The sequence below is a fragment of the Cryptomeria japonica genome, chromosome 4 (genome assembly GCF_030272615.1).
Source record: "Cryptomeria japonica chromosome 4, Sugi_1.0, whole genome shotgun sequence".
Lineage (NCBI taxonomy): Eukaryota > Viridiplantae > Streptophyta > Pinopsida > Cupressales > Cupressaceae > Cryptomeria > Cryptomeria japonica.
In genome coordinates this window covers 239096843-239168931 of record NC_081408.1, presented here as the reverse complement: position 1 = coordinate 239168931, position 72089 = coordinate 239096843, and the positions used below count along the sequence as shown (strand labels likewise).

The 72089-nt window shown below is 35.3% G+C and overlaps 1 protein-coding gene across 1 annotated transcript; it reads left to right on the top strand.

Moving 5' to 3' along the window:
• The first annotated feature begins 51073 nt into the window (after positions 1-51073).
• Positions 51074-52990, top strand: LOC131065501 (cytochrome P450 716B1). The gene is made up of 3 exons (XM_058000000.2): positions 51074-52176; positions 52289-52476; positions 52563-52990. The coding sequence occupies exons 1-3, from the start codon at positions 51162-51164 to the stop codon at positions 52854-52856; spliced, it is 1497 nt and encodes a 498-aa protein (XP_057855983.2). The 5' UTR covers positions 51074-51161; the 3' UTR covers positions 52857-52990.
• The last annotated feature ends 19099 nt before the right edge of the window (positions 52991-72089 follow it).

Here is a 72089-nt window from a genome sequence, read left to right as displayed (position 1 = left end):
TTTGAAGCGATGAAACTGATTAACGTTAAGAGATTAATTCAGACGATTGAGAGATATCAACTTTACTTGAAGCGATGAAACTGATATGCCCCTAGCGATTGATTCGATTCAGATGATCAAGAGATCTCAACTCGATGTGAAGCGATGAAGCTAAGACGCCCCTTAACAATAAGGATTGATTTTCTTTAATTGAAAAGATTTTTCTTGACTTTTGATGAAGATTTGAAAAATTTTCTCGACTTGTGAGATGTGAAGACATAAGGTCATGAGTATGCCCCCTTGGGAGCACAATCGAAAGATAGCAAGGGATTGATTATAGGCAATTGTGTGGCGAGAATAAGTTATTTGAGCACAAATTGATTCTGAGGATTTTAAAATTTTTTTGGCGATGATTGATGATAAATTGAGCGTATAGTTGATTGTAATGTTGATGTGTAGAATGAAATTGAATTAAGATTCATCGTTGAAATTTGAGCACAATTTGAAGAAAGAATGAGCATTTGATGAAAAAAAAAAGCGCTAAGTGGTTGAAATTATGAAATTGGCTAGGAAAATGATCTCAAATTTCGATTTTGATCCTGAAAATGGAATCAGAGCAGACAAATTAGCTAAGGGTACAATTTTCATGACCAACGGAGCAAGTTGAAAAATTAGGTTTTAGGCTATATATGGGATGAAAGTGTCATTTTCAAATCATTTTAACCCTCCAAGTTTGAAAATTCAAAAAGCCTTTTGTGAAGAAAATGGTGGTCCCTACTCGTCAGCATCGATTTGAGCGCCAGAGAAGACATAATCAACCCCGAAACTATGAGCCAACGGTAAGTGATCGATCTTAAGCCTCTTTATGTTTCCAATTTTGAAATTTTTTTAATGCTTTTTTGAAGTTTTTCACGGGTTTTGGGTCGGGTGTCTCAGTTTATCGTGCGAGACAAGATCATCGTGCGAGACAGGATCCTGTCTCATATGAGAAACTGGTAAAAAATATTTTTTCGTTTGAGCCTACTAGTTTTGTTGTACAGGGTCCACCCTCGTGTCGTACGACAGGTCTGTTAAAAGACCATTTTGTCGTGCAATGTGTAAAAGTTTATCGTTCGAGGCTGTTTTCTCATATGAAAGCCATTCCTGACTCGTATGAGATGCTGCTTGACTATGTTTTGTCGTTCGAAAAGAAGTGATCATTTTTGAAAGGGTAAACATGAAATTTTGGTTTTGCATTTGACTTAATTGGATTTGCGTGTTGTTTAACTTCTCTTGTAGGCTCATTTGGAATGTTTTCTGATGCTCATTGTTGGTTTTTTAATTTTTTTGTAGGTTTGATTACCTCCTGTGCTATTTAGATGTGTTTATCCTCCCACGATGGCATTAGTGCGTGATTTATCTGAGGTTGGATCATGTTGATTTGTGTGGCTTGACTCATTTATTGCGATGGGGGTGGAGATGGGGGGCCTGCGAGAGAGCAGGGGACAGATACTAGACGGTTGATGAGGGCACGTCTTGCAGAGCTACAGTCACAGTTGACAGTGGCGCAGACTCAGCTGGTGGAGTGAGACCGACAGTTGGCCGAGGTGAAGGCCGAGCGTGATCACCAGATCACAGCATTGAGAGCAGAGTCGAGAGAAGAGATAGAGTCTCTACGACAGGAGGTCCTTCTCCAGAGCAGTAGGGCAGCATATTATGTGGTGGCATATAGTGTCGCAGTTCCTGTTGCATAGCAGGTGCAACCCTATTTGCAGTATATGGCACAATCGGAGGGAGCTCGGGCACCGCGCCAAGATCTCGGACATCAGGCTCCTCCTCCTCCACTAGGCGATGAGGGAGAGGGTGCTAGCTATATTTTTCATTTGTAGCTCGAATATTGTTTTGTAGACACACCCATTTTTTTGTAGCCTATACGATTCTTGCTCCGATGGGATTTTGTATATGTCATTAGACATCATTTTGTACTCTTATACTTGACATTATATATATACATGAGATCCAATTTGACTTCATCATACTTGTGTTGATTTGTTTATGAGATGTCTCTTATATGCTTTATTCTATATGTATGCATTTCTTTTCCATATGAATGTAAGTAATGCAAAAGATTATGAATGTATATTTTTGTTTCTTTTATATGCAAATAAATGATAATGCAAATGAGTAACAATAAAATGTATGAATCTATATGAAATGTTATGTATGCAGCTAAAACATCTCAAGACACAAGTACTCAATCAAAGAAATGATGATAAAAATACCACTTAGCGTAAGTAATGATGATGCTTTCAGCTCTCCTTCAGAAGATAAATGGATTATTACCATACCAAAATCACTCTAGATTCACAAAAATGCAAAATGATATGCAAAATGATGTGCAAAATGCAACCTAAACCTAGTCACTGGATTTAAAATACTTAAGATTCATCATTGAGCATAACAAACACAACAGACAGGTTAGAGTTCTTTTCTTTTTCAATGTGCAATATTAATTATCTTGTCCGCAATGACCCTTTTTTTCGTTCATATCCTTGGACAGATTTCACAGGGACTCGAATTGTATCATAAAGAAATTCCCTCAAAATGAACAAAGAAATGATATGGACCTCCCTGTAGCATACAAATAAGTGGAGTTGAGGTATGTGAGGCAATTTCACCTTGATGTGAAGGCTCTTATCACAGACACTAGCTAATTTATATGTTTCCAGATCACCGAGATCAATCCTACAAGCAGAAAACAAAGAAAATGTGATGCCCCCCAATCCTTGCTCCTCTTAGTCACAATAGACTTCCTCGAGTTACTCAGAGGGACAATAATCGAAAATCAATATGAAAGACAACATACAAAGAAAATTTTCATTCATAGGTCAAACTGTTTAGTGATTGTTTTCCGTTATGTTGTTTTGCTTGTGAACTCAGTGATAAACTCTTTGGTAGTTAGGAGACAGGTGATTGACTCGGAGTGGATGACCAGGTTTCACTGACAAAAAAATGACTTGGTTGACACTGCTTAGGATATGTAATATGCTCTGTCGAGTAACCTAAGACTAGGATGTTGATCAATTTCTAGTCATGAGGGTTCCAACGAACTAGGATGTCACGAAAGTGACTGAAAATATGTACAAGCGAAAGAAAACGATGCATGAAAGCGGGAAATGCCAATGTTGCGTTGATTTTATTTTATTTTTTGTTTTCTTTTTTTGTTCTTTTTGATTTTTTTTTGATTTTTTTGATTTTTTTAAAGACCTTTTCCAACTATACAAGTTTGCTGGAGCAAAGAATGCTAAGCGAAGAATTTATTCAAGTGGATGGTGTTAATCGGTTCACAGAGCTGTTCTCCTTCTGAGTTTGAGAGTTGATAGGCACCAGAGCCATATGCTGCAGTAACAATGTAGGGACCCAGCTAGTTGGGTTCAAATTTCCCTTCATTGTCGCGAAACTATTGATTTTTTGGATTTTATCTCAGAACTAGGTCACCAACTTGAAATTCTCTTTGTCAAACTTTCTTGTTATATCCTCTAGACATTCTCTTCTGATACACTCTAAGATGATCAAACGCCACTTGCCGATGCTCATCCAGCAATTCGAGTTCTTGCAATCTAGATATTCTATGATTTTCATTAGTAACAAGACCTTGCAACGAAACCCTTAGAGATGGTATTTCTACTTCAATAGGTAATACTGCTTTGGACCCATACACTAAAGAGAAAGGTGTAGCCCCAGGAGGTGTTCTGATACTGGTTCTGTAAGCCCATAGTGTAGGATTGAGCTGCAGATGCCAATCCTTCCCGGATTTGTTCACTGTTCTGTGCAAGATAGTCAGTAGGTTTTTGTTTGATGCCTCAGCTTGTCCATTACCTTGAGGGTAATATACTGATGACCAGTGTTGCTTTATTTTGAATTTCTCACAAAGCTCATCCAGATCTTTATTCTTAAACTGTCCTCCATTATTAGTCACGATGGATGAAGGTATCCCATACCTGCAAATTATATAGTTTAGGATGAATAAGGCGACTTGTTTACCTGTTGCTTTGATAAGCGGAACTGCCTCTACCCACTTGGTGAAATACTCAGTGGCAATTATGATGAATTTATGTGCATTGGATGAAGCCAGATATATCTGACCAATGAGATCAAAGGTGCATTGCTAAAAAGGCTAGTGTGTAATGAATGGTATGAGATCCCTTGCTGGGGCATGTATGAGATTTCCATGAAGCTGACGTTTCTCACAAGTCTTAGCAAATTTTATGGTGTCTTTTTCCATATTTGGCCAGTAGTAGCCAGCCCGTAATACTTTCCAAGCTAAAGTAAAACCATTCAAATGAGATCCACAGATACCTTCATGGACTTCCGATAATGCACGTTTAGATTCTTCAGTTTCTAGACATCTAAGTAATGTACCATCCAAACCTCATCTAAATAAATCGTTAGCTATGATAACATACCACGAAGCATTTCGAGTTAGGTTTATTTTCTCATTACGAGTAAGGTTTTCAGGGATAATTTGATTGCATATATAGGAATAGATGTGGCTGTATCGGGATGAGTCATGTCCAATAATAGAACAGACTATTTGGGTCTTAGGAGAATCATAAGCAAGGTAATATAACTCTTCCACTAGGAAATCAAAGCGAAAATTAGACTCTTGTAACTCAGGTATAGATGCCAAGGTGGCCATAGCATTTGCTGCTCTATTCATTGATCTAGGAATCTGTTGGAATGATACAAAAGTAAAGTACTTCTTGAGACCGTCCACCATCCTTTTGTAAGTCACCAATTTCTCATCTCGAGTCTGATATGTATCGTTGATCTGATTGATAATCAGCTGAGAATCTCCATAGATATGTAATTCAACAACCTTCCATTCAATGGCTAGTTTTATCCCATTCACCAAAGCTTCATATTCTGCAATGTTGTTTGTGCAAGGGAATAGAATCTTATAAGACTTTGGGATTGAATACTTCTAAGGAGTAATGAATAATATGCCAACACCTGAACCATTTTGAGTAAAGGAACCATCGAAGAACATCTTCCAGGGTTGTTGAGTAAGATGCATTATTGATTCATCTGGGAACTCGATGTGTAGTGGTTGAGTATCCTCAAGTGGAGTTTCAACAAGTTGATCAGCAATGACCTGTCCTTTTATGGCTTTGCATTCCATATATTCAATGTCAAACTCTGTAAGGATCATAACCCATTTCGTCAATCTTCTGGTGAGTGTTGCTTTATTAAGAAGATACTTGAGTGGATCGATTTTGGCCACCAACTTGACTGAATGTGCTAGCATATAGTGCCTTAGTTTCTGTGATGCAAAGACTAATGCCAAGCATGATTTTTCTATTATATTGTAGCTCATTTCATAAGACACCAATGTCTTGCTGATGTAATAAATAGCTATTTCCTTTTTGTTGTCATCTTGTTGCGGTAGAAGTGCCCCCTGTGATGAATCAGTTGCTGATATATATAATATTAGTGGCTTACCCTGAATAGGTGGCATCAATATCGGTGGATTAGATAGGTACTCTTTTATCTGCTGAAGATGTTGTTCACACTACTAATCCCAGTTGTATATTATTCCTTTTCTCAATACTTTTGTAAAAGGTTGAGCCTTGTCTGCTAGCTGAGAAATGAATCTTCTAATGGATTGGAGACGTCCATGTAGACTTCTCATTTGACTGATGTTCTTTGGAGGCGGCATTTCCATTATAGCTTGGACCTTCTTAGGATCAACCTCAATTCCCTTGTTTGAAATAATGTAGCCAAGTAGTTTACCAGATGTCACACCAAATGCACACTTCTTTGGATTTAATTGGAGCTTGAATTTTTCCATTCTGTCAAGTATAGGACCTAACTTTTGAATATGCGTTGATCTTTTCATAGTCTTCACTAAGGTATCATCAACATAATCTTCCATATTCTTATGCATCATGTCATGAAAGATAGTTGCAACTGCTCTTTGATAGGTCACCCCTGCGTTCTTTAACCCAAATGGCATGACATTCCAGCAAAAGGTTCCCCATGCATAGGTGAAAGCTATCTTTTCTTGATCTCTAGGAGCGATTTTAATATGATTGTAGTCAAAAAATCCGTCCATTAATGAGTACATCTCATACCTAGCTGTCATGTCGACTATCATATCAATATTTGGCAATGGAAAGTTGTCTTTTGGACATGCTTTGTTGAGATCTCTAAAATTTGTACAAACTCTGATAGATTTATCTACCTTCGACATAGGCACTATGTTGGAAATCCATTCAGCACAATCTATTGCTTTGATAAACCTAGCTTTGAGCAGTTTCTCTAGTTCAGCTTTGACCAATAATGCTACATGCGAGTGCATTTTACAGAGTTTTTGCATAATTGTTTTACTCTTGGTGTGATTGAGAGATGGTGCATAATGAGATCAGGATCCAAGCCTGGCATATCATAGTACATCCATGCAAAGTTTATTTTATTTTCTAAGAATAGTTGAGTGAACTCCTTCAATTCTTTTTCTAATAGTGATTGAGCTATGTGAATGATTTGTGGTGTCTCTTGATTCCCAATATTCACTGGCTAAGTTGGCTCGATCAATATGGAAGACCGCTCCCAAAAATGATTGGGCAGTATACCAAGTATCTCACCTTCAGGCGCCTCAAAGAGGTTTTCACCTTTAGGTACATCCTTTATTTTCTCTTTTTTAGATTCTGACACCGCCACAATATGGTTTTCGCCATCAAATCTTTTATTTTTATTTTTCTTGTTTTTGCGACTACGATACTTGATGTCTGCCTCAGTCATATTTTCACTCTGTTCATTGGTGGAAGAGTTTATAGGTTTGACTGCATTGAGATAATAGGATAATGTATAGTCATTGGCAAAAGTAGGTATATCCATGGGTTGATTTTGTAAAGTACAGTCAATCAATTCGGGATGTACTAAGGACAAATTTTGGATAGGTTTAAGAGCGTTCATGGTATTGTTATCACAGCTCTGGATCGAAAAGTTGAGTTCTAGAATGATACCTTGCGTAAGTGTCTTGAGAACAGGAAGAGTCAGATTGTGATTATTAAAGTTCACGTTAATATTTAATCAATCTAATCCAATAGACATACTTGTAACATCGTTTACTATGCCAGACTGGATGTCATATCGTGGTTTAACAACAATAAAACTAGTAGGCAACTTTTCATTGTTTGTATCAGATGATTTAGAATTTGAGGCTGAGTGGATATCAGCATGAATAGGACTGTCATCAGAGTCATCAGATGAAGTTTCCAAGCCTCTTTCAGGTGATTTAGTAAGCATATGTATGGTATCAATACCAACATCTTTAATGCTACAAGTTCCTTCATGTTGTGGTTCATTTGTCATTTGTATATGACACACCTGTTGACACGATCTCATTGTTTCTATGATTTGTTGTCGTCTACTCCATTCAGCTTCTTCTAGACTGATGAGTGGTTCTTGTTCTGTAGCTTCCAACTCTTCCTGTGTAGTGCTATAACTGATTTGATCTATTTTAGGATAAGGGCACATAGATGAGAAGCTTTCTGGTATTCTTCCTTCTTTCAATCCTTGTTCATAATTTGCTTGCCTCTTTTGTCTAATTTCTTGTATTTCCTTCTCTAGTTTTATGTGCATCAGCTCTTGAGTATCATCTATGACACCACTAGATTCTTCTAGAGTTTTTGTAGTGGATGTGTCGTAAAGATAGTCAGGACCCCATTCATACTCGTTTGAATTAGTCTCTAAATCATCTACTTGTTGCCTGCCAGTATATGTGATTGGAACTTTTAATGGTGCAAACAATTCTCTGATTCTTATGACTTCATCTCTTATATCCTTAGGAACCTCAACTTCTTGTATTATTGTAGCTGATACCATCAAAGCCTAGGCACTAACTATTTCTTCTTTCTTGACTGTTGATTCCTCTTTCTCTTTTCTACACTCTACTTTTGTTTGTTTAGTGTCTGCTTCATGTAATATTAAAGGCGATATCTTTTTCGAGCACTTAGACTTAGAAACATGTTTTTGGTCTGATGTCTTTTTCGGATTGTATCCCAGTCCAACCTTATCATTTGTGGATTTGGTTTGTAGCTGAATTGGTTCAGTAATAGCTTCCTTTTGTTTGCCTAGAGGCCAAGTACCTGAGTATCCCATACATTGAATTATTTTATAGCCAGGACCATATTGGTTTGAGAAAATTTCACAGTGTCGTACCTCCTCATTTTGACTATCTTCCTTAAAGAGCCAGTTAAGCACAACATCCTCTTCTATTTCATCTGCCAAGGAGGTAGAAGACTATACAAAGAGACCATCATATATGGTATTTGGAGCCAAATTTTGTGTTCTCATAGCCTCTGGTGGCTTGCACAACTATTTTGGCAATGGAGGGAGAGAAACTAATGATAGTACCGGTTCTATCTTGTAGCCATCCATGCCGGTATCTGTAATCTTCAATCTCTTTTCTAAGTCTTTCATCAATGTTTCTGGATCTTCATTTGGAGAGGCTTCCCTATTATGTGGCACAAAAGTATCTGCACCTTTTGTCAATGCATTATAGATGACATTTGTATCAATAGGAATATTGACTTCAGCTTTGTTATAGGGAAATTTTAAGCATTGGTGATACATTGACGGTACTGCCTTCATTTCATGAATCCACGATCTGCCCAGTAAAATATTGTATGACAATGGAATATCAAGAACCTGGAAAAGGACTTCTCTCTCTACCGGTCTCACTCTGATTGGTAATGATACCAGACCTTTGGAGGTCCTCTCTTCCTCATCATAGGCTTTAATTGTTATTTTCTTGCCTGGATCAATGACATTTTCAGAGAATCCTAGTTGTGTAATCAGATGATAAGTACAAATATTCAACCCTGCACCTCCATCCATCAAAACATGTTTGATTCTGTGTTTGTGGATCATGGCTTCAATATGCAATGGCTGGTTATGTGGATGATTTAATGAATTGTCATCTTCTTCAGAGAAGGTCAAATAGTGAGGTGAAGTCAGATGACCCACCATAGACTGAAACTGATTAGTGTCTAAATCTTTTGGAACATTGGTAGTGAGAAATGCTTTGTCTAGGATTTTCTTATGAGCAGATGAGAGTTGTAGCAATTCAAAAATTAAAATTTGAGCATTTGTCCTTTTTAACTGTTCAACTATGCTGTATCTAGAGGATGATGATGAAGTTAACCTTTTAAATTTGTCCAAGGTTGATTCCTTTTGTTTGTTTGGCAAGGATATTGGGTTTGATGTTTCTTGAGCCGGAGTGGAAGAACTAGCTCCTTGGAGAGTGACTTTCTAATCGGATCAGGTAAGATCTCTTGCATATCGTGATTCATTTGGTTTATCTTGAACTATAATCACATTGCAATATTCCGAGTGTGAAGGCTCAATCATGTTGATAATGTTGTCCTAGCTGGCATAAGTATAATTTATCTTAGCACCTCCTTTGGTATTTGAGGAATCACCTTGTTCATAAACAGGCAAAGGGTCCTTAAATGCTTTATGATCAGAATTGGTTGGATGATTCCCAACAACAACTTTACCAGTGTCTATGAGATCTTGAATCTCATGTTTTAACTTCATGCAATTGTTTATGTTATGACCCTTATTCCGATGGAAGTCACATTATTCATTTTCTCTCCACCATCTTGGTTTGACATCTGGATCATATGGTCTGGAGTTATCTAGTAGTGTTATCAAGTTGTTTTCCAATAGAGTTTTGAAAGAGGATTCATATGATTCTTCAAGAGGAGTAAAATCACGCTTAGGTTTGGAAAGCCAAGGCTTTTCTTTGAACCATTCCTTTGTTTTCTTTGGTGGATTCTCTACTGCAATCTCAGCAGCTTTAAGTGCTTGTGTACCACTAGCCAAGTTGAATATTGTGGATTTTGAGTTGGTTTTGACAGTGTCTACTACTCCATCATTAGCAACATTCTTATTGTTGTCTTTGGCAAATTTCCAATACTTGTTCTTCTCTTTAGAGCTAGATCCTGTTTGTGTTTCTTTCCAAGGCGTGATATCTCCTTTCTTTATGAGTACATCTTCCATTCAAATGGCATTATCTACCATTTTGTTAAATGATGGGTGTACTTGCATTTGTATACTATATTTCAGTTCAGGGACCAAGTTATTGACAAATATATCCATTTTCTCAGAGTCTGGGATAGGTCGTGGATACCTAGATAACATCTTTCTCCAGCGTTGGAGAAAAGTAAGAAGAGGTTTCCCTATTTTCTATTGAGTATTACAAAGATCGATCATAGTCACAAGATGTCAAATGTTGTATGAGTATTGTTGTAAAAATAGTTGGATTAGTTCTTCAAATGTTTTTATTCCTTTGGGTAGACTTGAGAACCATTCAATTGCTTGACCCCCTAAACTCCTTGGCAAGAGACGCATGAGGTACATTTGATCATGCATGAACTCCATACAAGCAACACTAAATTCCCTAACATGATCTTGAGGATCTAAGGTACCATCATATTTGTCAAATTTTGGGATTTCCACTCATGGAGGAAATGGAGGCATGTGTAGATTCTTGTCAAATGGAAAGGGACATATTGTTTCTAGAGAATATTGTTTTGGGGACTTGTCCTTATTCTTCAGTTCTATGACCTCCATCCACAAAGCTAGTAACTATTTGTGTACCATGAGTATAGGTGAGTCTTCCTTTTTAGTAACAAGTGTCTGAACATCATATCCAATAGGAAGTTTGGCACCTTGTTTTGCTAGTTCTAAGAAATAGTCTTCCTTCTCTCGGGTCATGATAGTTTTCATCATTTTTCTAAAGTCTTTATCTTTCTGACAGTCAAGGATTTCTTTTTCTGGAAGTTCAACGTCTTCGTCAGTCTCACTTGATGATGAGGAGTCATTATGATTTTTGGGAATATTACGATTGTTTTTGTTTCCATCATTGTATTCTGTCTCATGTATGGTGGGAGATTCAGGTTCATCAAAAATTGGTCCGCCTGATGTCGACGACATGTCAGTGAGTGGATCCTTCACGTAGAATGGATTATCATGATATTTGAAGGGTTGTTCTTTGCCTTTGGCTTCTTTCTTACGAGAACTCCTTGTTTGAATAGGCATCTTTATGGATTTGTGTGACCTAAAGTTGTTTGTGATGCAAAGGTCAAGATCAATTTCAGAGCTAGTTGTTCTGTTTAGAGTATTGTTTAGGAGAAACAACTGAGATTTAGTCTGATTTTAGGAACGATCTATCCTGTCTAAGACGTTATCTAAGTTGAATCTAAGCGTAGTGTAAGATTAAGTTTGGTTTCAAGAACGATCTATCCTATATAAGACGTTATCTAAGTGACTAAAATTTGATAGGTAGTTGATTAAACTAGATGAAAGGTGATCGACCAAATCGTGCAACGTAAATGGCAGAGGTACACTGTCTTGATCTTTTTATGCTTAGGAAAATGATAACCAGTATTATGTTTGCTATAAGTTGTTTTTAGGCAAGTTTGACTATTCTGTTCTGACAAAACTAAAGACTCGTACGATAGTATTTTCTGGACAGGACAACAATTGAGCAGCTATAGGACAACAATAGTTTTGTTTCGTATGAGTTGCTGCCTCATACCATACGACAAATGGGCATGTGTAGGACGACAAAAGACTGAGGACAATTCTGTCTTGTACGAGATAGGATACAGTGCAGGATGATAGATTACTCAGACTCGTATGATAGATAATATGGTATAGGATGACAAACCAGTAGACTCGTATGACACAGGACTTGGTGCAGCATGATGGATTATCAGACTTGTACGACTATTCATAGGACAAAGCCTAGAAATTTTGAGTTTTTCTGATTGCTAAGTATGATAACTGAGTATGACTAATTCTGAGATGGACTGATTTTTGACCAGGATAAACTAGTTTCTGACACGGACAAATTTCTGACTTAGGATGGACTAGTTTCTGACACGGGCAGAGTTTTGACTTACTGAGTTGTTTCTGGTCTTCACCAATTTTTGGTATTTCATTTTTTTGTTTTAGGGATGAAAACACAAAAAACAAGTAGTATGTATAGTGACTCCAATCACAACATGCAAACCCTAAGGAATTTGGTGAGGAAAGAAAACCTTTGCTTGTAGACTCAGGTACACACCCAATAGCTAATTAGAATACGGCCACTGAGTCTCACGCAATGGATTCTCAACGCCGTATTATTTGACTCCAAATGCTAATGGGGGCACGAAATGACAAGTATCTTGGGAGAGTTACTATCTCTCTTGCACAAAGATTATCCCCCTTTCGGAGGTGGATTGGGTAGCTTCTAATTTTAAATTGGATTTAGTCAGGGATCCATTCGGCGCATCGAGGTATAAAATAAATTAAGAGGTCTCCCAGCCTTGAAAACCAAGGTTCAATATACCCAAAGGTACAAAGGAGAACTATTCCCGAGCACTGCCGTTGACTTGATTTTCATCAAATCACATTTATTTTATAGTGAGTTGGAGTACTTGGCATCTAGCCGTTTGCACTTAGGTCATTCCCCTCACACCGGCCATAATGGATTTCAGAGTTTTTCAACCCCTTAGGAGGGCAGGCCTACTAAAGATGTACAAATCTCAAACACAGAAAAAAAAAACCTCAAGGGTCTGGATTTCTGATTGTCTAAAAGAAGACAAGAGCATACTCTCCTACCTCTCAGATTTTTCTAAAACATGAAAGACAACTTTTGTTCATTAACCAGATAGAAAGTTAGGTGCCTAAAAATGAATTTAAAGAATACACAATGTTTAGTCGATTCTCCTCAGGCGACCTGCAAAGACAATGAATCAGTAGTCATATTGTCTTTGTGCGACAAGCATATTCTTCGACAAGCGTTCTGCAAAAACTAGTTAGGCTGTGAAAAACTCTGAGATAGATAGATAAACAGTCAGGGTCAGTTGTCAGAATAATCAATCAGAAATGAGAAAATTATGAAATTTGCCTCTTTTACTAGAAAATACAGAATCGTACGACAAACACTTGACTTGTACGAGATAGGATTTAGTAGCGTACGAAAGAAGATTGCTGATGATGTATGCTCGTATGACAGAGGATTTCTGCTCGTACGACAGTGAATCTGCTCATATGATAGGATATTTGCAATTCGTGTGACACCTGCAGTTTGTCGTTTCAGCCTGTAAAAATTGTTGTACGAGATGTACGGACGAAAAAAACCAAAAAATTTGAAATCTGGAAAATAATAAAAAAAAAGTGGTTAGTCTTGGAGGCTGAAAAAAGTGTAGTCTTTGGGCCCCACGGTGGGTGCCAGATATGTGTGTGTGAAAAAGTGAACTTGTAGCTGTAAGCACAACACTGCAATTAAGTCATTATATGCATGGTTAGTAATCAATAATCAATAAGTAATAAACCATAACAAAGCAACCAATTGCCTTCTAAAAGATGCGAGTATAAGATTGCTCTCAGATTTTTATAAACAATACCAGTGACTAGACTACACCAAGATGAAGGATTTAATCTATATGATATTAAGCTATATGGATGCAAGATGAATGAATAATTCAAGCAATAATCAATTCAAGCAACACTGGATGCAAGCAATAATGAATGAAAAATGGATGCAAACAATCTAAAAAGCACAATAATCTTCAATGACTCCAGAGCGAAATTCACGTGATAATAATCTCCAAGCGTGTTCTCAAAAATCTCTGGGGTGAATTGGAATGAGAGCTGAAGACTGAATTTATAGAGAATCACAAGAGAGATGATGAAAAAGCTTAATTTTGGATTAATTGAAATAATTGAGAAATCTTGTTCAGTTAACCTTGAGATAGATTCCAATTATAGTTTAATTGAAATGCATTCAAATTAGAAGTCCAAGTTGCATTGGAAAATAATAATAAATTAATTCCATGCATATCTGATAAAAATAGAAATTCTTTAATTTATTCAAGAAAAAGGTCTTTTCAATGCAACTAAACTTCTTTTTTCTGAAAAGCTTTGAGTTCCAATTTTAGAGAATAATTCAATACTTCAATTAAATTGCTTTTCTGATTTCAAGTTCTAAATTTAGAAAAAGAAATAATATCTCAAGTTTTACTTCTCTCTCAATTCAATTCTTTTTGTTTTATTTTCAATTCAACTCTTTGTAATAAATTAATTCATCTTTTGTAATAAATTAATCCTTTTTGCATGATTGAATGGCAAATTTATTAATTAATTAAATATGCAAGGATATTAAATAAATTAAAATGGGATAATTGATCAAAATGATATTATTGGAAATGATTTGATTAATTAAATAAATATTTATTTAATATCAAGTAGTTGATTTGCCATGTGATATTTGATGATTAAAGAATTAATAATGTGCTCAAGATTGATTTAATTGCCTTTGGTTAGGACCTTGGTGATGTTGTCGAGATTAGGGGCCCATGGTTTAGATGACCATTTTTAGGGTATTACACTATACATGCATTTACATCTTCTATCATGACTCCTTCCACACAAAATGTTAATCCTATACATGCTAGTTGTGGGTACAATCCTATTCAACAATATTCTTATATCCCTCCTTTAATGAGTCTTCTATTTGTATCCCAATCATCTCCCATAACAACATATCATAATGTTCCACCTCCTTATTCTCAACCTCCACCCACCTACAACAATATTACTTCTTCATCACAATTCAATCTGTCTAATTTCTATCCTTCTACCAAAGCAACCATCGATAATCTAGCCCAAATCATTACATCCCTACAACAAAAAATGGCTTCCATTACTCAATCCAATGTTATTGTGCCCATATTTGATGTAGCAAACCTATTATCCAATGATAATGTTTGTGTGATTCCACCTAAACATATGGAAGTCCCTCAATTGTAGTTGTACAGTAGAAAAGGTCACCCTTTGACTCATGTGAAAACATTTCAAACTTTGTGTAGTGATTTTAATTTTTTTACAAGATCTCTTAGGGATAAAAAATCTTTGCAATTGTATTTTTCTTTGTCTCCTTATTATATAACTTCTTTTCAATAATTTTCTAATGCTTTTATTCAATAATTTCAAAATAATATTGGTTGTAAGATTACTTTGATTTATTTGATTCATTGTAAGCAAGGAGTTAAAGAAAAAATGACTAATTTTATTGGTAGATATAAACATTTGCATTCTCAAATTTCTTATCCTATGTGTGATCATGATGTTCAAAGAATTTTTATTGCTAATTTACAAAAAGACACTAGATACAAGCTTCTATTTTTTGAGTTTTCTTTCTTTATGCAATCATGTGTAGTACTTCATAAGAATCAGCTTCAAGTGAATAAACTTGAATCATCTCCTTCAATGGATATGGCTGATAAGAATGAGAGTGCTCAGTAATATTTTGCAAAGTTTAAATCGAATAAAGGATACATCAAGATAAATGACAACATCAACACTAAAGTGACAACCATGACATCAAGTGTGGCCCCTTTCTCCAAATACTTTAGAAAAGAGTTAACTCCTCTTTCTAAGCTATTGCATAGTATAATGTCAAGGTTTATAAATGCTAATGTGTTGAAACTTCCTCCCATTATACCAATTGACTCTTCTAAACCATTGGCACCCTATCATGTTCCCAAATCCTTTTGTCAACATCATCATCAACCTAGCCATGATATTGAGAAGTGTTATAATTTGATGAATAAGATTGAATATTTCATACATAATAGTACTATGTCTGTATTTGGTGTGAATGAAAAAGAAAACAAATCTGTAGCTTCTCAAAATCAAAATCTCCAAATCTTTAGCAATCCTTTGCCTTCTCACTCTACTAATGTTGTTGAGTCACTGTTCTCTTGATAAACTTGGTGTAGAATCTAATAATGTTGTGAATCTTGTCAAAAAAGATACACCTCCTAAGGACTTATGTATTACCTTTGATCCTAGTGAGACTATTGTTGCACCTGATGGCCCATTGTATATCACTAAGAAGATCAAAGATAAACTCTCATGAGGATTTCTCATTGATCTAGTGTGTATGGTGAATATGATCACTAAAAAATATCCTTACATTTGACAATTTTATCAAGTAATATATGATAGATTTGATGTTATGGTCAAGGGGTATGATGGTTTCTCTTGCCCTAATATTGGTTCTATTACCCTTCCCATCAAGGTTGGTACTATGTTCTTACATGTAACTTTTGCTATCATACCTACATTAGATCAATTCCATGTGATGTTGGCACATCCTTGACTCTCTTCCATGAAAGCTATCACTTCTACCATTCATAAATTTTTGAAATTATCTCATAATGGCACTATCATAACAATTAATCATAGCCTTTACCAACCCATGGTGAAGTGTGGTAATTTCACCCTTGACTAATTTTTGCCTAAACAACTTAAGCCTCTTAAGCCTTGAAGTGATGCCCTTTTACTATCTTATCAAAAGTGAAAAAATGAGATGATCATATCTTTGAGTAAGCCTAGGGAACCTAGACCTATTTATCCTCCTCATGATGGACTTGGTATCCTTCCTTCACCTTTTATTCCTCCTATATGAGTTACAGTCCTGCCTCCTACAACTTATAAAGGAGAGTGCTTGGCATCTCCTATATCTCAATGTTGGCAAAAAGGTAGAAAACTGAGAGGGAGAGTGGGGGGGGTGAATTAGTTTTCTCAAAAACTTTATTCAACTCAAACACAATTTTAGATTTGATAATTAATAGTGAAAGAATAAATCAACACAACATCAATAACACACATAGCACTAAGATTTTTGACATGGAAAGTCCGGTTAAGGGAAAAACAATGGTGGGAACCCACCCATAACATGGCGATACCCTCTTAGAAGTGTATGAAATATTACAATGGGGAATGCACATGCATTCAAGAACATTGCCTAGAAATCACTACTCAAAAACAATAACAACAAGGGCTAAAACCCTAGGGAAGACTCACTATCTTACAAAAACATTCGGAAGATCATGAATTGATAGAATAACATCTGCTCATGCCTGGTTACAATTCTAGTTAAGCACATATTCTTCTCCTTAACACTTCTTCATAGTTCTTCGCATTACTTTACTGCTTTCGAAAGATCAATACATTTTTTGCATACCTCGCACATCTGCTGACATGAATATTACATTAATTTATACATATCATCAACCTATATTTCAAGGTCGGTTGAGCCCATAACACAAATTAAAAGATATAACAATATAGGCTACAATATTACATGTGGACCAAAACATTGTCAGCTAAGACAAATCATGGACCTAAATCACCACCTAGAACATGAAACACCTCCAAGAATTATGCCTTGAACATCCGTAATATGCTACAATCATCATGTCGATCAACAACATGAAGAACAACACCAGATCATGGAAAATAATTAACAATGTGCACAAAAATCAATGTAGAGCACCAACACAAATAGGACATGAGCTAGAAACATGTACAAGCATCATGATTTACCATAGAAACAACCACAACAAAACCAGTTACTAGAATCTCCATCATCATTATTCCGAACTTCAAGAACACTAATTGAACTAACTATCAAACTGAAAGATACACTTGCAGACCTCCAAATCACAAACCTTTTGAATTAAGGACACACCAAAACATCCAAAACACTCTACCAAATCCACAAACCAATCTATTTCAACATGGAGCAATTCAAACAAAAATATAGAACACTAATCAACACTGAACAACTAAAAAACCAACCACAATACCATATCTCATAACTCAACCAAATTTTCATGTGATCCTTTGAAACTTCAGTTGAATCATCTAGAGATACTTATCTCAAAACCCTATAATCCAAAATAGCTCATCTGTAACACATTGTCCAAACCAACTTGCTTAATCTAATTGCAACACTGGAACAAAGAGGAATATGTTGACATCAATGACACCAACACATTCTAGCAAACTTCTCAACAATATCCAACAATCTCCTCCTTTGGCATTGATGAAAACATATGATGTGGAAAACACTCAATGTAAAGAAATAAAATAATCAACTCCCCCTTAGATCATGCGCATAGCTCAACACAGGTTTTTCAGATAGCTCTCTCTCCCCCTTTGACATCAATGCTAAATGCAAATATTGCACGAATCTCTCTCCCTTGGACAAACTCACTCTCCTCACAAATTGAACATGAAAACTAAGAAATTTGAACATCTAACTGCTCCCCCTAAGTAGCAGTCAACACACATCAATTTGGATCACAAGATACCTTTATGAAATTCACCAGACTAGTGAAACTCAATGCATTTTAGTTCTCATTAGGAGGGGTAATTACCCCTAACTTCTCTCTGAGATACTCAAAAGTATCTTTAAGAAAAGGCTTCGTGAAGATATCTGCAATTTATTCCTTTGTAGATACATACTCCAATATAACTTCCTTCTCATTCACCTTCTCTCTCAAGAAATGAAACTTGATTGATATATGCTTTGTCTTTGAATGCAACATTGAATTCTTAGAAATGTTGATAGCACTTGAATTATCACAGTATATAGCAGTAGGCACATCATAAGAAATTCTGATATCCTTCAACATCTGCTTCATCCATATTACATGAGTACAATTGCTAGCAATAACAATATATTTAGCTTATGTAGTGGATAAAGAAATAGCATTCTGCTTCTTACTCATCCATGAAACTAATCTCTTTCCTAAGAAAAATCCACCAACGACTAGTACTCTTCCGGTCATCAACATCACCTACCCAATTAGCATCTGTAAAAGAACTCAAATTAATAGCCTCATCTTTAGGATACCACAAACCAAAATCCAACTAAACCAAACTTCTTCAACAATTCCTTCACATACTTGGACCAAGATATAAAAATTCCTTTATTTGACTACGTAATTTGCATTCCCAAAAAGAATTTCATCTCACCAATCATAGTCATCTCAAACTCATTTTGCATTTCATTAGCAAAATTCTTGCACAAACTATCATCTCCATAAAAAATAATGTCATAAACAAATAACTCAACAATCAAAATGTTATCACGATCAATCTTAAAATACAAATTTGTTGAAAACTATATGTCACAGAGAGGGGGGGGGGAGTTGAATCAGTAATTTACAGAATTTTCCATTTTCTATCCTATGTGTGTATACCGGTTAACAGATCTAACATAAATAATACATACGGGTTAGATGGGGGACTAACACAAATAAAACCACACATAAAAGGGACATCACATAACACTAGATGTACAAGGAAAACCCAAGATGGGAAAAACCTCAGTGAGAAGTGCTGCTAGAGACTACTGTTCCAATCCAACCTCACAATGAAAACCTCGGTTATAAAATTTAGGGTGCCAACCCAAGGAGTACCACTCCTTCTTTAGGGAACAAACCCAAGGAGCACCAACCCCTAATTTTAGGGCACCAACCCAAGGAGAACCAACCCCTGCACTGAGATCCAACTTAGTGATTATAAAATCATATTTTGAATACAAACATTATCTTCTTGTTACAAAAGAAATTTGTAACTCTCATGTATGTCTCTCTATCGGTTCTCCTCTCTACAGATCTCTGTCGGTTATCTATTCACCTTTTCTTTGCAGCAACCTTTGCTGGTTCAACCTCTTCTTCTTCTCTGCCAGTTCTACTCTCTGCTGATTCTCTTCTCTCTCTATCACACTGTTGCTATCCACCATTGGTTTGATAACTTAGTCATATGTCTACCATTTGATTCTCATTGATTCTCAGCTTGCCTTCTCTACAATCTTCTATAACCCTTCTTTGTCGGTTCAGTCACCACTAGTGTACTCCTCTATCAGACTCAATGGTAGGCTATCGGTTGCCTCACTCTTGCTAGTTGAACTCTTCAAACTGATTCTCTCTCTCACATAGTCTCTCCTCTGATACTTGTTGAGAACTTGACTAATTTATTCTCTCACATGTAGTAGCACAAATAATATCTTTGGCTCGCATAATTATAGCCATATTTTCCCACCTAAACATGAGTTTGAACATTAGCACATTAGGGTTTCCATCATGTACTAAATCTGCATCCGATCTAATCTCTGATCATCATGACATATCACATCCAATTTGATATCATGTCCTTGATCTATGTTCAACACTCAATCAATGAGCATTGCCCATCTATTTACCTTGTGAACCACATCTTCTCTCTTATTGTCATCTATAGCATGGTTTTCAAAATTTTGTCTGATCGATCATGTGCATGATATGGTTTCCTTCCTCCTCTTTGATTTGCAAGATTAGTATGTACTGGATCTCTATTGTTTCCTTCATCTCGAGTTGCAATCCTCTTCCTTCATTCCTCGAGCTTCGTAGTCGTCATAAATGTTGGACCAGTTGCCAATGACCTAACCGACAAATCACACCGACCTATGCATGCATGCCTCTTTACCTCCATGTGGCACCTTTGTCAGCATACACCTTTTGTAGGTTGGCTATGTCAGTCCAGACAAGATCACCAACCAACCACTCAACTAGGTTCATCTATAGGTTCACAGATCCTGTTAGTTATACCCTAACTGATCTGCCTTCAACCTTGCATTTTGATTCTCTTCCGGTGGTGCACCTGAACTGGTCAGCACACATACAAACCTAGCTCATAAACATCATCATCAGATGGGAGTCTTCTACATCTATACTTTGTCAACATTACCAGTGGACATACTTAGCAATAAACATCTTGATGACATCATGTCATCAATCTTCAACACACTCCATCTATGTGCAACTGCTCAACCTTTCATTCTTCATCAAATAGACTAGTTCTCCTATCAATTGGTTGGTCAAAGTGAAAAACATTTCCTTCAATCTTTGTACCGACAACTCATCATGTCTACCCTATTTATCTGGTGCATATCTCTGATCTCATGCGCCTAAGACAACTTAGTTTTTCACTAGTTCATCTGGTGTGAGCCTTCAAACACTTGCCTTTAACTCTTTTCTCTTATCTCCAAGAACTATGATGCATTTCTTGCATCATAGGAGATAAGTTCCACTTACCTGTGAGAGTGGCCAGATCCTTGTCATCAACATCCTGTATTGCACTAATGTGGCTTCCTTGTCTAAGTAGGCATATCCTCCAGTAGGCACATGTGAACCAGTTGGGCACATTCATTGTCAGTCATCTCTTCAAATGTTGACTGCATCTTTATTCAGTGGGAGTCTCGCTATTTCACATCCACGTAGCATACTGATGGCCTGCACAAAACTTCTCCTCCGATGTTGATGTGATTTAGATAACATTCCCCATATTTGTCACAATCAATCGACCAACATCTTGCTCTTTTATAGATGTCATTATTTACCGGTTGTTATATAATACCAGTTTCTTGTCCATATCTTCAATATAGGTGAAACACTAACTTGTGTATTGGTTCGTTACCGATGACCTGCTATGCTAGTTGACATCAATGGCACCATTTCTAGTATTCATCAATGACAACACTACTCATACATCTCCTATACTGGTTGCCAGCCTATACCAGTTAACATCAATGACAACACAATGCTAACAATCTCCCCCTTTGGCATTGATGTCAACACATGTAGTATTTGGCATACTACATATTCTCTCTCCCCCTTTATGTGATTCATCGATTCTCACACATGTAGTATGAGACATACTACAAAATCTCTCTCCCCCTTTGACAATAATGGCAAAGGGCATTGACATAGTTTTTCTCCTTGTTGTGTCTACCGAACACTAATAATTTTCTAACCCCTTTTTCTCTACCGGATTCTTCTTCTTCTTTTACTTTCATACATTGCATCCTCTCAAGTCACAACACTTGAGATGGAGAGCTCATCAACCAGCTGACACTAATTGCTCAGCAACCACATGTATATGCAAATCGGAAACACGTGCATATACAAGTCTGAAACAAATTGAAGGCACATGTGTCAGTGAATACAACATACCCACTGGTTAGACTGCATCATCACCCTTTGATATGCAGAAGCCATTCAGACACCAAAAAGATGATATCAAGTGTTGAGGCTAACACTGATACCAATTGTATCTCTTCTAATACCAAATGCATGTTCTCTTGTGTAGGTAACTCTCCCACTTTGCAAGCATCACTCCAGGTGGTCCAGTTGTGATTTTAATTGAATAGGAATTGAAATATCTCACAACCCTGGACACTTCCAAAAACCCCATCATACCGGTACAACACATTTTCACTCCCCCTGTGTCTAGCAAGTCTGAAACAAATAAGAAAACATGGCTATCAACTCCCCTTGAGTCATGCATCTCAGGTCCTCATTTCCTGTCAGGTCCAAAACCAGAGCTCCAATCATCACCATATACTAGTTGAGATGTGCATATGTGATCAATCTAATGGTCTACCAGCTCTACAATTTCCACCATAGTGTATGACATGATCCTAGGTGTACACAATGCTATACATTATCATTATCATGCCATATATCCAACCAGTTAGCCCAAAAAGGATGCATGCATACATAATCAACAACCAAGCCAACATTTGTCATTCAAGTTTTCATCAGCACCACCTGAGACATAAACTCCCCATTCCATGCTACTGGAGTTAATGCAATGATCCTGGACCTTATTGTCTTACATAACTTGTACTACCAGTTGGTATACATGTCGGTAACATATTGCACATACTAGTTTCCTGCATCGGTCTATCATCACTACGAGAACATCTTCCTCTAACTCCTATCCTCTTGTGTCAATTTGCTTCTAATCCCAATTGCAAATTTTCAAACCATTGACACATGCAGTAGTGATCCATCTTTCATCTGTATGTGTGTAGCCAAGGCATCCACTACACACACCTGTCATCTCATTTTCTTCTTTCCTACCAACAACATCCTATTCTTCCATTTGTCCTCTTTTGCTAAGGGGGTGAATGATATGGTCAGTGTACTACTCCCCCTAAGGTCCTGCATCTCCTTTAAGACTTAAAAGAAATCACCTGTGCATTGAATGCATAGTGCTAGTCCATGGTTGCATCTTCTTTCTTCTTCCTCCATACTTGCTTGATATCATTCTTCTTTCCATTTTCAGTCTTGGGAGCAGGTGTTACCTTCTTTTACTGTTTGGTCCTTACTTTGTCGGATTCTACCACATGACTGGAAACATTACTGTAGAAGCAAACAATGTTCATGCCAAATGCATGATTGAAGGATCTTCTGTCAAACTGGTTAGACCATCTTCTTCTGGTCATGCCATTGTAACTTGCTTCTAGAACCGTTGGAACACTTGAACTTGTAGTAACAAAACCTCTTCTACTTTTGTTCCATGCAAAATTTTGTCTCTCATATGCTCTATATCTATTTCCATGTTGAGCATAACTGCTACACTAGTTGTCATGTGACTGCAAGTTCATCTTTCCACAGTTATGAATTTTATGGCCAAAGCCATTACACCTCCAACAGATGACATTATTATTTCTAGGAAGAACATATTGTCTATTCCTAGATTTCATTCTACATTCATTTTCCCTATGGCCATATCCTTTACAAGCAAAAAAATAACTAGAGAAATGGGGCACATAAATTACAAATTTGTTTTTCCATGCATGAAGAGATCTTACCGATTTAGTATCTCCATTTCTACTTCTCCATTGATGGATCTTGGATTTTCCATGCCCTGCAGCTTTTCCATCCGATCTCTTCTTTTCCCACAATTTCTTTGTCTTGTGGGAAACATCGTTTCCTTGTCTTCTACCGGTAGGAGGTCTTCTATGCTGTCCTCTCATGTTCTTGCTTCCGATGAAGGTGCCTTCTCCCATCTTCTCTTTTCCTTTGGGATCTGCATTGTTCTTTCTTCTTGCAGCACCGATCTTCATCCTTTGCTTCATGTCTTCACCAGTTGTGGTTAGATCAACCTTATTTCTTGGAGCATCTCTAACTATGAAGGTCTGATCCTTGCCATTTCCATTTGAGGAGACAAATTTAATATCTTTGTGGGAGGTCTCCTTGCTTGTAGAGAACTAACTGGTACCATATCCTAATCCACCAGTATCTTTGGAATGCTTTTGCTTCTTCAACATTTTGTCCAAGGCATCACTACTGCCATGAAACCAGATTCTTACCTTGAGCTCTTCCTGACATTTCTCAAGGTCATTTTGGAGAATCTCCATTTCTCCTACTAGCTGCTAATATTCTTTACCCTTGGCCTCTAGCTCACATGCTAGATCATTACATCGATACTCCTTGGTGTCTTCTTGTTGAGTCTTTAATTTTGAGATACATTTCTCAGATTCTTTAAGGCATCTAATCAATCAGTTCTACTCCACAACTACAACATTCTTGAATAACTTGTATTCATTCCTCACTCTACTAAGTTCTTCGAGTGCACTTAAAGTTCCCGTTCAAGTTCAACTTTTGCTTCTTCTTCTTCTTCACCTTCACTATCACTGCCAAACACATCTTGCCGGTAGGAATGATCTGCATGATCATTCTTAGATGTGTGCCTCTCATCTTCTGATTCTTGAACCCTGAAAAGGTGGGTTCCTTCTTCATCATTACTGCGGCTACTAACAAATCTGCCTTCATCATCTACAAATACATGAGTTGCATTTCACATCTTGTCTTCACAAACTGGTTTTACAGTGGTAGGCTCATTTCCATAGAGCTTCTTCAATCTATCCCACAAACTCTTTGCCGATCTACATTTGTCCACTTGTGAGGAGATATCATATGTGAGCCCACAAAATATAGCCTTCATTGCTACATCATTACACTAGTTTCCTCTTTCTGCATCTGAATCGGTGGGAGGACTGACTTTACTAGGGAATCCATTAACAACCGACATCCACACATCAAACCCTAGGGAGGATAGGTAGATTTACATCCTACAACTCAAACTAGAATAATTTGAACCATCAAAGACAAGAGTAGGGATTGACACAAAACAAACCATTGCATTCAAATACCAAAATCTACTCAAGCTGGAGAAAACTTATCAATAGGGAACCCAGGCTCTATTAGCAATTGTTGAACACTAGATGTCATTGAGAGGGGGGACGAATCAGCGATTTAAAAACTTTTCCCTTTTCTATCTGTAAAGCGGAAAATCGAACCCTAGGTATTCTCCCCCACTCCAAGGAGAAAGGGGGTCACTAGGATTGACGGTTTTCACTTAGGAGGGACTTTACATTCAAAAGAGGGGTTGAAACCCACAAGATACAATCCCACACAATGCAGGATTGGATTCTAAATGAGTTTCAAGGGTTATGACAGCAAGGCTACCCTCTTTTGTAAAGAATGTAGATAGAAGATTGAACTAGGAATGTATGTAGAAGCAAGAAAGATTCGCTTATAAATGGAGATAGGAATATAGGATGAAGCTGCAGACCTGGAATTAGCAGTAAAATGTCGAGATGATGCTGTTCTGCAAATTCGGGCGAAAGTTGATGGGACGATGGCGCCCGGTGTGCACACGGTCCTCCGAAAAATCTGCGAAACGAAGGGGGATCTGTTCGTCTCTGCACAAGGATTCCAGATCTTCAATTACAGCCGCGTACCTGCAACCTACACACAGAAAAGGGATTAGGGGTTTGCCTTTAGGTCAAACCCCGGTTTTGGAATTAACTAAGAAATGAGAATGCTGTAAATGTAAATGTTTGTAATGTAAACAAGTACTGATACCTTGTTGTAAGAATGTTTGTATTCTTACATGCGAAGGTGTAATGTTGTTGTATGTTGTATGTTGTATGTGATCTCCTCTTCAATGGTTGAATCCTTGTCTTGAATGCAACACTTAGCCTTGAATGGAGACTTAGAATGATCAATTGCTTGAAGGAATGCTTGAATGTTTGCCTAGGGCTTTCGCCTCTTGTACACATATGTCCTTTCTCTTTAAAATGGGAGAGGAAATGTAGTTTATATACTTGTCAATTAGGGCTGATAGACTGATTTTTACGACCTTGGGCCGACATAGCAACCTTATTTTCCAATTTGCAAACTTAAAGACCTAAAGCCCCATAAGAGACCGGGCCCAAAATAGGGCCAGGGACCAGGGCGCTGGGCACCATGGTCCTGGGGGACCAGGGCACTGGGCACCCTAGTCCTGAAGGACCAGGGCGCTGGGCGCCATGGTCCCACCTCCAGGGACAGCAGGGTGCAAGGAGGATCAGGCCAGGGTGCTGAAAAATGCAGTTTTTGGTGTCATGAACAAGTTTCGGGGTCTCCATTCAGGTTCAGTGTTGCGTCGCCATCTTTAAGACCCAAATGCAGTCAAAATTGCAAGTGTCGCAATTTTAGGACGCTACATTTAGCCCCCACTTTAGCGGGAGTATAAGTGTACGCCCATACTTCCGGTAAAGTACAAGGAAACAACATTGAAAAACTTTCACCACGTCAAGAAGGCAAGATATACCAAGCCCCCAGTGGACTAAGGATCCTATGACTTCGATTGACAAAGTAAAAGGGAAGATCACGAGGGAGAACCATGACTGTCAATAGTTAGGTTCCCTCACTATGAGTCATGCAAGAAAGATATCAAAAATTTTCAAGGCAAAGCTAAATTTGTCAAGAAATTTTCAAGTATCTTGAAGAGATATGAACAGGGTGTATGCCCCCCTACGTTAAAGCGATCGTACACGCCTCATCGGGGGTGATTGCTTTAAGGTAGTGATACATATAGGAAATGAGAAGGAAAAGGAGCACATTATCACAAGGATTTAGCCCCCAAGTGTGAGATAAGCCCAAGGATAGTAGACACAAAACACAAAGCACAAGGTGACTTCGCTTTCCTTGGGGTCAGTATGCTGTATGATAATTCATGTATATCGTATGTATGCATAATTGTTCTTCATTCCCCAATCAAGGAAGGTCACCTAGAAGAAGGGAACACATGTGTCTTTTGAGTCAACATGAGAGAGACCAAAAGAGATCGCAATAATTTGCATCGTCCTCAAGTAGACAACACCAAGGACAACAAATAGAAGAATGAGAATAACACATAGAAGAAGAAACAAAAGAGAGGAGGAAAGAGTCTGCTATGCTAATGAACTAGTCTAGCACGTCATCTACCCCCCGATCTTGCTGATCAATGTTTCGGGAAGGTAGGGAACACGCTAGAGGAGGAACATCCAACACAGCAGATGGAGCTATCACAAGATCCAAACAAGGGCTATGTTCATGTTCCAAGCCACGTTGTTCTTGTCTAGGAGCTAGGATAAGTGCTTTAGAAAATTCGTTAGATAAATGGTTATCGACATCAACATATTCATATTCACTATCAGAATGAAAAGAAGTAACATTTTCATCATAAATAACATTTTCATCTATATAATCATCAAGATTTATAAAAATAGGATCTTTAACTCGCACAGGATCAAGACCATCATGCATCTTATGTTTAGGAGATTTTGGCTCAATTTCTGGTTGAGGAGAAAATGGAATAATGCTAGCTGAAGGTGTTTTTGGGGATTGCAAAGTTTGAGAAGCAGCTGCCTGAGCTCTAAGACGACGTTACCGTCGGCGTTCACGTGCATAACGATTTTGTCTAGTCTTAGTAGGAAGTTGAGAAGATTGAGGAGGAGGAATGTTCTCATCCTTATCACTTGGGTGTTTAGGTTGTGGTCTCTTAGGTTGGATAATAGGAGAAGAAGAAGGTCTCTTCTCTCTATAAGAGGAAGAAGGAGGAACTGCTCCATATAAAGGAGGAATATCTGGTTTAGGAAGGAGACCAAGTCCATCATGACGAGGAGGTATAGGTCTACTTTTAGAAAGTTTATTAGACATAAACATAGTCACATCCATAGGGATGGGTTGGGAATCTTCTTGAGGAAAGACATTAGTTTTATCTTTCAAAGGAAGAACTTCCTTCTCAAGATGATAGGAATATCAAGTTTGGGCGTTCTAGGTTCACTTAGAGATAGGATCATATCTTTTTTCCACTTTTGATAAGATTTGAAAAGATGATCACTTCGCGGAGGAAAAGATTGGAATTGTTTAGGCCAAAAGTAATCAATAGGAACACTAGAAGTTCTTTCAGCTGGTTTAAAGAGACTATGATTGACAGTAACAACTTCACCATTATGGGGAAATTTTAAACACTTGTGAATAGGAGAAGCAATAGCTTTCATGGAAGATAGCCAAGGATAGCCTAGCTTCACACGAAATTGTTCGGATGATGGAGTAATAGCAAAGTTCACATCAAGGGATTTGTTATGGACCTCAATAGGTAATGTAATAGAACCAATTGCAGGAGAAGAAAATGCATCAAATAATTTCACAACCACATTTGTTTCATCATAGATCACTTGATTCAATTGCAAAGTAAAAAGAAATTCTTCAGTAATGATATTAACCATGCAAGAAGTATCAATAAGCACTCCACGGCAAGGTGTATTCTTGACTTTTGCAATTATATATAAAGGACCATCAGGTGCCCTGATAGTTTCACTGGAATCAAAGGTGATGGAAGGTTCTTTAGGGATTTTCTGTTGCTCTACAAAGTTAATCACATTCGGAGTCATAGACACAAGATCATCAGGTGAGACAGAGGAATCATTAGTATCAATCGCATTAGAGGTATGAGAAGGTAACGGATCAGTAAAAATCTGAAGATTTTGGTTAGGAGGAGCTACAGATGTGTTGCCTTTATCATTCACACCAGAAATAGAGATAGTATTATTATCAATCAAATCTTGAATTTTACCCTTTAAAGCAAAACATTTTTCAGTATCATGCCCAGGTTGACGATGAAATTGACAAAAGGATTTGTTATCAAAATAGGGTGAATTAATCTTTGCAGGATCTATTTGCCTTATAGGAGGAAGAGTAAGCACATTTTGTTCCAATAACTTATTCATAATACTATGCAATGATTCATTCAAAGGAGTAAACTTTCTTTCTTTCTTGAAAAACTTAGAAATAGGAGGCACACCTGATGCTGCATTCACATTGTTGATGATGTTTTCATTGAATTTAATGGACTCTCTGTTCGGTTTAAACTTCCCAAATGGTTGTTGACTACTATCACCCTTATCACTCGGAGCCATAGGATTTGCTTGTTCCATTTGACTCACAGTCAGTTGATAATTGTGAAGAGTTGCACACAACTGTTGGAAAGAAGTAAACTCAGAAAACATAAGTTTTTCTCTAATATCTTTTTGTAAATTAGAAATAAAGATTCTTTGAATATCATTGTCAGGCACTGGAAAAGAAATTTGAGCATACAAATGCTTATATCTACCAATGAAATCAGTCACTTTCTCTTTAACACCTTGTTTACAATGCATTAAATCAATCAAAGTAACTTTAGGACTTATATTGTTTTGAAATTGTTGAATGAAGGCATTTGCAAGTTGTTCGAAAGAAGTAATAGAATAAGAAGGCAACGAGCAATACCATTGTAGGGCTTTGTCTCTTAATGTTCTAGTAAACAGTTTTGCAAGCAACCTTTGGTCATAAGCAAAATCAGTACATATTGTTTGAAAAGTCTTAACATGTGTTAAAGGATCACCCTTACCATTATAAAGCTCCAAATGCAGAATTTCAACATGTTTAGGGGGAATAGCTCGAACAATGTCAAGAGAAAGTGGGCTCGCAACATCAAATGTGGGCACACTAAACTTAGATTGATTCATAGAGGCAATTTGTTGCTATAAAGAAGAGACAGTTTGTGCAAGATTGTTAATGGTCGCTTCAGTCGAAGAGTTAGATTGTGATGGAGGTGTTATGTTATTGAAAGAAGGTAGAGAGTAAGGTGGCGGGACACTATGATAGTTAGTCATAGGAGATGATTGGAAAGGAGGAACACTACAAGGAGGAATGGAATGATTAAATGAATTGCTCCCTTGCGCTAGGTTCATTTGCGGAGATGAAATAGGGACACTCATCGAAGGAATGAATGAAGAAGTCGGATTGAAAGAAGGAAGAGGGTTAGTTAAAGAGGAAGGATTGCCCCCATGATTGGTGATCATAGGCGGAATGTCTTGTATAGAAGTAGTCATTATGTTTGATGTAAAAGTAGGTATACTAGCAATAGAAGTCGTCAAAGGAATAGAATGATTGACTTGAGTAGGAGGTTGTGTATAACCCAAAGTTTCAGCACAACTCTTCATAGGCATCACATTCGAATCCACAATGTGTGCAATACTACGCAAAATATCAATTCCATTCTTATCACTTTGAAGCATACGTTTTAGACCCTCAATTAAAGGAAGAGCTTGACTATCGGGGTATTCTTGAGACATCCATTGTTGAAAATCGTCAAATTGGTTATCCAATTTCGAAAGTTGTTCTACAGAAACCTCATGGAGAGCTTCTTCATCATTAGGAGGATTAGAGGAATTACCCGTGTCCTCATTGAAAAGGCCATTCAAATTAGGTTCCATCTCCTCAGTAATTAAACCTTGGAAAGACTTAATTCTAAGGCTTTGTCTAACGGGAATAGTGTAAGTAGGGCTTATTGTTGTAAAACTCATGCACTAAAGAGAGAGAGAAGATTTTGAATTTTAGAGGTAGCAAATTTCAATAAAATCAGCCAATCTCCTAGATTTAAGCTGTTAAATACAATCAGGACAATCTCCCGAAATTTCGAAAAAAATGTCCGGGACCGTGGCGAACGGAGTGCACACGGTCCTTGCAACTTTTTTCGAAATTTTTAGGGATGAAAGTTATGATGATTTTAAAGCTAACCTGAAAAAATTGAGTGATTTTATGATCTGTAGATAGGCCAAATTAAAGTTGCAATCTCAAAATTGAACCCTACCAAGATTGTTGAAAAATGCAAAATTTGAATTTTGAAAAAGAGAAGGAAACTGAAATTTTGAATTTTATGATTTTATAGGGAATACTGAAAGCAATGCAGGTTTTGAAATTTAAAAATTGACTCAATTTCACACAAAATTCAATTTTGAAAGTGGAAATCAAGGTTGTTGTAATTAAACACTTAATTTCAAAAGTCACAAATTGCAAAAATTTGAATAAAGCACTGAAATTTCGAATGAATGCCAACACACCTTTCAGATTTAGAATAGTAAGAAGCACAATTTTGACATGAATTTCAGTTTCAACAATTTTTGAATGATTAGAAGCCTTAATCCAAGCAATCGCTAGACCAACTTTGACTGTAATTTTGAAAGTGTTAGAATTGATGAAATAGGCCAAAATTTTGGATTTTAGCAGAAAAATACAGTAAGATCTAGCTCCCGAAATTTTGGAAAAAATGTCGGGGACAGTGGCGCCCGGGGTGCACATGGTCCTCGCAACTTTTTTCCAAATTTTTAGGGATGAGAGATATTATGATTTTGTTGCGGAATCCAAAGTTACAGCCGATTTGGAGGTGTTTTAATCAGTGAAATCATCAGTCAAAGGCTGAATCAAGAGGGTTTTAAAAATTAGGGTTTTGACACTTAACCACTTAATTTTCAAAATTAAAGCACAGATATGATTTGACAATTTGCAGTAGAAGGGTAGATCTGAAACAAGCATTAACAATTAAACCTTTCACAAGCTCAATTACTAAAAAGAAAATTTAGGGTTTTTATGCAATTAACCTCTAAAATTTGCAAAAGATCAAACATGAAAATGTAATTAAGGAAGCAAATTTTTCAGATCTAACCATGAAAAATCAGAATTAGGATGTTCACGTCGGGTTCACCAAAATGTAAAGTGGAAAATCGAACCCTAGGTATTCTCCCCCACTCCAAGGAGAAAGGGGGTCACTAGGATTGACGGTTTTCACTTAGGAGGGACTTTACATTCAAAAGAGGAGTTGAAACCCACAAGATCCAATCCCACACAATGCAGGATTGGATTCTAAATGAGTTTCAAGGGTTATGACAACAAGGCTACCCTCTTTTGTAAAGAATGTAGATAGAAGATTGAACTAGGAATGTATGTAGAAGTAAGAAAGATTCACTTATAAACGGAGATAGGAATATAGGATGAAGCTGCGGACCTGGAATTAGCAGTAAAATGTCAAGATGATGCTGTTTTGCAAATTCGGGTGAAAGTTAACGGGACGATGGCACCCGGCGTGCACACGGTCCTCCGAAAAATCCGCGAAACGAAGGGGGATATGTTCGTCTCTGCACAAGGATTCCAGATCTTCAATTATAGCCATGTACCTGCAACCTACACACAGAAAAGAGAGGATGATTGGGGGGTTAGGGATTAGGGGTTTGCCTTTAGGTCAAACCCCGGTTTTGGAATTAACCAAGAAATGAGAATGCTGCAAATGTAAATGTTTGTAATGTAAACAAGTACTGATACCTTGTTGTAAGAATGTTTGTATTCTTACATGCAAAGGTGTAATGTTGTTGTATGTTGTATGTTGTATGTGATCTCCTCTTCAATGGTTGAATCCTTGTCTTGAATGCAACACTTAGCCTTGAATGGAGACTTAGAATGATCAATTGCTTGAAGGAATGCTTGAATGCTTGAATGCTTGAATGTTTGCCTAGCGCTTTCACCTCTTGTACACATATGTCCTTTCTCTTTAAAATGGGAGAGGAAATGTAGTTTATATACTTGTCAATTAGGGCTGATAGACTGATTTTTCCGACCTTGGGCCAACATAGCAACCTTATTTTCCAATTTGCAAACTTAAAGACCCGAAGCCCCATAAGAGACCGGGCCCAAAATAGGGCTAGGGACCAGGGCACTGGGCACCATAGTCCTGAAGGACCAGGGCACTGGGCACCATGGTCCCACCTCCAGGGACAGTAGGGTGCAAGGAGGATCAGGCCAGGGTGCTGAAAAATGCAGTTTTTGGTGTCATGAACAAGTTTCGGGGTCTCCATTGAGGTTTAGTGTTGCGTCGCCATCGTGAAGACCCAAATGCAGTTGGAATTGCAAGTGTCACAATTTTAGGACGCTACACTATCCTATGTGTGTATATCGGTTAATAGATCTAACATAAAGAAGACATATTGATTAGATGGGGGACTAACACAAATGCAACCACACATAAAAGGGACATCACATAACACCAGATGTATGAGGAAAACACAATATGTGAAAAACCTCAGTGAGAAGTGCTACTGGAGACTAGTGCTTCAATCCAGTCTCACAATGAAAACCTAGGTTACAACATCTAGGGCACCAACCCAAGGAGTACCACTCCTTTAAGGAACAAACCCAAGGAGCACCAACCCCTGATTTTAGGGCACCAACCCAAGGAGCACCAACCCCTACATCGAGCTCCAACTCAGTGATTACAAAACCATATTTTGAATACAAAAGTTATCTTCTTGTTATAAAAGAACTTTGTAACTCTCATGTATGTCTCTCTACCGGTTCACCTATCTACAGATCTCTGTCGGTTCTCTATTCACCTTTTCTCTATAACAACCTTATCTCCTACTGCAACTCACACTCTGCTGCACCTTTCTCTCTACTGCACCTTTGCTAGTCCAACCTCTTCTTGTTCTCTATCGGTTCTCTTCTATCTCTATCACATTGCTGCTATCCACCACCGATCTTGATAACTTAGTCATATGTCTACCATTTGATTCATGTCAATTCTCAACTTTCGTTCTCTATAATCTTCTATAACCCTTCTCTGTCGGTTTAGTCACCACCGATGTAGTCCTTTGTCAGACTCAATGGCAGGCTACCAGCTGGCTCACTCTTGCCAGTTGAACTTGTCAACCCTATTCTCTCTCTCACATAGTCTCTCCTCTGATACTTGTTGAGAACTTGACTGATTTCTTCTCTCACATACATCATCATAAACAATATCTTTGGCTCGCATACTTATAACCAAAATTTCCCACCTAAATGTGAGTTTGAACATTGGCACATACGGGTTTTCATCATGCACTGAATCTGCATCCGATCTAATCTCTGATCATCATGACATATCACATCCAATCTGATATCATGTTCTTGATCAATGTTCAACACCTAATCAATGAGAATCGCCCATCTATTTACCTTGGGAACCATGCCTTCTCTCTTTTTGCCATCTGTAGCATGATTTTCGACCTTTTATTTGATCAATCACATGCATGATGCGGTTTCCTTCTTCCTCTTTGATATACAAGATTAGTCTGTACTGGATCTCTATTGTTTCCTTCATCTCAAGCCGCAATTCCCTGCCTTCATTCCTCGAGCTTCACAGTCATCATAAATGTTGGACCAGTTGCCAACGACCTCACTGACAAATCACACTGACCTGTGTATGCATGCCACTTCACCTCCATGTGGCCCTTTTTTGGTATCCACCTTTTCTAGGTCGGTTATGTCAATGCAGACAAGATCACCGACCAACCACTCAACTGGGTTCATCTACCGGTTCACAGACCCTGTCAGTTATACCCTAACCGATCTACCTTCAACCTTGCATTCTTCTTCTCTTCTGGTGGTGCACCTAAACCGATCAGCACACATGCCAGCCTACCTCATGCACATCGTCATCAAATGGGAGCCTTCTGCATCTATAGTTTGTAAACATTACTAGTGGACATACTTACCAATAAACACCTTGATGACATCATGTCATCAATCTTCAACACACTCCAGTTGTTTGCAACTGCTCAACCTTGCCTTCTTCATCAAATAGATTGGTTCTCCTATCAATTGGTTTGTCAAAGTGACAAACATATCCTTCAATCTTTGTACTGGGAATTCATCATGTCTACCTTGCTGATCTGGTGCATATCTCTAATCTCATGCACCTAAGGCAACTTAGTTTTTCACCAGTTCATTTGGTGTGAGCCTACAAACACTTGCCTTTAACTCTTTTCTCTTATCTCCAATAACTATGATGCATTTCTTGCATAATAGGAGATAAGCTCCACTTACCTGTGAGAGTGGATATCCTCAAGTAGGCACATGTGAACCATTTGGACACATTCATTGTTAGTTATCTCTTCAAATGGTGACTGCATCTTTATCTGGTGTGAGTCCTATTGTTTCACATCCACATAGCATATCGGTGGCCTGCACAAAACTTCTCCTCCAGTGTTGATGTGATATAGGTAACATTCCCCCTCTTCATCACAATCAACCGACCAACATCTTGCTCTCTTATAGATATCATCATTTACCGATTGTTATATCATACCGGTCTCCTATCCATATCTTCAACACAAGTCAACCACTAACTTGTGTGTCAGTGACTCCAATGAGCTGGATGACACTCTCTTCCTTACCGGTGACTTTCTATGCTAGTTGAAATCAATGGAACCATTTCCGGTATTTATCAATGACAACTTTGCTTATACATCTCTTATACCAGTTGCCAACTTATATCAGTTGACATCAATGACAACACAATGCCAATAAAATTACCATCAATAGTACCTTTACTGAATTCAAGCTTCATCAAAAAATTATCCAATTTGGCATACCAAGCTTTTGGGGCTTGCTTGAGTCCATACAATGCTTTCTTCAATCTGCAAACTATATCTTCCTAATTTGTCAATTGAAATCCATCCAATTGCTCAATATAGACTTCATTTTATAACTCGCCATTAAGAAAGGCTGACTTGACATCCATTTGATAAACTTTGAAATTTTTGTAAGAAACATAAGCAAGAAATAATCTAACAACTTCAATTCTTGCCACCAGAGCAAAAGTCTCCTCAAATCAATTCCTTCCATCTGAGAATATCCCCTACAAACAAGTCTATCTTTGTTCCTAACCACTTCACCTTCCTCATTCAATTTGTTCAGAAAGACCCATTTAGTTCCAATCATATTCTTATCCTTAGGTTTAGGAACAAGAATCCATGTATTCTTCTTCTTAAGCTGGTTCAATTCTTCTTTCATTTCTTTAACCCAATTTTCAGATTTACATGCTTCATTGACATCCTTAGGTTCAATTTTAGAGATCAAACAATACTCTTTAGCAATTCTTCTTCTAGTCATCACACCTTTATTCTTTTCACATATGATTATTTGAATGATTCAATCTAACATACCTAGGAGTCTTAGGATTTTCTTGATTTCCAGACTCTTGAGCTCTTTGTTTTGTACTAGCACTTGTACCTTCTCCTTCATTCTCAGGCTTTTTTGGACAATCTGAATTTTATTCTAGGTCTGCACTTGCTTTTATTTATCTAAACTAACATCTTGATCATCAAAATCATATCTGCAAGATTTGATCTATCTTTTTTTACTTTCATCAACTTTCACATTAGCACTCTCAACTATCTTTCTCAATCTCTGTTTATAACATCGGTAGGTCTTGCTCTTATTAGAATAACCAAGAAAAATTCCTTGATCACATCTAACATCAAACCTCCCTAAATATTCATCTCTTTTGATATAATATTTTCTTCCAAAAATTCTGCAATATCTAACTATAGGAACATGACCAAACCATAACTCATAAGGAGTCTTACCAGTATCACCTTTGATATGCACCTAGTTAAGAGTATATACAACAATACTCACAACTTCTCTATAAAAGATATGTGAAACATTTCCTTCAATCATCATGGTTCTGGCATCTTCCTGAATTGTCCTGTTCTTCCTCTCCACAACACCATTCTGTTGAGGAGTTCTAGGTGTAGATAACTATTTCTTCACTCCGTGCTCTTCACAAAATGCATTGAAATCATCAGAAGTGAATTCACCACCTCTGTTAGATCTCAAACAATTAAATTTTAATCTTGTCTTGGTCTCAACCATAGCTTTGAAAATCTTGAACTTCTCCAATGCTTCATATTTCTCCCTTAAGAAAGTAACCCACATTATCCTTGAATAGTCATCAATCAACAACATGAAATACCTGTCTCCCTACAAGATCCTCACTCTAGAAGGACCACACAAATTAGTATGCACAGGATCCAATAATCCATTAGAACAAAGTTGTTTTCTTTTGAAAGTAACTCTTGTCTGCTTCCCTAATTGACATTCTTTACATACCAGATTAGTAAGTTTACCAACTTAGGAAGATCTCTTATTGCTTGAGTAGAAACTATTTTAACCATGAAATAAAAATTCACATGACACATCATTCTATGCCATAACCAACTTTCATCAATTTGAACAATCAAACAACTTTTACCAGTAGCATTCAAGTGAAAGATATCACCTTTAGTCTTTGTCCTTGATGCAATATCAATTCCGAAACCATTTCTTTTGAAAGTAACTCTTGTCTGCTTCCCTAATTGACATTCTTTACATACCAGATTAGTAAGCTTTACCAACTTAGGAAGATCTCTTATTGCTTGAGTAGAAACTATTTTAACCATGAAATAAAAATTCACATGACACATCATTCTATGCCAATAACCAACTTTCATCAATCTGAACAATCAAACAACTTTTACCAGTAGCATTCAAGTGAAAGATATCACCTTTAGTCTTTGTCCTTGATGCAATATTTTAAACTTGGCATTCTTAAATTTTAAATCATATCCCTTGTCAAACATCTGTCCAACACTCAAAATATTATGCTTTAGACCTTCTACATATAAGACATCATCAGTATTGTGCTTACCATCAAGAGAAATGGAACCTCTACCACGAATTATACTAGCTTTATCATCACCATATCTTACTACACCACCATCATGCTTTTCCATACTTACAAACTTACTCTTATCACCTATCATATGACAAGAGTAGCCATTTTCAATAACCCATCCATCTTTCTCTTCAACTTTAGCATCCAAAGCTTTCTCCTCATTAATGCAACTAGTAGAATCAATAGACACTAGATCATATTCCTTGATAGCAATAAACACTCATTCATCTCCTGAAATTCCCTTATCAAATTCATCATTAGTCATGCCTTCATTGACAACATAATAACATTTCTTCTAATATTTCAACTTATATGGCTTAAATGGCTTCTTAGGAACTCTTTTTGGACACCTTGAAGAAAAATGTCCCATCTTATTACATGAAAAGCATTTAAGAGGCAACTTTACTTCATAATTACTGGCTCCTTTAGGCAATCTCCTAGAAATAAGTGCTTCAAGCTCCTCAAGTTATTTTTCTTAATGTTCAAGTTCTCTCATCTCCTTGTCATATCTGGACACCCTTATATAACTTTCTGGCAGATCATATTTCTGCTCTCCAAAAATAGTAGCTTTGAATGTAGATTCTTACTTAGGAAGAGATTCACCAAATTTGCTCAACTCAAAGGTAGCAAGCTTGGTAATCAATATGTCTCTAGTCACATTAGTCACCATTCGGATCTCCTCAATAGCAGTAGTTTTATGTTCGTAAGTAGGAGGCAAGGATCTCAACACTTTAAATACAATCTTTGATTCTTTCAACACTCCACCAGCACGTCTGATATTCAACACAAGCTCACTCACTTTCTACATAGAGGAGGTAATATTCTCATCTTCACCCATTCTCAACATCTCATACTTTCCCTTTAGGCTCTGCAACTTAGCGACTTTCACATGGCTATCACCTTCATACAATGTGTCTAGCTTCTTCTAGATCCCATGAGTAGTCTGAAAAATCCATAACATTAGTCATTTCAGTATCAATCAAGGTACTCAGCAATGCTTCCTTCACCCTAATGTTCTATTCATCTTCCTTTATCTCATCTAGAGTTGTAGGACCATTTGGAGGAACATTATCCACATTCTTAGTAATCTTACAATAATCTTCATCAATGCATCTCAAGTGACACTCCATCTGGTTTTTCCAAAGAGAGTAGTTTGTTCCATGAAATATTGGACTATACTTTTTGTTAGAATAGGTTGCCATCCTGGATCACCTTGAGCCACCAATATTCTTCTGGAGGATCTATCTCTGATACCAATTGTTGGCAACAAGGCAAAAAACTGAGAGGGGGGTGAATCAGTTTTCTCAAAAACTTTACTCAACTCAAACACAATTTTAGATTTGAATATTAATAGTGAAAGCATAAATTAGTACCACATCAATAACACACATAACACAAAGATTTTTGATGTGGAAAACACGGTTAAGGGAAAAACCATGATGGGAACCTACCCATGTATGATGATACCCTATTAGAAGTATATGAAATATTACAATGGGGAATGCACATGCACTCAGACACATTTCCTAGATCTCATTGCTCAAAACAATAACAACAAGGGCTAGAACCCTGGGGAATACTCACTACTTACAAAAACATTTGGATTACATCTAGAAGATCATGAACTGATAGAATAACATCTCCTCATGCCTGGTTATAGTTTTGGTTAAGCATATATTTTTCTCCTTCACACTTCTTCACACTTCTTCACATTACTTCACTTCTTCCGAAAGATCAATACATTATTCACACACCCCACACATCCACTAACATGAATGCTACATTAATTTATATATATCATCAAACTATATTTCAAGGTTGGTTGAATCCATAATACAAATTCGAAGATATAACCATACATGCTACAATATTACATGTAGACCAAAATAATGTTAGCTAAGACATATAATCGACCTAAATCACCACCTCAAACATGAAACGCCTCCTAGAATTATGCCTCAAACATTCGCAACATGGTACAATCATGATGTGGGCCAAGAACATGAAGAACACCACCAGATAAAAAAAATCATCAACAATGTGCACAATGATCAATGTGGACCACCAACACAAATAGGACGTGATCTAGACACATTCACAAAAATCATGAACTACCACATAAATAAGTACAACAACACCACTTACTAGAATCTCCATCATCATTATACCGAACTTCAAGAACACTAAGTGAATTGACTGTCAAACAGAAAGATATACTTGTGGACCTCCAAATCATGAACCATCTAAATTGAGGACACATTAGAATATCCCAAATAGTCTACCAAATCCACAAACCAAGGTATTGCAACATGGAGAAATATAGAGTAAAATCTGTAATATTGATCAAAACTGAGCAACTAAAAAACCAACCGCAATACCAGATGTCATAACTTGATCAAATCTCCATGCAAACCTCTGAAACTTCAGCTGAATCAACTAGAGATACTTATATCAAAAAAACTTTGATCCACAACAACTCATCTACAACACACTTGCCAAACCAACTTAATATGATTGCAGCATTGGAACACATTGGAGTTTGTTGACATCAATGACAATAACACATTCCAATAAACTTCTCAACAATATCCAACAAACCTATCAGCGCTTCTTCCATTCCTCCTCCTTTAAATAAGGAAAAGAAGCCTTTGTCAATTGATTCTCAATATTAACAACCCTCAGCTAAAACTAAAAGGAACCAATGTGTGAGAGAATGCTGACAAAGATGTCATACCAAGGTTGATTAACTTTCTTCCCAAACCATTTTCTGCTAGAAGACACCAAATGTTGCATTGGTCCCATTTGTCTTGCCTCTATCTAACCCCAGGGAGGATGTTCAAGGTAAATCACCAAGATAAAAAATGCTTAAGAAAAATGATGGTTAATGCCCTTTTCTTGTGAGAGATCCCATTTTTATTAATCTAGATGATGAAATTGATGATGATGTTTTTCATGCTAATAATGTTGCTTCCAATGATTTTGATGATTTGTATGAGCTTGTTGATGTTAATCATGATCTATCTTTTTTTCTTAAAAACATTAACCCTAGCTCCTTATGACAAAAAAAGTGACTCATCATTAGAGCATGGTCCTTGTTTGGAACTTATAGTAGCTCCATCTACCATACTCAAAGTATCTCCCCTTGCATCTTGTCCACCTTCCCAAAATAATGTTCAGCAACATTGGGAGGTGGATGATTTTCTTAGTTAGCTTCAATCATGTCTTATATCCTCTCTTGTTTTTTTTCTTGTTTGTATTGTGCTTCCCCTATGATGTATTTTTGAGCTAGGTTAGGTTCTTTTTAGGTGATCCTTATTACTACATTGGTACAAGGTAATAAAGAGGCTAAATCTATTGTGAAATTCTTCTATTTGTATCTCAATTCTTTTGTATGTTGTCTCTTGTGTTTGTTGGCAAGATACACTATTCCAATGAAGATTGATGCATGAGAAATTTTTACGAGTTGTCATTGATGGCAATTTAGTTTAGAAATAATATCTGGTATATGTAGATTTGATTTATCGAAATCTGTATTATCATTAGGCATAAGTTTGGAAGGTGGAATATAGTATTTGACAGAGTATGACTATATTGTGTAGATCTTGATTTTGGTTGTAGTGATAGACGTAGATGATTAAAGGTTTGAGGCAACTTACTTTGTAATACTAGTATTTGTTGTTGATTCATGAGCGATATTGAAGGTTCGGTATCCGGTAATTGAGGAAGAACAAAGCTATTTTGGTGTAATGTGTGATCCACAATCTTTGGGATGATTTTGGTGGTTGTTGTTGAGTTAGAGGTGATTGTACGGACATGTGAGAATCTTGTTATCAATTTTTTTAGGTCCGCATATGGATTTGTGGATGAATTGAGCCGATTTATGGTTACACATTTCATGTTGCATGTTATGTTGTTTTTGGAAGCCGACAAGGGAATTGATTTATTTTGGTGGTGTTGATATATAAGATCAACTTGTTTGATCATTTTGGTATGGTAGATGAATGATAGATGTGCTAATGTTGATATGTGATGAGTGAATGAGCATCAGTAGGCCATTTTGGTGCTCTGATATATGACTATGTAGCAGAATAAAGTAGACAAGTAGAACAAAGGAATACAATCAAATTGTGCTTAACCAGAACTAATTTTTGGCATATGTAGATGCTACTATTCAGTTTAGACATTGTTATCAATTGTAATCATTTGTAAGGTAGTGAGCCTTCCTCCGGGTTGTGGCCCTTTTTGTAATTGAGCAGCGTGCTTGAATGCAAGTGTATTCCCCTTTTTGTAATTGAGCAGCGTGCTTGAATGCAAGTGTATTCCCCTTTTTGTAATATTAGCTAGCATATCTCAATCCTATGTACCTCAATCAGTCTCTGCTACCAATTTTGAAGCTCGAGTTATGGGTATACTTGATAAGATTAAGATCTTAAATTAGGAGGACATAATTTTGGGTAGAGTGGGAGAATTAAGAAACCTTATCACTCCCCAATTAGATACACTAATCAGTAGTAAGCGAGATACAATGAATTCCATGAATAAGAGTGTTTCAACAAATTGTAGAGGAGAAGAGATGCACGCCTACCTTTTTAGTGCTCTGATCAACATTTTGGATAACCTTAAGGAAGGTTGGGATAGACACCTGAAATCCTTGAAGATAATTTTTTATGATTTTTTCAAATTTCTGTAAGTCACTATATATATCCCTGTACATAAATTTTGGTAGATATCCACCTTTGCCATTGATGTCAAAGGGGGAGAGAGTGAGGTGAAAAATGGTGTATATTCTTGGGGTGATCTTGTTGAGCTTGTTGAGTCTTGGAGTTTTTTGAGTTTTGGAATTTTGCAGTCTTGAGTGTATAGTGCCATTTATCACAGTGTTGCAATCAATGCCAAAGGGGGAGATTGTTGGCAAGAGACATTGTTCCGATAAAGATTGATGCATGAGAGATGTTTAGGATTTTTCATTGATGGAAACTCAATTTAGAAATCATATCCGATATATGTAGATTTTATTTATCAGAATTTGTATTATCATTAGGCATAAGTCTAGAATGTGGAATACAATATCCGATAGAGAATGAGTATATTGTGTAGATCTTTATTTTAGTTGCATAACTTTGGTTGCAGTGATAGAGGGAGATGATTCGAGGTTCAAGGTATCTTAATTTGTAATCCTAGTATTCAGTGTTGATTCATGAGCGATATTGAAGGTCTGACATCCGGTAATTCAGGAAGAACAAAGCTATTTTGGTGTAACATGTGATCTGCAATCTTTGGGATGATTTTTATGGTTGTTGTTGAGTTTGAGGTGATTGTGCCGACATGCGAGAATATTTTTATCAATTTTTTGAGGTCCGCATATGGATTGTGGATTGAGCTGACTTATGGTTACACGTTTGAGGTTTGGATATGGAAGTTGATATGGGAATTGATTTATTTTGGCGGTGCGGATATATAAGATCAACTTGTATGATCATTTTGGTGTGGTAGGTGAATGATTGATGTGAAAATGTTGATATGTGATGAGTGAATGAGCATCAGAAAGTAGATTTGGTACTCTAGTATGTGATTGTGCAACAGAACAGAGCAAACAAACAGTTTAGAGGAAGACAGGTAGATTGTGCTTAACTGAAACTGCTTTTTGGCATATGTAGATGCTACTATTCAATTTAGACATTATTATTTATTATAATCATTTGTAAGGTAGTGAGCATTCCTCTAAGTTGTAGCCCTCTTTGTAATTGAGCAGTGAGCTCTAGGCAGTGTGCCTAAATTCAAGTGCAATCCCCTTTTTATAATATTATCATACACTTGATCAAAGTATAATAATATTGTGGGTTAAAATCCCACCATGATTTTTCCCTTTCCAATTTACCATGTAAAAGTTCTAGTGTTATGGTTGATTGGTTTATGTTTCTACACTTTACTTTCATTCTTCTGCATCTGGTGGTTTAAGAATCAATTTAATAAATTTGTGAATTGCAGAACACTGATTCACCCCCCCTCTCAGTGTTCATTGGTTCCAACAGTGTTATCTAGTAGGGCACAATGAAAAGTTTTGATATCTCTTTTGGTCTCTCCCATGTTGACTCAAAAGACACATGAAATCTTCTTTCGTTGTGTTTGTAGTTCTACTACCTTTGGGGGATGAGGTCAATTCCATAACAAATATTTATGATATACATTATTATAAGAGCATATTGACCCCAAAGTTAGTGGATTCATTATATTATTTTATGTTTTGTGATCATTATCCTTTGATTTGGGAAAGTGCACAAAGTTGAGTACCACTTTGGGGGAAGTGCATGCATTGGAAAGCGTGTTGCTAGAAACGGGGCCCTGTTATACTTTAGGGACCCGAGGGGAAATTAAAAAATGGGCCCCGTTGTTAACGGGCCCCAGACCATAATGGGGCCCCGTTTAGAAACATAATGGGGCCTTGTTATTTAAGTCAAAAAAATAACAGGGGCCCGTTTACAAAATGGGGACCCATTTATTAAAACAGGTCTCATTTTTAAAATTTTGAAAATGGAGCCTGCCATGTGCATCAGGTTTTAGTTTGGGAAAGGCATGGAATGCCCAACCCTTAGCCTTAGATCTGCAAGTACAAGGTTGTATCAATGACATGGTGAAATACTGACTTCTGACATATGTTTGATGCCCATTATCATAGAATTTTTCAACAAAATCAAAACCCATTTTAGATTACACTATGTAGATTCCGAATATAATTTTTTTTTAAGATTTTATTTTATTTTTCTATTTTTTTATCAATTTGTACTAAATTTTGTCCATTAACTTGAAATATCAATTTATCTTGTTTATTTAATAACTTTTTTTTTTAATGTTTTTTGAAAAAAGATTATATGTCATCAATCTACACAAAATTCTTTTCAATTTTAATATATTTTTTTAAAATGATAAGTTTAGGTCAAATTATGTGGGTCGTAGATGACGAGTTTTTAAAATGACAATTAGGGCCAATAAAAATTAATAAAAAATAATACATTAAAAAAATTACAAAAAAATATGCTCATCAATTTTTAGTGTGTCAAAAAGTGTGGGCCGTACACGTGCATGGCATGGTCCTGAAAATGGCATTTCTAACAAGTGGTTTTCAAAAATCCCTTCTAAAAGTCAATTTATATTATCTGGGTATTAAAATAAATTGCATATTTGGAAGCTAGACTTTGAGTTCTTTATTTTGTGTTACACTTTTCTCAAGATTCAATCTCTAAGTGCTTGAAATTTTCAGCTCAAATGTGGCAAAATCTGAAAAATCAGGAAAAACACTTCTAGTTTTTGGCCAAAAAGTGGACTCAACTTCTTGCACTGACCCATTTGTCCTTGCTAGGGGGTGTCTCATTGTCATAATGTGCTTTCCCTTTGGATGCATGCTACCTTAAAGCAATTACTCTCGTAATTTCTCTTGATAAGAATGGTGCCTTTTGCTTTGTAATTTAGTAGTTTTATTTTTCATGACTCACTGTAAGCGAATCTTACTAGGCTAGCAGTCATGTGCTCTCTCTTTTCTCTTTCTTACGATGTTCCTTTTATCTTGATATTTGAGTAGTAAGATCCTAAAGTCCTTGGGGGTTTAGTGTGTCTTGTTTATTTGATATCTTGATGAAAGTTTTCAATTAAAAATTTTGTACTTTACTGTGAGTATTCTTAGTCTCATACTCCTACTAAAGTGGGGGCTAAATGTAGCATCCTAAATTTTACTTACCTACAATTTTGTTCTCACTTGGACCTCACTTTGGATTTTTGGCTTCCAAGGCTTGATTGAAGTGTTGATTCTACTCACACAAGCTATCAAAATTTATTTCTCACTATCTCCTCAATCTCCCCCCAAACTTGGAGCTTTGATTTATAGGACCATGGAGATGGGTACCCTAGTCCTCTAAAAAAGAGCCCAATTAGGGGCCTCATAATGGTCACATAATTTTAGCAGACACCTAGATCCCATGTCGGCTTGTGCCAGAAATTCAATTTGTTTTTGAACAAGCAAGTATAAAAGGAGATCTATCCCTCTCATTTTAAACCCAACCTCTTTCAATATCTCAATTGCGCTTTAGCAGATTCAAGTGAACAAGCAATCAATCTTTCATCAAGCATTGGAGCAGAACTAAAGTCAAGTTTCTGACATTGAAGATGACATACATGATCTATATTTTATGAAGATAATATAAATGAAACCCTAATTCCTTTATGAAAGTCAAACAAAAGTTCAATGAGGTATATCATTAAATTTTCAATCATTTTCAGCCTTTCTGTCAAAAGAAAAATATTCTACTGTAGTCTTTCATTACATTTATCAATTTAATTTCATGGTTAATTCCAAAACTAGGGTTTGACTTAAGCTAAACCCTTAATTTGAACAATTTTCCCCTTCTTTTTATGTGTAGGAAATAGGTATAGAGTTGTACTTAGGAGGATCGACGAAGTTCATAGAGATGAATACATTCAACATTCGACAATGGTAAATTCAGAGGAGCATGGAAAAGTGATACTACCCGATCCAAAAAAAATAGGCCAAACTTCTAAGAGAAGATTATAGATGGATTATTTTTCTTAGATCTAGGTCATTGGCTCTGTGCAACATCTATAGCTTACTATTTTTTTGAGAATACTTCAATTATCACCTATTTTTCCCTAATCATCAATAACCAAATCAATTCAATCTTAGAAGGAGAAAGGGCATATGAAAAGAGGGTGAATCTAATTATAATCTTAGTCTTCTAAGGCTAGATCTATTATATTTATTTCTCCTTCCAATTGTATGTGGTTAATTAGGTCATTTACTGGTTTTATTATCTTAATTTAACCCTAACCCTAATTTTTACACCCTTTACACTTCCATTGCCTCTTTTGCATTGTACAAAATCTGAGAGAACCAAAGTAATTATATACAAGATATTGGTAGATAGGATAGAAATAGAGTCAAGTGTGTTGTGAATGCATAGTTTTAGTAGTTTATTTGTTTTACGTTTTGCATTTCATAGGGAAGAGCTCCATTAATATGATGGATTAAATCTTGGATCTTTGCTTATGGTTGGGCTTTAAAGGTTTAAGATTTGTTTTCCCAATTCCCGCATTGTAAATCTGGCATGCTCAGTGGGACTCCCCTTGTCTGTTTGCTGATCTAGTTTTCACTTGGTAAAAGGTAGTTAGTTTGAAATTATCAACATCCAACATAATTTATCTTTCTTTCATTCTTTAATGGATGTCTATGTGTTGTTTTAAAGGTTTCATATTGGTATTATCTTAGAGGATGTCTGGAAAGATTGTGGGAATTAATTTTATAACTACCATTTGTCTTTTATTCTAAGTTTCTTTGGTCTTTTTACCAAATCTATTTACTACAAATCTTATGATCATGAATGGAAAAAAGATCGTGTTTTCTTGAGCCTCCATGAGACAAATATTCCTCAGGGATTCACTTAAATAGTGTACATGACTGTTATATAAAAAGTTTATGAGCCTTTTGTTTCTCACATTTTATTGTTATATTTTGCATTGTGTGCCTTGTTTATGCTATTCCATTTTACCTGCATACCTACCAAAGCAGTAGCAATGACAACTTCTAATAAAAAAATCAGTTTTAAATTACACTTTGGTTGATGTCCATAAGGTGTTGGAATTTTCATTCTATGCAAATATGCTAAAGCCGTGAAGGTACTAACAAAGGTTGTTAAATTATTTAATGGATATCTTTTAATCTTATGTTGTAATGGGTTTCAGGGGCCCATCAAAACCTGTTTTCCCTAAAATAAAAAACAGAGGTTGTTAAATTTGGTTTCACAAATGCCAATGGTATTTGCTTGAAAAGTTTCAGTTTCTTCATATAGGACTGCATTTGCTTTGGGAATTTTTTAAAATTAGTTCTCATGCCTTGTCAATGGTTTCACATTCATTCCACAAGATGGTATTCTAGTCATACATTCAGTCAAGTTGATTACATGGCTTGTCTACCTTTCTGACTCAAAAAAACTTCACCAATACCCGTCTCAATTAGTCTGCTCTACTCTTGATTCTACATGCTTCTTCTCTTTCAATGAGGATCAAGTCAAGAAGTTCATGTGCCTTTTGCATTCATATTTCGCTTTACTTTTGTTAGTTTGGTTTTAGGTTTGAGTGGTTGGTTTTTAGTTTTTTTTGGTTAGTGTGGTTGTTTTTAATTCATTATAGTGTGAGAAATGCTTTTAGTTGGTTTTTATTTTGGGATTACTAATTCTAATAGACTAACAAGTGGTGTAGTTTGTTCTCATATGTTAAAGACCTGGAGATTAAAGTATGAACGATTTGTGGATGCAGATTTGGCTTGGTTTTTAATGAATAACTTAATTTAATTATCTAGATTGTGAATAAACCTTTCTTGTCTTAGACTACTTCACATTTCTTTTGTTGCTTAAAAATAACCCAAGTGTTTGGTGCATTTGCACATATTTGTTTTATTTCATTTTAGTAGATCCCAAGATAATGACAAAAGTATCCTCTCCCCTTGCCTTTGGGATCCTTGGTGCAAGAGAAATTTTTATTATCTTTAGAAAGCCTACCTCATGGGAAAAATTACTCACCCAAGGGAATGACTCAAATTGTACTTTCTTTTGGTCCACTATATAAAAAAGGGTAGAGACAAAAGGCGTAACCCCATCGGTATTAGCCTTTGTCATACTCTTCAATTTGAAAATGGTTTTATACTCTAAGTAAGGATGGTATGGATGCTCATAAGGTGCCAATAACCCCATATTTTGACTAAATACCTAGGTTAGTAACCCACCCTTTTGATTGATTTGGTGCAACAATTTCAATGCAAGGGTATAGTTGGATTTCCCCCCAAGATACTCACCATATGTATTTCCTTGACATAATATAGAACTTTCCAACCTTGTATAGGCTATTTATATATTTTAGAAAAAGGTTGATTGGGTTATGCCTCAAGTCTTGGGGAACCCTACCTATCCTCTCTTGCAAAACCAAGATGGTTAAACAATCCTTAATGTGTTGAGAATTCAAGGTGAAGAAATACCAAGTTGTGGGTTGAATCATGTTTGCATTGTAATCCAAATGACCTTAGGTAGATAGGATTTTGTCTTCAAGTATTTTTTATTGTGTTTATACCTATGGAAATTATCCTTGAGGGGATACTGAACATACACATTACGTTTACACTACTTCCTATCAGGCATTGTGTTCTCGTGCTTGAGTGATTTCCTGTCATGCTAGGTCACTTACAACAAAACAAAACTTGATCAAAATTGCAAAAACAAGCAAAAATATAACTAAAAACTAAACCCATGCTTTTGAACATAGAGCCTATATTTTTGACATCATAGCCTACACCTTTGAAACAAAATACTCAAAACACAATCATGCCAAATCACTTAGGGCATCCTTCTTCAGTTTTGATATTTTAGATTTCCATTCTTTATTCCTTGCATATTTAGACCATTCTATTTAGTCCTTGCATATCCATCATTGGTCAAATAAATCCTTTAGCTTACACTTAGGTTTCTCCCTTTAGGTATTGAATCAAACATTGGTTATTGATCACCCTTGTCACTTGAGGTCCATTATCCTTGAGTTAGTTAACACATCAATATCTTTGAGTAGAGTAAATTATTGGAGTTCATCACCTCCTACTTTAGCATATCCTCTCTTGATCATTCATCCTTGTGTCTATCTATCATAACATAAGTAAAGCCTTACCTACACAATTATTATAGGTTTATCTTTATCATATCCAGTCTATCATTTTTTTGTATACCTCATTTAGAGTTTGTGTCCACATTCTAAAATTTGCATTGCATCCTAATCTTGAGTCTCATACACTATCATATCACAAGTCCCAAATCAAAGAAAAAAAATCACATATTCCCACTGAAACAAGAGCCCAAGAAAGAAGAGAAAAGGAACAACAAGGAGATAAACCTTGGGGGAAAAACATTGATGATGAAGAAGACATTAATGTTGGGGATGAGGAAGAACACAAAATTGAAGTTGACGATGAAGAGGTAACCTAAGAACATATAGAGGAAGCACTTCATGATAATAGATTCACTTCACTATTTAAACAAGTGATCTGGAACGTAATTCACAACAATATTTCAAAGCCTTTGGTGATGAGGGAAGAAAAATACCCCTTGATTTTGACATATCATTACTCACGGTAAATGACAAATCTAGTGAATTTAAACATACCAAAACAAACAATGATGACAAAGTAATAAGTAGTAAGTTTTTTGGATTAGTCTAGCTTATGGGTTGATTATCTTCATAGTCATACACTAAAATTTTTGTATTATGGGATGGATTTGTATAGTCTTAGCTATATGATTATACAACTATATTGTAAATCTCCTTGTCTAGTCTTCGAGGCTTTTTTTGTCATAAGATTAGTGATGACCCCACTCTTATATTTTGATATTCTCTTTATTGTATTCAAATATTTTATATATAGAATATATATACACACTTTGCATTTGTTTTAAAAAAATTAATATAATTCCCGTGATCTTCATCAAATTGCTACAAATAACTGTTCTAGAAGGTATGGATTTTATAGCTACAAATTTCAAGGTTTTGAAAGTATTTTATTGAATGATAGTGGAAGACATTACTTCTAAGACTGTTTCATTGAAGGAGGTCTAGATTTTATATGTGGTGACAAGAAATCATCACAAATACAATATTTTTCATTGTGAGAGGAAAATAAATTAATGTTTCATGAATGCAATTTGTTTTGATTGATGATTTTATTGTAATTAATTTGATGGTAACATTTTTTTTCACATACAAAATATTCTACTAAATAAAACCATTCCAATATAGAGAAAAATAATATTAAAGAAATTAGTAAATATATGTTTATAAATTATGAAATGATAAAAAATGAAATAATATTTTTGATAAGACACAGAAACTCTATTTCAAAATTATATTTATTTTTATTAACATTTGCTTATTTAAGATTATAAACCATTTCAATATCCCACAACATAAAGACCTTTATTTTATAAAATGTGTGCTTCTTGATGTTTTATTCCTTCACATTATTTACAAAATGCTAACAATGTCTATAGAAAACGAAGATGACTGTTTTCCACACAAAACGACATTTCATCAAAAACACAAATTTGCATAATACAATTATTTTTTAATGGATATTTTTGCATTTTTACAGTATTGAAAAGACAGACTCAGAAGATCAAACCAATAAAAATTGTATAAAATATATTGTAATTTACACATTTTTATATTTTTGATTCAGTATTGTTTTGTATGAAAAATAGTGATTGAAAACATTATGGTTGTTTTCTGACTCCAAGCAGAGATTAGTACAATTTATGTGACACATTGATTCTGCAACGTCAGATATCATGCGAGGAACGACAACAATTTCAATGCCCATCCTTATACAGAGTAGGTTAGATTGTCCGACTCGCTGCTCCATATAAACTCCTTGAAGATTCTGGAAAATAATGCAAACACTTCTGTAATCACGGATATTTTCCCAAACGGTGCTTTTAATCTATCTTTGAGAAAACGACGAAAACGTCAGAGTCTGCAAGGAAACACTATCTGGAGTAGTTAAAGTTAGATTCCAACACGTATCATTATGATCTCCAGTGCACGCCCTCCATTCATCCACGCTCAATAATATCTTCCCACCGCCTAACCAATGACCTCATTGAGCCATATAAACGATCAGCTAGTGTGTAAAAAATTCATGAACTAAAGCACAATATTTCTCATATTTCCAAGTTAAATCTTTCATAGTTTTGTGGAAGATGTCTGTGCTATGGATTCCATACAACGGCAGCTGGATCTCCATCGGAGCAGCTGCAACAGTTGCCTGTATCGTGGTTGCCATGGCATATGCATCTGCCATATTTTATGCTCCCATTCTCTGGGCAGCCATAAGACTGAAAGCTACAAGAAACATGCCTCCGTTACCTCCTGGAAGGATTGGAATCCCTTATTTGGGAGAATCCCTGGACTATCTGAGATCATGGCGTAACCTGCTAGATCTGGACGTGTGGTACGATACGCGATATGCTAAGCACGGGGGGATTTTCACTACCCATATTCTGGGCAGCCCCACTGTGGTCATGTTGGGCGCGCAGGCCAACAAGTTCGTCCTAATCAACGAAAAAAAGCTGTTCAGAAACAGCTGGCCCAAAACTATGAGTGTTCTGATCGGAGAGCACGCAATGATTACTTCCCAGGGCGCCGACCACAAAAGGATGCGGCGTGTTATACATTCCATTCTGGGGATCGAACCGCTGAAAAAGTCAGTTGGGAGGTTTGAAAGGCTTGTACTACAACATCTGGACTCCGACTGGTGTCGTGGCCAAATCATCCACGCCCATAGCAAATTGAGGGAAATGACGCTGTGTGTGGCGGCGGAGTATTTTCTGGGGTTAAAGGCTGGAGAAGGGTTGGAGAGCTTTAGGCGGCACTTTCACCATTTCAACGCGGGTCTCCTTTCTCACCCTATCGATCTTCCCTGGACGGCCTTTGGCAAGGCCAAGCGTGCTCGTGCCGCCATTGTTGCTCAAATTGCTCAGCTGATCCATCTGCGTAAAGCCTCCTTGAGCAAAAGTGGGGGAGAGGAGGAAAACTTTTTGGACATGGTTTTGAGGACGCAAAAAGCGGGGATCGACTCTTGCTTGAGCGATGCGGAGATTGCAGACAACGTGATGGGTTTTTTCACTGGAGGTTATGATACTACAGCCTCCGCTTTGGCCACAATTCTTAAGCACCTCAGTCTCTCGCCACATGTCTTACAACGCCTTCGTAAAGGTACTTGTGCTCCATATTCTGAGATTTCAAATATGAAACGAGGCTAGAAGATTATTTAAAATTTTAGTATTATTCTTAACCTAATAATCTGTATTATATTGAGGCAATTCAGATTGTGGAAAGCTCAGAGATAGCAAGAAAGTAGGAGAGCCTCTTACTTGGGACGAGATTAAAGGTGTGGAATACTTGAGAAATGTAATAGCAGAAGGAATGCGCGTTGTGTCCCCTGTAATTGGAGGATTCAAGCAAGCAAAAGTAGATGTTGTATATGGTGGATATACCATTCCAAAGGGGTGGAAGGTGGGTATTTATTTTTTATTTTTTTATCTGTAAAAGAAGTTATAATTCTTAACATGCACTTTGAGTTTTAAAATTCATGGTTGCAGGTTCATTACTCTATCAGACAAACAAGCATCGAGGAGGAGTACTTTGACAATCCAAAAGAGTTTGCTCCAGATCGCTTCAATGAGCGACATGAGCCGTTTTCCAACATCCCTTTTGGACAAGGAAATCGAATATGTCCAGGAAATGAGTTTGCAAAGATAGAAATGGAAGTATTCCTCTATCATTTAGTTCTGAGATACAATTGGGATTTGGTGGAGGTCGATGAACCCATTAGCGTCTCCTTCAATCCTCAACCCAAACATGGTTTGCCTTTGATACTTAAACCAGTAGCCTAAACGAGAAGATGTGTATGAAAGAAGATAAAATGGACATTGTTATAGTGTTTTTTGAGTAGCCTAAACAAGTTGATATGTATGGGACAAAATAAAATGGCCATTAATAAAACGTTTTATGGTCCCATTTCACGTGATATACGATGTTCATATCTTAGAATAACATTTTTTTATAGGAATTATGTTTTTAGACATATAAAAGATTAGTTATCTATTGTAACTTAGTAGGCTGTGTATGATGTCATGTTTTAAAACATGTTATTATGGCTTATCATTGATATTGAAGGTTATATTTTGTAAGAAGTTTTACAATTTTTAAAATAATGATGAAATGGTGGTACATTAAACTTTGTACATATTATATGGTATAATTCATTTAAAAAAAAAATGAAGTGTAAAATAAAAGAAAACTAATATCACATAATAACAAATAATTTTGTGCACAAAATAATTATGAATTTTTTTTTTTTTTTTCTCATTACTAACTCAGTTTGAATGGACAATGTGCAAGTTGTTGTACAGATATTTGAAATGTAGCTAACATTATCTTTATGTTGTCACTGGAATACTTATTTTTTCTCACAAGTATTCATCCTTGGTTATTTACCACTAGAATTTGTGATATTAGTTGTTCTAAAAATGTCCTTGTATTCTTATATCATGCTTACTTCAATCTAAAAAAATATTTTTGAATTATATATAGTTCAAAGCATGTTATATACATGGTCATCTCCTTTATATCAATTGATCTCTCCTTAATTTATCCTTTTTATTTCAATGTACCATGAAATAATTGGATAAGAGCATAAGAAGAAATGTAATGTATCGAGGAGGTATTATATATATCATAATAGTGTTATGAAATAATAGAAGAATATTTGCTAGATTAAGGTTCATAAGTACACATGTAGTTGTATTCTAGAGACCATTTCAACCTTCAACAATAGACTTTTAGTAACTATAAAGTCATTTTGTTGGTGTAAATAATTATTCATCTTGGATATTATTACACTTACTTAAGTTTACTTAGGAAATGCATTTCATAGTAGTTTGGGTATGAGACACTTGGGTGTTTGTGCCACATTGGGATAGTGTGTGTAGGAGAAATTCCACCTTTTAAGGTGTGATCTTGTTGTTACACTCCACATTCAGTGGATGATCCACCTCATGTGGAATATTATATTGTTTCTCCTACCTACCCACACCTATTTCCTACCTACCCTTGTTTCTTATTGAGCCACATGTCATGTTTGTGTTCTCACATATCCCTAGACTTGCCTATATAAGCAGGCTCATCTACATTGTATGTAATTGATATTATTGATCATTTTCTATTGATGAGAATACAGTTTATTCTTGTCCTATATTGTGTCTCTATTTTGTACATTTCATTGAGCTCTTGATCTTGGCAAAATCTCACATGGTATCAGAGCCTTTGGGGCTTCATTGATTCGTCTTGAAGAGGCATTATTGCGATGTCAAGAGGCAGATCTGAGGAGTAGCATCTTTTGGAGGCGTCCTAGACTAGATCCGACCCCGCCATTGCGTCCAGAAGGTCGTTTCTATGAATTTTGGTTATAAAGTCAACCTATTTTGGTGAGAAATTTTTTTTCGCCAATTTTGGGGGTCCAAAGACCCCCTCGTAACCCTCCGGTCTCTGCAGCTCCTCTGGCATCGGCAGCTCCCCTCGGAAAATCCCTCCAGCGGCTCCTCTGGTGTCTACCTCCATGCAGCTCCCTCCGCTGCAACCCAGCGCCCGTCGCAGCAGCCGCAGCCTCGCAGCAGCCGCGCCTCACGTCGTTGCGGCCCCCCCGTAGCTAGTCCCGTCGGCCCTGTCGCAGCCTTGCCGCCTCCCTGTTCCACCGCCCCCGCCGGCACCGCGTCGCCCTCGTCGGCCCCACCGGCCTTGCCAGCCTTGTGGCCTCCGGTGGCGAAAACTGCCGCCGGTACCTCGCCGTCGGCCCTCCGGCGACCTGCACCTTCCGCCATGCGATCTCCGGGGCCCACCACGTCAGTGCCACGTGGAGCACATGTAGACCCTGCCACATCATCTTTTGGCCATGTCAGCAGCCCAGTTGGCTGCCCAATTAGACTGACACATCATCTGCCAAATCACTTGCATAGTCAGTGCCACATCAGCACCCAGTCAGCTGTGAAGTTTTGGCGACGGTCATACAGCCATCAAATTTAACCCTACAGTTTGCTGACATCATCATTTTTCAAAAATTTGCAGGCCCCTCTCATTGAGCTTTTTGATTTTGCAGTTCAACTTCAAATGGCCATATCTTGCTCATTTTTGCTTCTTTTTTGGTGCAATTTTTTTTGAAATGAGCTAGAATTTCGTGTACTTTCACATGGTGGAATTATTTTCTAATTTTGATGGACAGATTTTTCAGAATTCTTAGTTTTTGGTGACTATACCTGTCCAATCCCCGTTTCTGCAACTTCCAAGTCTCCGTTCGGGCTCATACAAACTCCTTTTCAGGTGCCATTTTTTTTGAAAGTGCGTTATTTTTTTGTCTACTCTCAGAATATGCTATCAGTTTGCAGCAATTGTGGGTAGAAATTGTACTTTCATCATATGGTCTTATTTGGCCAATTTGACATTTGTATTGCATAGATCTATCTTTCTGATCTTTTTCTTTGTAGTTCTCAGCCTATTGGGGCAGTTGTAAAATAGAATCAGAAGTCCACCTTGCCATTTTTTGCAAGTGGCTTATTGTACATGCACTACATATAAAGTGCCAAAATCATCATTTTTAGGGGGGTACTTTGATTGAGTGAATTTGGGGGGGTGTATCTTGTGCTTTTGTGCTATTATATTCCTTCTTTTTTGCTGCTATGGGTTCTTCTAAGTTTCCTCTATTAACTCCTCATAATTATGTTACTTGGAAAATTGATGCATGGAGTAAACTTATGGAAAAAAGACTCACTCATTACATTGATGGAACTATTGTTGCTCCCGCTGATCCTAAGGTTGATCCAGTTGGTCACTTGGATTGGCTCACTAAAAATATCATGGCAATTGGTACCTTAAGAAAGTATGTATCAAAGGATCTCATTTTTCATATTGAGAAGTGTACTCTAATCAAGGATGCTTGGAAAAAGTTTCAAGACTTGTATGGTCAAGTTGATGAGATTAGGGGATATAAAATTGATAATGATCTCACCATGTTGGATCCCAAGAACTTTGATACTATACAAGATTATGTCACTAAGGCAAATGAGTTGAGGGCACAACTCAAAGATTGTGGCATTGATAAGAAGGATACTCCATTGCTATTCACCTTGATAGGCAAGCTTCCACAAGAATATGCAGCATTTGTTTCTAGTTTCCAAACCCATAGGATGACAATGGGTTCAAGCTACACAATGCCTAAATTTGATGTTTTCAATGAAATGTTGATGATGGAACAAACTAAGTTGATAAGCATGGGCATTCTTAAGGCTTCTAAGTCTCAAGCATTAGTGGCAAATCAAGGGAACAAAGGAAATCAAAGAAAGGACAACTCAAACAAGAAGAAATGGCAATCAAAGCCTAAGGAAAAATCACCATCTTCTCCACAACAAGGAGATTCATCCTCTTCCAAGAGAGATAATTCACCAAAGAGGGAGAGACCTACTTGTGCTTATTGTAAAAAGATTGGTCATGAGGAGCATCGTTGCCATTCGAAGAAGATTGATGAGCTCACACATATCCTCAAAAAGCATAACATTGATTTGCCTAAAGTCTACAAGAAGGATGATTCATCAACTTCTACTTCCTCACATTCAAAAGGAAAAGGGAAAGCATTCATGGCTTCTACAAGTGGGAAGACTCACTCTTTTGGAACAAGAAAAGGAAAAGCTCTATGTGCTACTATTAGTCATGATTCAGAGAGATGGCTTCTAGATTCAGGGGCTTCTCATCATATGGCATCTTCACAGTCTATGTTCTCTACATTTGAGCCTTGCACCATGCCATAGATTTTGATGGGAAATCATACACACATGGATGTAATTGGGAAAGGATCTATTGACATTGGAGATAACTCCTTCAATGCTGTGTTGTGTGTACCCCACTTGACAAACAATCTCCTTTCTATCTATAAAATCACACATGGTGCAACTAAGAGAGTTGTGGAGTTCAAACCTGACTAAGTTTTCATTAGAGACTTGGAGACTAGAGCTATCATTGCGACTGGGGTGGTTGATCATGCATCTCGGTTATACTCCTTTTCAGATTTTGTTGATGATGATGATTTCACATTTGATGATTCTACACATGATGATCACACTTCTTGTGATGGTTTAGATTTTGAGGAGAACTTTGGGCACTTGAACATGGGGATTCTCACATGTGACCCCATTCTTGAGCCTTGTATTTCATCTCCTCATATTGATATCACATCACCTATTGCACCTGATGATGCAGATAGTGTGACAGTTTTTCCTTCATGTGATTCAATGCAGCAGGATATTCATTATCTTCCAGCTTTAGATTTATGGGATGATTACTTGATAGACATTGCAGGTTTGTTTGTGGAATCCTACATTGCAGATTTGGGAGACATCATTGATGACATTCATCTTCTCTTTGATGAAGGTGATCCTTCTGCGATTGTTGCGAGGGAAGACTTTGATCCTCTTGTTCATTCTCTACGTGATCATTCTTTCGAGGTTGACATGATTGTGGATACTTATGTACAATAGTTGGAGGTCTCTTTATTTTTTGAGGAGACATGTGAATCTTTGGGACATGTTCTACATCCATCTCCACTAGATCTTGGAGTGCCTTTTTCAGCAGAGTGGCATAGTTTACCACCTTTGGAGGGGGTATCTTTTAGCATCGACATGGGGACACTTGAGCAATTTTCAGAGATTCCTTTCATCATGAGTTCTTTTCATACATCTTCCCTTCATGATTGGGGAGACTTCATGGATACACCTTTGGTTTTGTTTCTTCCTAAGGGGAGGAATGTTGTTTGATGTTTGTGGAGCAGTTTCTTCGTACATCGAGCTTCTATCATTGGTGCAGATTCCACATTGAGGGGGGGCTTCCTAGGTTCTCTTCTTCTCTCATATGGGGGGGACTATTTCCTCACATGGGGTTTTGTCCTTCACATTCTTCTATGAGAGTTATTAGTATCTAGTTTTTGATCTCTCTTTTGGGGGAGGGTTTTTTCCCATTGGGTTTTTCTCTCTTTCCCCACTTTGTGAGAGATTTCATTGCATTGGTTTGCATGCATTTGCATTTGTACATGGGTACCTAACATGGCCTAGTAGTGGGGACCCATCTTGCATTTCTTAGTTGCATGGTAGACTTAAGTGCATTCCCCTAAGTTGCACTTAAGGGGGGGTGTTGGTGTAAATAATTATTCATCTTAGATATTATTACACTTACTTAAGTTTACTTAGGAAATGCATTTCATAGTAGTTTGGGTATGAGACACTTGGGTGTTTGTGCCACATTGGGATAGTGTGTGTAGGAGAAATTCGACCTTTTATGGTGTGATCTTGTTGTTACACTCCACATTCAGTGGGTGATCCACCTCATGTGGAATATTATATTGTTTCTCCTACCTACCCACACCTATTTCCTACCTACCCTTGTTTCTTATTGAGCCACATGTCATGTTTGTGTGCTCACATATCCCTAGCCTTGCCTATATAAGCAGGCTCATCTACATTGTATGTAATTAATATTATTGATCATTTTCTATTGATGAGAATACAGTTTATTCTTGTCTTATATTGTGTCTCTATTTTGTACATTTCATTGAGCTCTTGATCTTGGCAAAATCTCACACATTTAACTCTATCTATTGCAAAGTGTGGTGCATAGAAAAGGGTGGTGCTCAAAACCATTAGTAGAAATTATAATTGACAGAGAGAAAATATGCGTCTTTTCTTTATGGTGATTAAGATCTTGTAGATTGATTCATTGGTGCTCAAAAGAGCTGGATGATGTTGTGACAAACCAAGATCAAATGGGATAAATAACAAGCACAAGATTAATCCAAATTGAGAAAAATCAACAATTGAAATAAGATGAAGAAGAAGATTACATATAGCAGAGTGATTGGGTCGAATCAGAAGTTGAACCCAACACTCAACGAGTGGTGGTGATATGCCTCCCATCAAATTAGCATGAGGTGTTGAATCTAAGTCGACACCTCTCTAATCAACTCCTAAATGATCTTGACAACTTGCATGAACAAGTGTCAAGTACTAGAAATAGACAACTAAATAGGCTTAAGTGAGCCTAAGTGTAATTAAATAAAATAAATACACCAACAAATGTAATAACTATGTATATGTTATTATCACTGTAATTGTTAACAACTCTCTTTAATTAAATCAGAGATAAAGAGCCCAATGAAATATATTCTATTTATATAGTCCAATCATAAGTAAATAAAATATAGAAAAAAATAAAATAAAAAGAAAAATTAAAAGACCATTAAGATGTTTTAAATTTAATCTATTAATGAGATTCCACAAGTTAATCATAATATTATTTAATTATCAATAATCAACAAATTTTTTTCCTTGAATTAAATTGACATGTCAAGTCACTACATATTTTAGATAAGAGTGATATTACAACTTGATATGCCAATAAGCCATGTACTCATTACATCACCTAAGAAATTAAAAGGGCACATGTTAGGCTTACCTCTTAAGCTATATCCTCTTTAAATAACACCTACAATTTTTTTTTATAGGGATTAGTACTCATGATAATTTATCATCAATTGAAGGGTAATAAACACTTTTCTTAATTTTTCATGGGACCAACTCAGGGTATTTTAATTGGCATGATTTAAAAAAATAAATAAATAATAGAATCTAAAAAGGACTTTTGTACATGCAACTTATCAATGAAGAAGAAACATAGGGTGGATTTTATATTTAGTGATAAATATGCATTAGGAAGAAAACAAAATTTCAAATATCTTCAAATCATGTGACTTTTATATTAAAATCTAAATGATCTACAACTATTATTCTAGTCATTCTTAGATTTAATAAAGAATAATGATTAAGAATATTAAATATCTTTAAAATAAAAAATATAATAATGATAACATAAATCTATAATAATCAAATGAGAATAATTTGATATAATTTTAATGACCTCTCCCTTATCAATATAAGATTATAGAGATATTTTTTGGTAGTTGTTATGGATGATATTTATTGCATCATTAATGAAAATTTAGACTTTTGAGAGTTACTTCTAGATTAGCTATGTATGTTTTTCTAAGCAACATTTCCTCTTCGTGATGATGGATCACTGAGTGTGATATGAAATGTCGATCAGAGAAACATACACAACTAATCTAGACCTACAATTTAGACCTTTACTCTAAATCTCCTTATAAAAGTTTTATCTTCAATAAGGATATATAGGACACTTGGATGTTGTTACTCCTTTCCTATACTTTAATATAATAATATATCTATATCTAGACTTATAAAAAATTCTCTAGTTTAGACAATTATTTTCAAGTTGTTTTATATGGTTCATCCTATAAATCAATCATGAACATAATGATTTTCCCTCATAGATTTAATTATAGTATTTTTTAGGTGAATTTTCATATGTGGTCATACATCCACCATACCATCATGTTGTATGATATTTTAATTTTTAACTTAACCCTTTCCTTTATAAAGAAGTTCAAATGCTCTTTTATTTAATTTAATTTTATTTGATGAAGAAGAATCCTTTAATTTTTAATTACTAATATTTGTGTCTACATTAGTCATACTCAAGAATTGTATTGATGATGAAATCTTTGAAGCAATGGAGATGACTCCCACCAATAAAAAATTAAAATTCTACTTCATTTAATAATGTTAATGGTTGTCGATGAATGGATCCACTTTAATCCATAACATCAAGCATTCAACAATTACGCGTATTCCAAATTCTAATTGCATTCCAAATTGTGTATGCTTAATCCCTAATTTTTTTACTTTCAATTTTAAAATTAAGTTTGTAACAACTATGAAAAATATATTCATTTTTAATAGTTTTATTTGATGACAAAGGCTCTTTTAATTTTTAATATGTTTCCAAGGATGTATAGAGTCTCAATTATTAGTTTTTTTTTTAACTTTTGAACTTGAATTCTTTACATTTTGAAAATGTTATGTTTATAATTAAATATAATTTTGTGTGACAATTTAAAAAAATAAAATAAAATAATATGATTTAAACCAAATTAAATAACTTTATCAATCATTATCAAGTCATAGATATTAAAATATATATCTAAATATTATATATTTTTGATAAGAAATGTATTCAACAATTAAATTAAATAATATTTTAAGATAACTATAATAATATTACTTTATTGAATTTATTAGGGGAAAGGGATCTATAGTGGAGGGGGTTCGAATGCATGTTATAGTAGTTTCACAAAATGAGTCTTATAGTAATGCACTAAAAGTGTCATGTTAATACTTATCTCAGAAAAAAAACTTCTCTAAATTTTAAAAATAAACCAATTATGTGATGCCACATAAGTGCACCACTAAACATAACTTAGTGCAAAACTATTGGTTGTACTTTTTTTTGGTACCACTTTGGACAACTCAACAAAAAGACATGTTGATGTGGCACCTTTGACCATGTGGAATCAAAACCAATTTTTTTAAGTATGGGACTTGACAAGTAAATTGTTGTACAAAATTGAGAGTGATTTAAAATATCCACATAAGATTTTGATATCTCCGAAGTTAGCCTACACTACTATAGCTACCTCTTAAGTCTAAATTTGATGGTCTCATTGATTGTTTTTCAAATTTAAGACCATATAATATAACCCTCAAATTTACTAGATCATATAGATATGACACTTTAAATTATTAATAAATCATAAGAATATATTAGAGATAAATATAATATAGTATTTTAATCTATAATATTAAGATATATCATTATATATTATTTATTATAAAAAAATATAAAAAATACAAATTGACTTAGAATATTTTTAAAGATAAAATATATTTGTTTCTAAATTTTAGAATTTCTTTAATATGGAATTTTAGAATGATTTCTAATATGAATTAGAAAAATTAGTTGATTTTATTTTTATAACACTTTTAATAAGATTGTCTTGAGTATTTTTTAATTTTTTTTTGAAAATTGTTACAACATATTAAATTATACAAAGATTTATATTAAATTATTAAATTATTTTATTTTTAATTGATTATTTTAAGATTTGTGACCTTTATTCATAATATTTAGTCAATTTAAATTATACATAGTAATATTGTTTCAAATAATATTTAAAATACTTGTATTATTTTGTTAAAAAAATGTTATAATTTTTAATATTTAATATTTAGATTGATAAAATTTATAAAAGTATTTAAAGGTATAGAATTTTATACAATTTTATTGATAAATTAAATAATTTTTGATAATTCATATCTTAATTAAAATGTCAATGAAAACACAATTAAATGATCAAATTATCACAAAATTTTATATAACAACCATGGATGACCATGAAATTCAAGGCCTAGTCCCTTCCAACTAATAAGTGTTGGTATTTAAATAAGTTTATGATTGATTCATAAAAGTTCCACTTTGTCAATGGGCCTTTAGCTTGCTTCTAAACTTGAATGACTCCAAATGAGCCCACCAGGGATCAAGTCTTGCTGAGGGGAAGGCTCTGACATCATAAGTGATGAAGTTGGGATCGTGCCCCAATGAATTTCACACTTAGTTGAAGTGGCTAACACTAATTTGTGATGGTCCTTGCTATTCGACGGAATGGACACCCGTATGGCTCTTAGCTGAGGATGTTTTAGCCTATAGGCTTTTGCTCCCATATCAGGTGGATAAAACCATTTTGTGAAGGCTCTTGTTGGAATAGTGTACTTGTGGGATTTGTGACCTTTCTATATGGAAGAATAGACACCTCTCTGGCTCTTATTCGAAGAGGTTTCAGCCTATAGGCTCATGCGCTCATATCAGGTGGCTAAACTTCTTTGTGAAGGTCCTCGGTGGACTAGTGTGCTCACAAGATTTGTCCCCTTAATATTTGGCAGAATGGAGACCCTTTTCACCCCTCTGGCTCTTAACCAAGGATGTTTCAACCTATAGGGTTTTGCTCCCATATCAAGTGGCTAAAACTACTTTGTGAAGGCCCTCATTGGACTAGTGTACTTGTGGGCTTCGTGCCCTTTCTAGATGGTAGAATGGACCCCTCTCTAGCTCTGAGCTGAAGAGGTTTTATCTTGTAGGCTCATGCCCTCATATCGGGTGGCTAAAACTAATTTGTGAAGGTCCTCAAGTTAGACTAGTATACTCACGGGCTTTGTGCCCTTGCTAGTTGGCAGAATGGACACCCTTTTAGCTCCTAGCCAAAATTTTTTCATCCTATATACTCGTACCCTTATTAGATGGGTAAAACTACTTTGTGAAGGTCCTCACTAGAATAATGTACTCATGAACTTCATTCCTTTACTAAAATAACGTGCTTGCAAATATGAACCCATCTAAAAAATTTGTAATCCTGAATATGCTCCCTGACCATCAATATTTGTAATTGCAGGTGAAATCTATCTTTGAAAGGAAAGGCAATATATCACAATGAGGAGAATCCAAGTTTTGACATGGATGTCAAGATATTTGGACTTTGTAATCCCGAATATGCTCCTTGACTATCATTATTTGTCACTATAGGCGATGTCTATCTTTGAAAGGAAAGGCAATATATCACGATTAGGAGAATCCAAGTTTGACATGGATGTAATGATATTTGGACTTGTCGCCTTCCAATAGAAATAGTTTTTATGCTTTACACATACTCTTGGCTTGATTTCAGAAATAGTGTTTATGTTTTACACATATTCTCGGCTTGACTTCAGAAATAATGTTTATGTTGTACACATACTCTGGGCTTGATTTTACTATAGTGAAACACGGTTTCCAATTATTTGTGTTCTAATAAATAGTTAGTGGTCAAATATTTTATCATATTTATTTGATCACATATTTAAACATATTTAAAATTCACCCACTGAAACCTTTTATATCAAAATGATTACTTGCTTGACTTATATTATATTTATGTAATAGTTAAAAATATAAATTATTTAAATTCCATGTTCTATAGTGTTGGTTTAGTTAACATGAATAGTAAATAAGAAAATATTTTTGAATTTACTTAATAGTAGTTTTTGGTATTAATATTTTATATTGTGTTTTATGACTTCTAATATTAAGATGAAAAAAAAAATCCCCAAAAATTGTAGATAAATTAAAACTTGTTATTTAATAGCATATTTATAATTTTTGAAATCTAAGTAAAATACGTAGAGAGATATCAAGTTATAAAATATTCAATATGAATAAACAATAATAAAGAGTTTGATAGTAACAAGTTTGAAGTGAACAATGTAATGCATAAATCAATGGTTGTATATTTGAATAACTTAATTAATTTATATAAATTTAGTTATGAATTAATTTAAAGTTTCTATCTCAAAAAAAAAAGTTACGAAGCTCTATACTGTAGTGAGATATCTAGACAAGGCATGCAACTAACTTTCAAAGTCACCTCAAGGAATATAGTGACAGGTGGATTACAATGATAGCAAGGTGAATAGAAAGGATTTCTTGAATAGACTATTTATGTTGTGGGCATTAGCAAAGTTTAGAAGTAAATCAACCTCAAAGAAAAATGCAATCTAATATACAATATCTACCTAATATCTATAATAATTGCAACCAGTTTTAAGACACATACCAATGTTAGGAGTAATTATTTAGAATATAAGTGAATTGATCTTGAAATGTAAAAAAAAATGAATATGAACGAATACAACTCAATTTAAACTGACAAGTTGTAGAACACGTTTTTGTACTATAAAATATATTTTCAATGCATAAGAATTGATTAACTTAAGAGATCAATTACATTGAATATATTTGTTATTGATTACTAAGATATAGTCTATACAAATGTCACAATTCAAGAAACATAATTAGTTTGTATTATTAACTTCAAGGATATCTAAACTTATTCATCCTTTCTCATGTCCAAAATCCTTTTGGATTTTTTGTTCCAAGATTGGTAGAGAATTGATTCCTATGAGAGTTTGAAAATGTAATTTATGTAAGAATGCAAAATTAATATAATGGAGTGTGCCTTTTAATTATCTCTACTATTATTTTCTCCTAAAAGAACATATCACTCATAGTGTTCAAATTATGAGTATACAAATATTGAATGGAATAACATTCGATAAAATTTAATGCTTTGGGAAAGACTTGTGCAATGATACTACAACAAGTACATCTTCCCATATAAATTTTCTCCAAAAAACATATAGCTCAATATGATGTTCAAATTGAGGAGACACAAATATTAGACTAAGTAATATTAGGTCTACATCAATTTATTATTGTAAGGAGGAATTTTTACAATGATATTACAATGTGATTGTTTTAAATAATAGCTAAGTCATGTCATCTACATTTGTTACAAAAAGGATATTTTTCAAGAAATTGTTCATCATTTCACAAATCTCATTTGGGAACACATGAAGCAATAAGTATTCATCATTTCAACGATTTCATTTAGCATGACAAAAGAAAACCAATTTTTATCATTTCATCAAAGAACCCATCCAAAGCCAAAATCATGACCACAATTTCATCTTTTTCTTAAATTCTTCTTCATAGCACTCTAATTTTGCAAACAATTATCAAAATTCCTAGAGCCACTTCACAAATATCTAGACTATTGTGAATTATTCAATGATTTAACATTGTGCTTAGCAAGAACATATGTGAAGATAGAGGATGCATTTGAGGAGGCAATGCATTTTTTATTCCTATCACTTTCCCCACTCAATCACTTCATCTTAACTATGGATTCCTTTTTACTAGATGAAAATTTAAGATAATCAAATACATACCCAATGATAAGCATTTCCAATTCAAAACCATCATTAGACAACAATACTTACCAAAATAGACTAAATATTGTCGATCAAAACCATCATTAGACAACAATACACACAAACAAAAATGCTTCACATTAATGCAATTTATTAAAAAATCAACATATCTACCTTGCCTTTTTTGTCTTTTTTCCTTCTTGTTAGCTATTGTTATCCCACAAATGAGCCCCCATCGCCCAACCTACCTACTATTGTTCTCACAAGTATTCATCCTTGGTTATTTACCACTGGAATTTGTCATATCCCCTCTACATATTCAAATTTTATTTTCAATCTCTATTATAGATTTTCTAAGTGAACTATAGATTTTGTAAGTGATATAATTAGTTGTTCTAAAAATGTCCTTGTATTCTCATATCACGCTTACTTAAATCTAAAAAAATATTTCTGAAATATATATTTCAAAGCATGCTATATACATGGTCATCTCCTTTATATCAATTGATCTCTCCTTAATTTATCCTTTTTATTTCAATGTACAATGAAATAATTGGATAAGAGCATAAGATGAAATGTAATGTATTGATGAGGTTTTCTTTTTTTTTGGTGACCCAGTGGTATCCCCTACCACACAGTATGTCTTGTAGGTATGTAACTCAATCCAGTGATCTCAACCGCCCTTGCCACGGTCTTACTTTTTTGCCAGGTTTTTGGGGGAGGAGGAGGCGAGCTGAGGTGAGACTAGTCCACTGGAAGTGGTGGCCCGACTTGAATGAACCACACACCATTTAACCCGAGGAAGAGAAAATCAATCTCGATACCTATATGGGATGAATCCAAGGCCCTTAAGTATTATATATATCATAGTAGAGTTAAGAAATAATAGAAAAATATATGCTAGATTAAGGTTCATAAGTACACATGTAGTCGTATTCTAGAGATCATTTCAACCTTCAACAATAGACTTTTAGTAACTATAAAGTTAATTACCTCTATCATTGGAAAGCATGGTGCATAGAAAAGGGTGGTGCTCAAAACCATTAGTAGAAATTATAATTGAAAGAGATGAAATAAGAATATTTTCTTTATGGTGATTAAGATCTTGTAGATTGATTCATTGGTGTTCAAAAGATTTAGATGATGTTGTGACAAACCTAGATCAAATGGGATAAATAACAAGCACAAGATTAATCCAAATTGAGAAAAATTGACCATTGAAATAAGATGAAGAAGAAGATTACATATAGAAAGAGTGATTGGGTCAAATCAGAAGTTGAACTCAACACTCAATGAGTTATGGCAAGATGCCTCCCGCCAAACTAGTATGAGGTGTTGAATCTAAGTCGCCACCTCTCTAATCGACTCCTAAATGATCTTGACAACTTGCATGAGCAAGTGTCAAGTAGAAATAGACAACTAAGTAGGCTTAAGTGAGCCCAAGTGTAATTAAATAAAATAAATACACTAACAGATGTAATAAATATGTAAATGTTTTTATCATTGTAAATGTTAACATAATACTCTCTTTAATGCAATCAGAGATAGAGAGCCCAATCAAATATATTGTATTTATATAGTCCAATCATAAATAAACAAAATGAAAAAAAATCAAAACCAAAAAGAAAATTTAGAAGACCATTAAGATGTTAAAAATTTAATTGACCAATGAGATTCCAAAAGTTAATCATAATATTATTTAATTATCAATAATCAACAAACTTTCCTTGAATTAAATTTATATGTCAAGTCACTACATATTTTAGATAAGAGTGATATTGCAACTTGATATGCCAATAAGCCATGTACTCATTACATCGCCTAAGAAATTAAAGGGCACATGTTAGGCTTACCCCTTAAGCTATATCCTCTTTAAACGACACCTACAATTTTTTTATAGGGATTAGTATACTCATGACAATTTATCATCAATTGAAGGGTAATAAACAATTTTCTTAATTTTTCTTGGGACCAACTCATGTTATTTTAGTTGTAATGATTTTTGAATGTTTTTTTAAATAATAGAATCTAGAAAGGAATTTTATACACTGCAACTTATCTTTGAAGAAGAAACATAGGGTGGATTTTATATTTAGTGATAAATATGCATTAGGAAGGAAACAAAATTTGAAATATCTTCAAATCATGTGACTTAAATGATCTAAAACCATGATTAGTCATTCTTAGATTTAATGAGGAAGAATGATTAAGAATATTAAATATCTTTAAAATAAAAAATATAATAATGACAACATAAATCTATAATAATAAAATAAGAAGAATTTGATATAATTTTAATGGCTTCCCCCTTATCAATATAAGAGTATAGAGATAATTTTTGGTATTCATTAAGGATGAGATTTATTGCATCATTAATGAAAAATTAAACTTTTGAGAGTTACTGGTTCGGTTGTGGAGGAGATAGTTAGGGTGGGCCCCTTTCTTTATTAGTCCTACTATAGTTGTGTAGGGTGGGTGGCCCCTTTTCCCTATCCAAAGTGGCGTACAGGCTCCTCGCACTCTTTCAGAACACACACGGTGGTGAACTAGGTTCACATTAAAAGGAGCCCCTACCTATATAGCTAGGGTAGGGGTCGTCGATAGAGAAAGGTAAGGCAGCTATCTTTCTTTCTCTCCTATTGTCGGGTTGTGGATGGATGAACTCATGATTGAAAGGCCGGGTTGAGGATATCTAGATTAGCTATGTATTTTTTTCAAATCAAAATTTCCTCTTCGTGATGATGGATCACTGAGTGAGATCTGAAATGCTGATCAGAGAAACATACACAATTAATCTAGAAGAAACTACCATAATATAGACTGGGGAAAACTGATACCTACAATTTAGACCTTTACTCTAAATCTCCTTATAAAAGGTTTATCTTCAATAAGGATTTATAGGAAACTTGGATGTTGTTACTCCTTTCCTATACTTTTATGTAATAAGATATCTATAGACTTTTAAAAAATTCTCTAGTTTAGACAATTATTTTCAAGTTGTTTTATATGGTTCATCATATAAATCAATCATGAACATAATGATTTTTCCTCATATATTTAATTAAAGTATTTTTCAAAGGAAATTTCATATGTGGTCATACATCCACCATACCATCATGTTGTATGATATTTTAATTTATAACTTAACCCCTTTCTTTATAAAAGAGTTCAAATGCTCTTTTATTTAATAATTTTATGTCATAGATTTAATTAAAGTATTTTTTAGAGGAATTTTCATATGTGGTCATATATCCACCATACCATCATGTTATATGATATTTTAATTTATAACTTAACTCATTCCTTTATAAAAGAGTTCAAATGCTCTTTTATTTAATAATTTTATTTGATGAAGAAGAATCCTTTAATTTTTAATTACTAATTTTTGTGTCTACATTAGTCATACTCAATAATTGCATTGATGATGAAATCTTTCAAGAAATGGAGATGACTCCCACCAATAAAAAATTAAAATTCTTCATTTAATGAAGTTAATGGTTGTCGGCCAATGGATCCACTTTAATCCCTAACATCAAGCTTTCAATAACTATGTGTATTCCAAATTCTAATAGTATTTCAAATTATGTGTATGCTTAATCCTTAATTTTTTGACTCACAATTTAAAAATTAAGTTTCTAACAACTATGAAAAATATATTCATTTTTAATAATTTTATTTGATGACAAAGGCTCTTTTAATTTTTAATATGTTTCCAAGGATGTATAGAGTCTTAATTATTAGTTTTTTTAAAACTTTTGATCTTGAATTGTTTACGTTTTGGAAATGTTATGTTTATAATTAAATATAATTTTGTGTGACAGTTCACAAAAACAAATATATGATTTAAATTAAATTAAATAACTTTCAATCATTATCAAGTCATATATATTAAAAAATATGTTTAATTATTATATATTTTTAATAAGAAATGTATTCAACAATTGAATTAAATAATATTTTAAGATAACTATAAAAATATTACTTTATTGAATTTATTAGGGGAGAGGGATCTATAATGGAGGGGGTTCAAATGCATGTTATAGTAATTTGAAAAATTGAGTCCTATAGTAATGCACTAAAAGTGTCATGTTAATACATATCTCAAAAAAGATTCCTCTAAATTTTAAAAATCAACCAATTATGTGATGCCACATAGGTGCACCACTAAACATTACGTAGTGCACAACTATTGGTCATACATATTTTTGGTACCACTTTGGAAAACTCAACAAAAAGGCATGTTGACGTGGCATCTTTGAGCTTGTGGACTCAAAAACAATTTTTTTAAGTATGGGACTTGAAAAGTAAATTGTTGTACAAAATGGAGAGTGATTTAAAATATCCACTTAAAATTTTGATATCTACTACTATAGCTACCTCTCAAGTCTAAATTTGATGGTCTTTATGATCATTTGTTAAATTTTAGACCATATATGACAACCTTGAAATTTACTAGATCATATAGATATGACACTTAAATTTTTTTTTTTTATAGTACGCTAGGGGTATCCCCACGACCCAGTCCACCGACCCAACCTGCATTACATTGGGCTTACTTTTATTGCCAAGTTGGTGCCAGGAAGGGGCGAACTGAGGCGAGACTAGTCCCCTAGGGAGAGAATCTAGAGCTCGCAACCAGTCGTCCCTCTTAAATCCGAGAGGGAGTCGAACCTGAGACCGATGGGGAGCAAACCCACCACCCAAGCCAACTCACCTACCCGTACGAGCTGACACTTTAAATTATTAATAGATCATAAGAGTATATTAGAGGTAAATATAATATAGTATTCTAATCTATAATATTAAGATATATCATTATATAATATTTATTATAAAAATTATAAAAAATACAAATTGACTTAGAATATTTTTAAAGATAAAATATATTTGTTTTGAACTTTTAGAATTTCTTCAATATGAAATTTTAGAAAGATTTCGAGTATGAATTAAAAAAATTAATAATTTTATTTTTATAACACTTCTAATAAGATTGTCTTAAGTATTTTTTCAATTTTTTTTTGGAAATTGTTATAACACATAAAATTATACAAAGATTTATATTAGATTATTATATTATATTATTTTTAATTGATATTTTTAAGATTTGTGACCTTTATTCAAAATATTTAGTTAATTTAATATATATAGTAATATGTTTTAAAATAATAATTAAAATACTCGTATTATTTTGTTAAAAGATTGTTATAATTTTTAATATTTAATATGTAGATTGATAAAATTGATAAAATTATTCAAAGATATAGAATTTTATATAATTTTATTAATAATTTTTTTTTTAATAATTAATATCTTTATTAAAATACCAATGAAAAGACATTTAAATGATCAAATTGTCATAAAATAAATTTGATATAACAACCATGGATGACCATGAAATTTGAGGCCTAGTCCCTTCCCCCTAATAAAGCTGGTTGGTATTTAAATAAGTTTATGATTGATTCATTAAAGTCCCTCTTTGTCAACAGGCCTTTGTCTTGCTACTAAACTTGAATGGCTCCAAATGAGACCACCAGGGATCAAGTCTTGTTGAGTGGAAGGCTCTCACATCATAAGTGATGAAGTTGGGATTGTGCATTAGAATTTCATAGTTAGTTGAAGTGGCTAATACTACTTTGTGAAGGTACTTGCTAGTTGGCAGAATGGACACCCCTATAAGTAATATATGAAAACCCAGAATTGAATAAAATAAAAGAAGAATACAAAAACAAAGTATTTTCTATTAACTGTGCAAACAACATAATACTGATACAAATAAGGAACAGGGAGATAGAGTCCTGTTCAAATACAAACATTGACTAACTATAATTTCTCAAACTCCTACAACTATCTACTACTATTTACAACACGTATACAAGTCTGTTGTAATCATCTGATGTGTTGTGTGTTATTCAACAGAAAGCCCTAAATGCTAACTACAAACCCCTAAATATTTGGCTAGATTTCTTGCATATATGACACTCCCACTTAGCCAAATATTTGTCAATCAAGCTATACTACATTGAATCCTTCTTTGCAAAAATCAAATTTGATTCTTGGTAATGCCCTTGTTAATGCATCAACCACCATCATATCCGTTGTGCAGTATTCCATTTGAATATTGTTCTCCTCAATTTATTCACAGATGAAATGGTATTGTACCCCTATATGTTTAACCCTTCCATGATACTTTGAATTCTTCATGATGGCTATGCAACTTTAGCTATCACACCTCAACACCGTTGGTTGGGTTTGAGTAACCCCAATGTCTTGCAACAACCTTCTCAACCAAATAAATTCTTTTGCACCTTGGCATGCTGC

Bases quoted from the DNA above. Each gene is read 5' to 3' on its own strand.
- LOC131065501 (XM_058000000.2), top strand. From the start codon at position 51,162: ATGTCTGTGCTATGGATTCCATACAACGGCAGCTGGATCTCCATCGGA. The intron at 52,177-52,288 runs GTACTTGTGCTC...GAGGCAATTCAG, and splicing joins CTTACAACGCCTTCGTAAAG to ATTGTGGAAAGCTCAGAGAT. The intron at 52,477-52,562 runs GTGGGTATTTAT...TCATGGTTGCAG, and splicing joins CCATTCCAAAGGGGTGGAAG to GTTCATTACTCTATCAGACA.